The sequence below is a fragment of the Cannabis sativa genome, chromosome 1 (genome assembly GCF_029168945.1).
Source record: "Cannabis sativa cultivar Pink pepper isolate KNU-18-1 chromosome 1, ASM2916894v1, whole genome shotgun sequence".
In the NCBI taxonomy this organism is placed as follows: domain Eukaryota; kingdom Viridiplantae; phylum Streptophyta; class Magnoliopsida; order Rosales; family Cannabaceae; genus Cannabis; species Cannabis sativa.
Genome location: NC_083601.1, coordinates 42,258,861 through 42,330,949, shown reverse-complemented (window position 1 = coordinate 42,330,949; position 72,089 = coordinate 42,258,861). Strand labels below are relative to the sequence as shown.

Genomic DNA, 72,089 nt, shown 5'->3' with positions numbered 1-72,089 from the left:
TGCTTTTATCACCATATTTCAGCCATGAATTCAACAAACAACTCATATAAATTCAGCTAGAAACTACCTCAATCTCTTGCTCAAACAAGCTTCAAGCTTCCAACACAAATCAAGCTTCCAAACCAAGCTAAAAATCAAGCTTTCTTCTCAAAAATCAAGTTTGAAGAAGAAGAGGGTTAGAGAGGATGAGAGGGTTTTGGTTGAGAGGGGAAAACCACCAGAAATTAACATTTCATTTCCTCAAAAATCACATTTTCCAAACATAGTAATTAGGGGTCAAATGACCAAAATGCCCTTAGGGCTTAAATACCCACATACACCCTCACAAGGGTAAAATAGTCATTCAATACTCAATTAATTTCAAATAAATTTCAGATTATCATTTATCAAATAAAATGACAAATAATCAATTCAATTTACATTTCGGGCCCGAACCCGGTTCGGCCCGAAATTCCCGGTTGTGACTATACCGCGCTAACCTGTCAGAACACACCTGAAAAGACAACACAGGCATACTATATAATAATATAGTTCTATTAAGCACGTAATTAAATTAATTTCATCATTTTACCCTTTTCGGGTCATAATTACCAAAATGCTCCTGGCTCACCAACGGGGTCTATAATATATTAAAATTCATATAAATCACATATATTGAACTATATAATAATATAATTCCTCCATTATACATAATTATCTAGTTAGGGTTTTGCTAATCCATTTCTTAATTTCGGGTATTACATATACAGTGTAACTTCCTCGGGATGTAAACTTTAAGTGCATTCCCTTGTGTGCTTATGACCCGTTTAGTACAGCTTTCAAAAAAGCTAAAGTTACTTTTTAAATAAATTGTGATGAAAAAGTATTTGGCAAGCAGTTAAAAAATATCCTATCAAAAAATTTACGGAGAATGTACAATTAAAAGTTAAAGTTAGTACAACTAACATTTTTAAAAAGTTGATTTGATTAAAAGATTATAATAAATTATTTTATACTAAAAATATATTTTAATATTTATTATATATTAAAAAATATTTAAGATAAATAATATTTTTTTATAAAAATATTTATATTTATATTATTAACAAATCATATCAACTAAATTTTTTTATAAATTAATTATTTTTATAAAAACAAGTGATAAAATATAATATAAAAATATTATATATTATTCATATTACTATAAAAAAAAATAATTAAATATACACAAAAATAAAAATTTTATTCAACATAATTTTTATATATTTATGATTATAAAAAATTAGATTATAATAATATTAATAGAATTTTAATAACTCACGATACTTTAAAATTTATAATTTACCACACACTCATTTTATCTTTTTTCCACAATTTTGCTACATTTTTTTTTTACAACATAGCTACTACTGCTAATCCAAACACTGTTAAGTGATGCCCTTTATTTCTTTATTTTTTTTGCTTTGTATTTTCTTATATTGCTCAGATTTTGCTGCCAGCAATTTGGAAATCCTAATTTAATTCTTTCTTTTTTTTTTTTTCAAATAATGGTTACACTGATTCATATTGAGAGAATACGAAACACAGTGACGGAGTATTGACATCCAATAATGCCCATTAATTCAATTTTGATACGAAAGAGTTGAATGATTTCATTTCACCACCTCCTACACTATATAGATAGATGGTACATAATTATTTGAGCCACGCGTTCAAAGCTTCATCTTTTTCTTACAAAATAAGTGTTGAAAAAAAGAAGATGATTAATACAGATATAGGATATTAATGAATTATCAAAACTTTTTTTTTTTTTTTCTAAAAGGTATTCGTGATGTGTAGTACCTCCTTATGTATCAATATCGCTATTAGTTTAACATATAATTTAATATAATAGCTTTTACAGAGTATTGCTAGCCAATCACAATACAACATGTGAAGAAGGTGCTGGTACCTAATAGCAATACTCTTTTCAATATTGTAAAATCTACCGTGACCACTATTAATTAATTAATTAAGTCCATTTGGTTGTCTAGTGGTGGGTGACAGCCAACTCAAAACAATATCTTCGTGCCAAGCCAAAACCCAGAGTAACTGGGTTCGCTTAAACATTCAATTAACATTTTTTTTTTCTTTTTAACAACAGGTTACACCTAGTTAGAGATAATAAAATAAAAAGAAAATAATTTTTATTTCGTTTTTTTATTTAGTTATTTTTGAAAATATTATATTATTATTTTAATAGATGTTGTCTCTACTATTTAAATAAAGTGAATATTATATTTTAAAATAGAAAAAAATAAACTATATTAATGTAACATGAAATTTTTTTTAATAATTTTTATGTATTTTAAATTTTATTTAATACTTATTCATATTATCATTCTCATTACTATTTTTACATTTTCATTCCTCATAATCAAATTAAGATATAGGCTATCAAAATTTCAAACACAAAGAAAAAAAAGATAAGGTATCACTGCAAAGAAAAAAAAACACTCCTTAAAATAAATAAATATATAGTGACAATCGCATAGAATACTATTATCCAGACAAAAGTAAATTTAAAAAGAAAAAAAATATATCTATATATGCAATTTATTTTAATAGCATCTTTTATTATAAATATATATCGTAATTACTTAAAGGTTAATTAGTAATTTTTTCCCCTGAATTTTTTTGGCCGTTAAAAATTCTCCCTGAACTATTGAGGTTGTTAAATTTAAAGACTTTTGTCTAATTTCATTCAATTTTACTGTTTCAGTGATTGTTTATGTACTAAACTATGCTCCCCAGACTTTGATATCTACCAAATTATGCCTCTCAAACTTAGATATGTAATAAATCATGTCTTTTAAATTTTCATCCATGTTAGAAACTAAAATTAGACAAAAGTCCTTAAATCTAACAATCTCAATAGTTAAGGGGGAATTTTTTAACGGCCAAAAAAGTTCAGGGGTATGATTTTGGTACATGTCAAAGTTCGAGGAAAAAAATTACTAATTAACCTTAATTGAAAGGAATATATATATTTTCTCAATGGTTTTTTCAAAATGGCCACTACCCCCTCGATTCTATGTGGGTCCAGCTTTGATCCTACTTAATAACCAAAATAATCTTTATCTCAATACTAAATAAATTATAAGAATAAATAAATAAATTTAAAAAAAAAAAAAAACTCAACATCGACACATATAGCAAGAAGTTATAATTTCATTCAGTGACACTTTTATTTTTCAATTTTTTAAATCACAAAAATGCACGTAGTTTTTTTATTTTTTGTTTTTGAAAAATAAATTTGTGTTTTGTAACTAGTATTTTTTTGTTTTTTTTTTATTTTAAAAACAAATAAAAAATATGTACTCTCTAAATTTCATTTTAATTTTTTTTTAAAAAAAAATAAGTGGGTTGGGGTCCGACCAGGGTCGATAGCAAAGGTTAGGTCTAAGTTACGGGTTTAGAGTATGGGCCCGAGATTCGTGGTTCGAGTGGTCAGAGTTAGAGTTCGAATCTAGGTCGCCCTAGATTTGGGTCTAGGGTTAGAGTAGTCCGGGTCGGGATCCAAATCAGGGTTGGGAGTAGGGTCCAGAGTCTGGGGTCCAAGGTCGGGGTTCGCCTAATCCTACTCTTCCATTTTTCCAACCACCATAGTCCGTCACGAGATCGCAAGAACAAACCATCACCGACACTAACCACCAGAGTTCGTTGCTTGACCAACTTTCCTCTAATGGTTACTCCCACAACTAATAACATTACGTCTCTTTTCATCACAGCAAGTTTTCACTCATGATCTATTTTGTTTATGTATATTTCTATTATTGATGAAATGCATTCATTTTTGTGTGTGTGTTCTTTTCTAGATATTTTTAAACAAAGTTAAACAAAATCAGAGGATTGGATTCATGTAAGAATTAGTTAACTTTGGATTGTTATTTATTTATTTTGGCATTTGTTGCACATTGGTGCTGAGATAAGCTATTACTATGTTCTAGTTGAAGAATTTTAGATTGAATTCTTAAATAAAAATAACCTAGTAATGTTAATAATACCGTTTTGATCTTTGCTAGCCAGAAATTATAAAACTAATTAAAAATAAGGAGCACTAAATGATTAGTATTGGCATATGAAATTTTCATTTACATTAAAGTTTAAACATTTTCATAATCCCCACTAATGAAAGAAGTATATTCTTATAAAAATTATATTTTCAATTTTATGGTTTAAAGAGGGAAATTTTACAATCCATACTTAAAAAAATACCTATTTATTAAAATAACACTCACTAATTATACTGATCATTTTATCCTAATGATTTCTACTCATATCCAAACTATCCTTCCCATTTAATTTTTTCAAAAATCTCAAAAAAATTATTCTCTCTAATTCTCTCATGCTTGATGGACCCGACCAACCCTTCGCCTCCCTCTCGCTATTTCCAACGATCCCTTCCACCCACCGACGACCCACTCCATCATTCAACCATTCTACGACCTAGAGTCCCCGACCACTGCCATTCCTCCACCGTCGATCCACCCCTCGGCGAAAGGTTAGATTTTTGTTATTTTTTGAAAAAAAAAATTGTGAGTTAAGAATTTATTTGGTAGATTTAGTTTAATTTGATCATTGTATGTATTGTGATACTATATTTTTTGGATTTCTGTAATTTTTTTTTTTTGAATTTGTGTTGTTTGAGACCTTAGATGGTCACGAGTATGGTTTTTTCGTCCAAAATGTGATTATCAATGGATTATCGATATTTTGTTGATAGTTTATCGATAATATTTGTATATACACTTCTATTTTGTGCACAAACAAAAATCATGGATAAGCTATCGATAACATACCGATAAATGCCAAATTGACAAAACACAGATAAAAATTATGAATAACCTATTAATAAATATCATCGATAACTTATCAGTAAATGCAATCGATAACTTATCGATAAATGTCAAATCACTACTACAAATTGTACTTTTGATGCTAGTTTTAAACTGACACTTATACTTTTAACCGACTACCTATCTCGATAAATGTCAATTAATTGACAAAGTAGTGTTACACATACATAAATCATCGATAAATTATTGATAACCTATCGATAAGTACGTTTTGGCAAAAAAAAAATACCATAACCACCACACATCCAAGGTCTCAAACAAATACAAATTTGAAAAAAAAAAAACACAAAGATGAAGGCAGAATCCAGTGGACTTCTAGTCGGGCTCGGAGACAAAGTCACTATCTCAGTATGGATGATGCTCGCAGATGAAGACGGAGACGAATATTTAGGGCCTCTTGGTTTTGTCGACGCTTGAGTGCTATGGAGGTCCGAGTTTTGTGTTTTTGGGGCTTCTGGGGTTTCATCACTACTGAGGTTGTAGGGAGTGGGGCTTTCGGTGGTGGCGCTGAGCAAATAGAGAGAAAGAGAGAAAAAAAATGGAAGAAGATAAAGAGTCGTGATTTTTTAATTGAAATGGGTAGAATGGGAAAGAGAAATAAAAATAGGCATATATTACTATATAAATATTAGGAAGCTAAATTTTAATATTAAGTAAAATTTTAAACATTATTTATTATTTATGAAATTTTTCTTAAATAATTTTAAAACAAATTTTTACCAAACACACTAAATTTTTTAAAATTTGTCATTCATTCTTATTTGTTTTGGATGCTTCCTGGTTTTTCTTTTTATGATACTACCCTCCGAAAATATACTTGATTGATCAAGAAAAGAAAACATATATTATTATTATTTTGCAAGAAAATATTTAAGTTAAATAAAGTTGCGTTTAATGGGAGATAATGGAATGAAATAAATAAATTTTTATTTGAGAATAAGTTTTCTATAATTGTAGTAGAACGATTATCCATTTTAATATAGCTGAAAAAATCATTCCAATACAAATAAATAATTTTTTTGTTTTTATCTATTTTCCATATGCATAGCTAATTTTATTTTATTTTACAGCTATTACAAGAAAGAGAAAAAAAAAAGTTTTAATATATAACATGCAAATAATTGTTCTAAATATGACATTTTAAAAAAAAATTAAAAAATATGAAATAAATCATCATATGAATGAAAAAATACCATACAAAAAAGCTCGTATATAAATTTTACTTCTATTTAACCAAAACCAATTTACTAATGAAAAACTAGTTTTCTGATCAATTATTCTAGTGTTATTTTTGTGAATATGGTAAAAATGTAAACAATAGAATCTTTAAAGTTTAAATGAAAATGTGTAAATTTTTTGACAAAAGTAGTAATTTTATGTAAATTTCCTTTTTTATTAGTAGGACGACCAAACTTCTAGTTGGTTTCTGAATATGGGCAGATTCATGCAAGGAGAACCAATGCTAGGCCCATGTTAGGGGAATGAATAGTAGATTTGGATGTGCTATAGAGAACTGAGCCAGGCCCAACTATTGTAAATCTATGACCCAACCTCAACAAGGGAATAAGGTGAGGAATACTTTTTTTTTTGGGTAAGTTGAAAAATACCACTTTTATTAATCAATTAATCAAATTTATCTCTAATTTTATATTTAATTAAAACATACCTCTTTTTATATGTTTTGTACCCAAAATACCCTGACATAAGAGAGTCACATGGAGAGTATCTTGAAGTGACAAGGGCAAAATTTGTACAATATTTAAAAAAAGAGGTAAAAATGATAGACTTTAAAAAAAAAAAAATAAATAAAAGAGGACAATATAAAAAGGGTACAGAGTGTAATTTTTTTTTTTTTTTGTATTCATTAATAAAAAATATTCTTATATTATATTTTATTAAAATTTACCCACTTTTGTGAATAGATTGCCTAACATACCCTCGCTCCTCTACTTAAGTATAGCACATAATTTACATTAATCTAAGAGATATAATAGGGACATCATCTATAAAAGTGAGTATATATTAAAGAATAAGAAAATAAAGGTAAAAAGTAAAATAAGTAAAGTAAAGTGGGTATACAATACAATTTTCTCTATAATAAGCTCGTAATTTCAAATGAAATTTAAAATTTTGGTGTTTTTTTTTTAACAATGAATAAATTTATCAAAAATATAATAACGTCATACAGACTAGTTATAAATACTACACATCTAATGTTCATAAAAAAAATACTATTCTTGCCAGGATAATCAAAATAATACTATACACCTAACTAAAAATAAGGATATTCATATCTAGCCAAACAAGTTAATTATTCATTTGAAGAGCATGCACACCTAATCCGTTCTTTAATAATTTACTGCTTCAGTTTTATCTGCGGGATTAATAGTTTGATTGGAAACTGAAAATTACATTCTTTAATAGGAATTAGGAATGATTATTAAGGGTGCTTAATAACCTTTAACTAGTTTCTCATATCGTAGTTTCACTTTAAATTTGTTTTTTTTTATTGCTATTTTTATTCTAATTAATCATCAAAACTCGCCTTTTTTTAATTCTTGTTACTAAATTGTGAATAATTAAATAAACATATATAGTTCTCGTGGGTAGAGATGGAAATTTATACCGCGGGGATGGGTGATGGGTAATCGCGGGGACCCGCCCCTAATGGGGTGGGGATTCCCCCTCTTGGTGGTTAATGGGGCGATGGTGGGGGACAATTTCAATACACGAAGCAGGGATGGGGCGGGGGCGAGGATAATGCTATTCGCACCATATCCGACCCCAACATAGATATATAATTTCCTTTTTATTCTTAACATATGCATAGTATATATATGATTGATAATCAAAATTATATATCACATGCTTAAATTATGAAGATCTAATAATGATAGTGAACTGATGATCATTATGGATTACATGTGTAAAGATATTTTCTTCTCGATTCTTAATTTCATATTTGTTTACTTTTTAATTTGTTGGGAGGCTTGAGAGGTATGAGACTATGATCCTATACTTGGGTTATGCTTTTTTTTTTTTTTCAAACTTTGAGATATATTTAGTTTTTATTTTCTACTAGGTTATGCTTTTTTTTAGGTAGGTTTATCTTTTATCTTCTATGAATTATGAATGCATAATAAATATTTGTGAGAATATTAGTTTAATTTATTTTTTTCAATTATTTAAATTATTTTTTTCTTCATTTTACCTTAATGGATACCCGATGGGTTCCCCATAACCGATGGGTATTTCCCTACCCCGAATCCGTTGGTTATTAGACGGGGATGGGGCGGGGATAGGGGTATAAATAGGTAACAGGGATGGGGGTGGGGATAGGAGTATAACCGCCCAATTTCCATCTCTACTCGTGGGATCGACCTTTTACTTACAATTATACTGTTGTGATAAATCCAACACGCAAGTATACGTATCGTTTTAACAAGTAATACTCAGGTAAGTGAGATCGTTCCCACGAGGACTGTAGCTAAGTACCAATCAATTGAACTCTTATTTCTATTTGGCAGAATCAATAATAAGGTTGAATAATTAAATAACTAAAAATTAAAAAAGCAGGATAATAATAATAAAAAATGTAATTAATTATGGATGAATATTTAGGGAAAAGAATCCTGTTGATTTAATTACCCAATTGTTAATGCTAATTACTATTCTCTTTCTCAATGTGAATGATGTTGCTATATTTTTAAACGCTACGCAAGTATACGCAATCAAGTAGTAAAATCTCACACAGGTGAGGTCGATCCCACAGGGAATTGGATTAAGTACCACTAAATTATACTTATGATTCTATTCGGTAAATCAAAAGTAATTATGGTTTAAAAACAGTAAAATTTGAAAGAAATTCAGAAAACTTAATAACACAGTTTAAAATTGAGCAAGATGAGACAATAGGGAGGAGAATCCTGTTGTTGTTTACCCAAATTGTTAACGATTAATTACTATCCTATTCTTGGGGTGAATGACAGATTATAAAATAACCTAGCTCCTTTCAGATCTTCTAGATTCTAAATCACATGTTATCTAATTAATTCCTTAATTAAACTAACATGAAATCAGCATTAAGCAATAATCTACTCGTCACATAAGTCATGTAAATACTTTCGTTTCACATAGAACATCGATTATCTTAATTTTAGCATTCTCAATTCTCACTTTTCAGATTTTGAATTGAGATCATAGAGCATGCACAAGGTGATCAATCTTAAACATGAAATTAAACACAAATTAAGATAATTTCACACACACAAGAATTGAGGAATGGTAATTAAACATTAACTAGGCAAAACATTAAACAACAATCATCATCCTCCCTAAATGGGAAATTTAGTTCAGAAACAAATCCATAACCATTCCTATGACAATATTCAACATAAATAAATTAAAGAGGAATAGAGAAAGAAACTGTTGGTGGATTGACTCTGGATCTTCACTTTGATTTTCTCTGCTCTTCTTGCCTCTTTCTGCTGTGTTTTAGGGTTCCAAATCGCTCTCCTGACTTCCAATCGCAGTTTTCTATTTATACTTGAAATTTAGGGTTCGATGGACGAAATTACCCCCGGTCCGTACGGGATCTCGCCGCGGCCACACTTCCTCTCGCCGCGGCGAGAATGTGCCAAAATTAGGCACTCTCTGTTTCTCGTATCTCGCCGCGGCGAGACTCTTCATCGCCGCGGCCAGATATGCAAAAACTCAAAAAATGAAGTTTTTCTTCGGCTCAGCACGTTTTTCAGTGATTTCTGCACCCTAGACCTCTTTTACTCCAAAGAACCTGAAAACATAGAAAACAAGCGTAATTCCGTCCCAACACAGCTAAGAATGCACATAAATTGGATCCAAAACATAGGCTAAAAATAGCCTAACAAACTCCCCCAAACTGACTCTTTACTCGTCCCCGAGTAAATCTAAAACTCAAACTGAAATTAAACAATGCAATCGATAACTAAACCTTCAATTGATTGAACTCCCACTACCACCTGCACAACTTCAAGCAAATCAATAACCAGAATTTCAACTCAATAACTCTATGAACTAACTTGGATGCATAGTTCAGAAGTAAGCAATTCATACAGGCACAAAACATCGCTTTTGACATTCATATCACAACCATTCTACACTTTCCGACATTCCGCTAACCCATGTTCAATAAGTTTGGATGACATACCTCTCTCCACTAATGTTGACAATTTTTGCTCGGAATCAAAAGGTCTTTTTCGGTTATAATAGCATGGCTTAGGCAAAACGGGTAGATGAGAAGTCATTTAGGTTACATTATACCATAAGCACACTTATACCAAACAAGCACCCACACTTATCCATTTTTTCTTTTTCATATATCCCAAAGAAGATAGTAAGAGATTGCATATTTTTTTCTATGTGCCTACCCCATTGTTCACAATTGATTCTCAAGAAGAAATTATCACATGTCATTTTTCTCTTTTTTTTCTTCTTTCTCTTTTTTTTCAATAGAGGCACAACACATGACAACTATTTAATTTTTTTTTTTAATCTCTTACTGCAAAAATTATTCCCCCACTTACAATAATTTATCCCCCCCAAACTTGCTTAAAAGCTTATGGCATAATAAGGTATGTTGAGGGTGAAAGTAGTTAAAGATAACGAATTCAGCTTAGTTAAGTGGTGAAAATTTTTTTAGAATAAGCTAAGGCTCAACTTTGGGTATACTAAGGATAAAACTTTTTTAGGTAGGCTTGAAAGGCTCAATCGATCCAAAGAAAATTTGCCTAAATCATTTTCCAAACAAAAATCATCAAGGATTTCGCTTCAAGAGAGTATGTCAAACAAATTCTATTCCATGTTCAATCAATCATTCCATAATCCAAATAGAACACAAGTGATATGTGAGAATAGCAAATGTTTTAAATCTACATGAATCACTTCCTAGCACACATCCAGTTTAATTCAAACAGTTGCAAGTCAAGCACACAGTTATGTTTCAATCCATTGCACAAGTGAATAACAACAATTCAATTTATTTTTCAATTTAGCTATCACGCAAGGCTAAAAAAACTAAAACAAACTAAACTAAAACAAATAAACGCGAAAAAAATTTAAGTCTCCCCCCCCAAACTAAAATGCACATTGTCCCCAATGTATGAAAATAAACCAGGGTGAGAGAAACTTACCTGAGCCCCATCAGAAGGGATCAAGTCCACCTTTTGCATTCAAAAGAGCCCTCGCACTAAATGAAGAAAATTTACCACCAATAGTGTTGATTTCAGAGTTCTGCACAAGAGTAAGCTCACCTTCAGAACTACCACACATCAATCTTTTCCAACGACGCTGAATCGTTCGAAGTCGCTCTTTAGGCTTTGCTTTCTTCTTATCAGTTTTAACAAAAGAACCCTTTACCACCTCAATCTTGCAACAGGTAGGAATGTCAGTTGGGGCAAAAACATTAAAATTGACCTCTTCATCTTGGACTCGCAACTTTAACTCCCCCTTTTGAACATCTATTAATGCTCGACCCGTGGCCAAGAATGGTCTTCCCAAAATAATGGGAATAGTTGAATCTTCCTCCATATCAAGAATTAAGAAATCAGCAGGGAAGATAAACTTACCAACCTTCACCAGTACATCTTCAATTATGCCACGAGGATGAGTTAGAGAACGATCCGCTAGTTGTAGAGTCACTGTTGTGGGCTTTGCTTTTCCCAATCCTAGCCTTTTGAAGACAGACAACGGCATTAGATTAATGCTTGCTCCCAGATCACATAGAGCTTTAGTTTCCACTGAACCCCCTATAGAGCATGGAATATTGAAACTACCCGGATCTTTAAGCTTGGGCGGTAGTTTCTTTTGCAAAATGGCGCTACACTCCTCAGTTAATGCCACTGTTTCATAGTCCTCCATTTTTCTCTTCTTAGACAATATCTCCTTCATGAACTTCACATAACGGGGCATTTGTTCCAAGGCTTCAGCAAAAGGAATGTTGATGTGTAGTCTTTTGAAGACCTCTAGAAATTTTGTAAACTGCTTGTCTAGATTGGTCTTTCGGAGTCTCTGAGGATAAGGTATCTTCACATGATGATCAATACTGATTGGTGGAGACTGTTGTGGTGGTGCAAGGCTATCAGTAGCCTTCTTTTCCTTTGGTGCCGGTGTCTGTGCCTGTTGATCCTGAACTCCATCTTCAACTGGTTGCTTGCCACTAGGTCCTTCATAACTCTTTCCACTCCTCAAGGAGATTGCTTTACATTGCTCTTTTCCTTTTGCCTCACTAGTGCTAGGTGAATTTCCTTGAGCTTGGTTTGCCACTTGAGTAGACAATTGTTCCATTTGAGTTTCTAGAGTTTTAATAGAGGCTCTAGTCTCCATCATGAATTGGAGCAATAAATCAGCTTGGATATTGGAGCCTCCACTAGGACTTTGTTGTTGGTTTTGTTGGGGCTGATTTCTCTGCTGGTAGAACCCCTGTTGGTTGTGCCCATAATTATTATTTTGGGAGTAGTTCCCAATGGCTTTTGCTTGATCCATTGGCAAATTATCCACATCTGCCTGACACTCTGAAAAGTGATGGTTGCCTCCACATATCTCACAAATAGCTTGGGCTTGTTTAGCTTGCCCTGCAATCAGCTTTGTCAAGGCCTCAACTTGAGCTGTTAACTTTGTGATGGCATCAACCTCTAGCACACCAGCTACTTTCTTAGTTTGACTCCTTTCAGTTGGCCACTGCTGATTATTTAGAGCCATCTCCTCCAATAGATCGTAAGCCTCATTAGCACTCTTTCTCATAAAAGCTCCACCAGCTGCTGCATCTATCAGAGTTCTAGTGTTACCAACCAACCCGTTGTAGAAATTGTGAACCAGCATCCACTTTTCTATGCCATGATGAGGGCATTTTCTGATTAGATCTTTAAACCTCTCCCAAGCCTCATAGAGAGATTCATTATCTTGTTGGCAGAAATTGTTAATTTCTCCTCTCAGCTTTGCAGACTTCGCTGGAGGAAAGAACTTTGACAAGAATTTTGTTGCCAGATCATTCCATGTAGCAATAGAATTCGGTGGCAAAGAATTCAACCAACTCTTGGCTCGTTCTCTGAGCGAGAATGGAAACAACCTCAATCTAATGGCATCGTCGCTAACTCCATTAACTTTAAAAGTTTCACAAAGTTCCATGAAGTTAGAGAGATGCAAATTAGGATCTTCAGAAGGGAGACCACCAAACTGAACTGAAGACTGCACCATTTGAAGGATGGCAGGTTTGATCTCGAAGTTGTTTGCATCCACTGCCGGTGGCCTAATACATGACTGCACTCCCGTCAGAGTAGGGAGAATGTAATCTCTCAAGCTTCGGCCATTAGCTTGATCTTCCACAGCGCCTCCATTATTACCATTATTACGCCCATTGTTCCCAACATTATTGTTCACATTGGCAGCCATGGTTTCTGATGTTTCGGCGATTCTTTGAAACTCTTTCTTGCCTCTTGTTCTTTCGATTCTTCCTGCAAGTTTTCTCAATTTCAGGATCAACTGGTAATATGACTGATTGTCCTTGACGGCGCATGCACTTAGGATTCCTGAAATAAATAAAGAAAATATTGCAAGAAAAAGGTTAGAAAAATCAGCAAGAGAAAATATACCAAAGTAGAAGTTAGTATAATTTTATGTAATATTAATCTTTAAACAATTCCCCGGCAACGGCGCCAAAAACTTGTTGCTATATTTTTAAACGCTACGCAAGTATACGCAATCAAGTAGTAAAATCTCACACAGGTGAGGTCGATCCCACAGGGAATTGGATTAAGTACCACTAAATTATACTTATGATTCTATTCGGTAAATCAAAAGTAATTATGGTTTAAAAACAGTAAAATTTGAAAGAAATTCAGAAAACTTAATAACACAGTTTAAAATTGAGCAAGATGAGACAATAGGGAGGAGAATCCTGTTGTTGTTTACCCAAATTGTTAACGATTAATTACTATCCTATTCTTGGGGTGAATGACAGATTATAAAATAACCTAGCTCCTTTCAGATCTTCTAGATTCTAAATCACATGTTATCTAATTAATTCCTTAATTAAACTAACATGAAATCAGCATTAAGCAATAATCTACTCGTCACATAAGTCATGTAAATACTTTCGTTTCACATAGAACATCGATTATCTTAATTTTAGCATTCTCAATTCTCACTTTTCAGATTTTGAATTGAGATCATAGAGCATGCACAAGGTGATCAATCTTAAACATGAAATTAAACACAAATTAAGATAATTTCACACACACAAGAATTGAGGAATGGTAATTAAACATTAACTAGGCAAAACATTAAACAACAATCATCATCCTCCCTAAATGGGAAATTTAGTTCAGAAACAAATCCATAACCATTCCTATGACAATATTCAACATAAATAAATTAAAGAGGAATAGAGAAAGAAACTGTTGGTGGATTGACTCTGGATCTTCACTTTGATTTTCTCTGCTCTTCTTGCCTCTTTCTGCTGTGTTTTAGGGTTCCAAATCGCTCTCCTGACTTCCAATCGCAGTTTTCTATTTATACTTGAAATTTAGGGTTCGATGGACGAAATTACCCCCGGTCCGTACGGGATCTCGCCGCGGCCACACTTCCTCTCGCCGCGGCGAGAATGTGCCAAAATTAGGCACTCTCTGTTTCTCGTATCTCGCCGCGGCGAGACTCTTCATCGCCGCGGCCAGATATGCAAAAACTCAAAAAATGAAGTTTTTCTTCGGCTCAGCACGTTTTTCAGTGATTTCTGCACCCTAGACCTCTTTTACTCCAAAGAACCTGAAAACATAGAAAACAAGCGTAATTCCGTCCCAACACAGCTAAGAATGCACATAAATTGGATCCAAAACATAGGCTAAAAATAGCCTAACAAATGACAGATTATAAAAATTAACCTAACTCTTTTCAGATCTTTTAGGTCCTAAATCACATGTTATCTAATCATCTCTGGGATAGATTAACATATAATCAGCATTAAGCAATAATCTAAATGTCACAAAGGCTATGCAAATACTTTCGTTTCACATCAAAACCTAGTTTATCCAATTTTAGCATTCCCAATTCTCACTTTTCAGATTTTGAATTAGGATCATAGAACATGAAGAAGGTGATCAATCTTAAACATGTAATTAAACACAAATATGGATAAATTCACAATCAAGAAAGGAGAAATAGCAATTATCATTAACCGAAAGTAATTTCAATCAACATTCATCATCTCCCTAAATAGGAGTTTAGTTCATAAAATCCATAATAACATCCATAATCAAAACTAAAACAGAAATTAACATAGAAACTAAGAGTTTAAGAAAGAACTAGTTGGTGATTGCATTCCTGATCGCCACAATTGCTTCCTTTGCATCCTTCTTCATCTCTAGGGTTTTATTTTTGCCTCCCTTCCTTCTAAAACATGAACCCCTTAAATAGAAATTAGGGTTGCTACCTCTTTGAAAAAGTCAAAAACTGCCCAAAAATCTCGTTTTTCGCCCCTAGTCGCGACTACATAAAGCCTAGTCGCGACCATGGGCAAAATACAAAAAAAATCTCGCTGTTTGGCTCCTAGTCGCGACCATGGTCGCGACCATGAAAAAGGGTCGCGACCATAGAAAGTGGTGGTCGCGACTACTGGAGCAAAATTTGACAGCTTCAGCATCTTTCAGTAAAATATGCATAACTTTCACATACAAACTCCAACTGAGTTGATTCAAGATGCGTTGAAAAGAAGAAAAAGAAATCTAAAACTTTTATGTTTTGACTTTTTCCAAAATCAGATTAGAACATAGTCAAATTTAAGCTTGAAGTTTCAGCTTTATTTTCTTGCAGAATTTTCTCTATTCTATAGCTTGTTATTTTCCGAAATTCGATCAATTGATATATTCCAAGTGTGAAACCTGAAATCAAAGAAAACAAGCGTAATTCTATTCCAAAAAGAATAACAAAGAAGGAAAACAACTATAAAAAGTGACCCAAAATGTAGGCTAAAAATAGCCTAACATATACTAAAATAATTAAAAGTATTAGAATTAAAATAAAATAGTAAATTTGTTGTGGCTTACAACACACATTATTATCATAAATAAAGCCTTAAAGAATACACATTAGATCCACACACACATGAAAATAACAACACATTATAAACAAGAAAGTAAAAAGCTTGGTCAGTGTTATATTATTTTATAATATAATAAGTGTAGATTAAAATGTAGTAATATATATTATTATGTGAATAATATGTATTAGGTGTTTGGTAAATAAATTGTGTAACATATAATTTATTTAACCTAAAATTGTAACCTACACTTTATAACATGGAGAAGAGTTACAAAGTTAATTGCTTTTGTAACTTCTTTTGGTTGATCATAATATTGTGTAATAAAAGAGATGTTACACAATTTGATGATAGGATTCAAATGGTTTGAAATATAGTTGTTACAAACTATATTAATGCTCATTTTATGAGAGAAATAAGATGGTGTGTTTGAATCCTAAGAGTGATCACCTAAACACTATATAAAGGAGTCTAATGTGCTCATTGAGAGAAGAAGTTTTCTATCAAGAAAGCACTTTGCTAGAAAACCCTAAAAGGCTTGATAATTCCCAAAGCTATTTCCTAGAGAGTTCCCTTAGTGCTTAGAGATAGGGGGAAATAAGCTTTTGGACAAAGGTGTAATACCTTGTTCAAGTCATGGTGATCCCCACTAATCTACACTCAAGGTTGTGAGTGAGTGTTTATATATATATTATTCTCTTGTTATATATATACATATATTATATTACATGTGTTGTAATCTTCTCTTCTACATTTCATATATATATATATATGTAATATATATAGTGTATATATATGTATTGTAACATATATTTAATCAATCTCTTATTTTAGTCCTTGTATTATTTTACAATAGAGCTGTAATAAATTTTGATTTTCTTTCATTGTTATAAAATCTCTAACAGTCAGAACTCAGTAGTAGTACCAAAGATTTCAATACTCAGAGGTAATATTAAAAAAAAAAAAATCTTACCCTATATTATTGCATAACAATTATTTTTTTCCTTGAAAGTCAAAACTAAACTAGAGACATTTAGAGAAATAATATTAATGCGAGGTTGATAACTGTGACATGCACAAGCGTAAGAGCCATTCAGTGATCTAAAAGATTTAGTTTCATAAAGTGTGTGTGCATACATATTAAGTCTTCGATTAAATGATTGATATTCTCTTATATTTGCAATAATTATACTATGTATCATTCAATCAAGGAATATTGAAATTCTCAGTAGTAGTTGATAACATAAAATTAAAACTTAGCTATAGCCGTAGAAATTTTTGAAATAAATCATGAACACAAGAATATATCATTGTTAAATATTGTTTACAATCATTCCAAATCAAACCACGCAAAAGGACACATATATAAGCAGAGAGTCACATGGACATTTGACAACTTGGTGAGATTTTACACAGAATAATATAAAACTTCATTCCATGTATGATTAAAACAGTAACAACAAACCAAATTGATCATGAAGGCATCAATCTCAGCATCTGGTTTAATTGATCAATTCCACGTGCTATGATATTAAAATAAGAAAGAATGTTACCATGTGTGATAGTCTTCACATGCTCTGCTAGAGAGATGATTGGCCGAAAACTATTTTCAACCGGAGTAGATGATCGGAGTCTGAGGAAATGAGCCGCGGCAGAGTAGAGAATCAGCACAGTCAACGGAAATATAAGAGTGGGTGAGAAAGCTGTGGACAGTAGGGCTGTTCAAAAAAATTTACAAACCGCTCAATCCAAATAAACCGTCCAAATCAAACTGAATAAATAATTTTACAAAAAATTCAAACAGTCAAATGAATATATTAGGCGGGTTGAATATTATTCTAATCCAAATAAATCGATTTACGTATTTTTTACTAAAATTATCTATAATATAATATATAAATTAGGTTTAATAGTTAAATTATTTTACATTTAAAGTTTGTATTTTATAGTATTTGATTTAAAATTTAGAATTTATAGTTGATAATTTTGATTGTATTTGAATATTAAAGTAAAATTTACATATGAGTATATTTTTTTATTCTATTTTTTGAAAACTGCTCTTTAATAATTTAAGGTTTATTCGGTTTATATATTTGTTTTTTAACATTACTTTAAACTATAAATATTTTTTAAAAGGCGTATATTAAACATTTATTTTTTCAAATCAATTATTTGAACACCAAAAATTACAATAATGAAAAAAAGAAAAAATAAAAATCGGTTCAAACCGATTAACCCGACCAAACTGACGAAAATCATTGGGGGAGTTACACTTTTTTTATTTTTTCATTGGACGGGTTACAAATTAATATTTGCGACTCGACATTTATATTGGGTTAGTAAAAATACACTATATCCCAACCAAACCGACCGAAATACACCCGACTCTACTAGACAATAAATACTAAAATAATTTCACACATGCTGAAACAAAGTTTACAGTAAATACCTTGGATCGCCATTCACAGGAGGAGACCAAGATTCTCGAAATTCCTGTCAGACGAGCTGAGCATGAACCACCGGCGATTATCCTTGGGGGCGCTAAGCTGAGCGATGAAACCTAGAGAGCCTTTCTTCTTCAAGGCGTCAATTTCAGCTGTGCTGAGCCCAATTTTGAATAGGAAAATTATAGCAAATGACCTCAAATCATAGGACTATGTTAGTATTGTCCTCATTCCAAAAAATTATAGCAAATGACCCTAAATCATAGGACTATGTTAGTAAATGTTCTCATTTCAAAACTTGTAGAGATATGACCCCTTTAAACTATTTATTATTTATACTGCCTTTAAGCACATGAGAAAATCATTTTTTTTTTCATTTTCTTAGAATTAGAAAAAATATATAAAGATTATGGTATATCTATATTAGTTTTGTTAAAATCTTTTTTATTTAAAAGTTATGTCGATTTTTTTTAATTTTTCTGAATTGTTGCGGGTTGTTGGTATATAGAATAGATTTTGTTGTACAATATATTTTTATTTTGTTATATATTATATTATTATTCTTAGATGATATTTATTTTTTATTTTAATATGTATAATAGTGGTATATAATTTTATTAGCATAATAAAAATATTTTAATATAGGTATATAATTTTATTGGCATGCTACTATTTTTATATATTTTGACTGTATGATTATCTATTTTAAATAATACTTAATTAGTTTTTATTTTATTATATACAATGGTAGTATACAATTTTGTTATCATGATATATATATTTTAATTGTGGTACATAATTTGGTTAGTACAGTATACAAATATATATTAGTAATATATATTTATTATTATTATTTTTTGTATATATACTTTGGTGAATGGTATATGTATTTTTTGTTATACAGAATGTAATTTTTTTAAAATAATATTTGAGTTCTATTTTCTATTGTACTTTTGTTGACATGATATAGAATTTTATTAACATCCTATATATTTTTATTTTTAATTGTTGTTATTATTATATATATTTCTATTGTAAGGTATATATTTTTTGTTACATGGTATATAAGTTTAATTGTATGGTATATTACTTTATTTTAGATAATGCATGTTTAGTTTTTATTTTATTATATATAAATAAATGTGATATATAATTTTGTTAATATGATATATACAATTTTTTTAAAGTAATATTATATTATATTATTTTATTTTTTATTGTAAGTATATACGTTTTCTTGCATGGCATATAATTTTTGTTGTCTATATCATTTATTTAAGATGATATTTAGTTTATATTTTATTATATATAAATTTTTTGGTATGTATTCATAATTTAATAGTGGTATATATAATTTTGTTAGCATGATATATATATTTTTCGAGTATTAATTTAGTATTATTATAGTTTTTTTGTGGTATATAATTTTATTACTACGGTAAATTAGCTTTTAGTAATACAATATATCGAATACTGCTGTATATATTTAATGATCTAATATATTTATTTATTTTTATTACAATATAATAATATGCAATACTAAAAAAATTATATAACTTAATTTTATTATTATATATATTTTTTCAAAATATGTGATAAGTGTATTTTTATAATTTTTATCAGCTAATTTATATATTTATAAAGAAAAAGTATGAGGTGGTGACGTGACACTTTCAAATCACTTTATTTTTCTACTCTCCTTAATTCTCTCATTTTTAATATTTTATTATAGCATAAATCTATAAATTATATTTTACTATTATTTTAATAAACCAATTAAAAATTTAACTATCTAACTTTAATTTTTTTTTTTTTGAAACACATATAACCTAAACCTATAAATATGAATTATATATTTTTATATATTATTCTATATATTTCACGTTTCTCTTCTTTTTTTTGTTTTTTGTTTTTTTTGTTTTTTAATAAATGTTGTTTTATATACATCTTTCTCTTACACAATTTCTTCTTCTTCTTCTTCTTTTTTCTTTTATTTTTTGATGAAAATTCTCCATCCATCTTTAATCCTATTTATTTTTTTTTTCTCCTTTTTCTTTTATTTCCTTTAAGTTTAAGTAACTATTAATTTTTTATGTATGCATAACACCTTGACAATAACATCAATAAATAGCATCAAGACCTTGGTTTTCAATATTTCTCCATAATTTTAAGACATACATACTTTTTTTTTTTTAAATCGACAATTTCACTGTCATCGATGTCTTCACATTATTCATGAATTACTCATTAGTATGAATTATTTGATGTAAAAAATTGATTTTTTAATGATAAGTTCATTCTCACTCCGAAGCTATTTTTCTCTACTCCCCTTAATTCTCTTATTTTTAATATGTTATTATAGCATAAATCTATAAATTATATTTCACTATTATTTTAATAAACCAATTAAAATTTTAAATATCTAACTTTAAATCTTCTCTAATTTTTAAAACACATATATAATATATATTTATATATTATTCTATATATCTCACGTTTTTTTTTTCTTTTTACTTTTTTTTTTTGTTTTTTAATAAAAGTTATTTTTATATACATCTCTCTCTCACAGCCTCTTCTTTTTTTTTTCTTTTTTATTTTTTTCTTTTGTTTTTTGATGAAGATTCTTCATCTATCTCTAATCCTATTTATTTTTTTTTTCTCTTTTTTCTTTTATTTGCTTTAAGTTTAAGTAATTATTAATTTTTTTATGTATGCATGACACCTCGGCAGTAACATCAATAAATAGCATAAAGACCTCAATTTTTAATATTGTTCCATAATTTAGAGACATACAGACCTTTTTTCTTTATATCGACAACTTCACTGTCATCAATGTCTTCACATTATTCATGATTTACTCATTAGTATGAATTATTTGATGTAAAAAAGTGATTTTTTAATGATAAATTCATGAAAAGTGATGAAAAGGCTATTGTAACTTTTTCTTCCTCATTCTCATGTGATACTGTCTATTCTTCATTAGATTTCTATCGCTCTATTTTCATTTTTCTAATTTTTTTGTGCTACTTTAAATTCTCTCATTTTTCTAATTTTTTTTATTCCGCTTTATTTAATTAGAGATCACTAATCAATTAAAAATTAAAAAAAAACAACTATACATTTGTATATAATAACTAATAAATATATGTGTATTAAATGAATTAATCTACATATATTTTTTTTTAGAGAGAGATATAGTTAATATTAACTAATATAATTTGTCAAAAGAAATTATTAACTAATATGCCAAAAATATCAAAATTCTAAACTTATTATGTTTATCACCCTCTCTTCCCTTACATAATAAAAATAAATACTTACCGATCATTATTGTTTAATTTATTTTATGTACAAAGCAAACTTATTAGAAAAAATATTAATGATGATTACATGTGAGATGGGGTGATAACATTAACTTTAAATACAATGGTGCCTACAAATGAGATACGGTGATGATAGTTGTTTTAAAATTATATGATGAATTTTTTATAGATTTATTATCTTCATTATGTTATAGATCTCTATTTTGTGTAAGAAATATTTAGTTTCTAATTTTCTTCACTATAATGTATATTTTTTTTTTAAAAAAAAAAATTGTTTGATTTTTTATTTATATAAGAAGTTGTATGGTATTTTTTTTTATTTTTTAGAGTTTTCTATATAGATTTATTATTTTTTAATAAGCATATATTTTTTTAAAAAATACACAAAAATAAATTTAAAATTATTTGATACTAATTTTTTTGTTCAATTAATATTTATATAATTATTTAACCACCGCACGCGAAGCGCGGCTTATTTCCTAGTTTATTATATTTGACAATTTTCTTAATTTTTTTTAAAAGGGACATTTACTAACTTAATTTTTAAATTTAGAGTTTTTTTGCATCTAATAACTATTTGAGGCCCAATAATTAATTAAGACCCAATAACTATATTTGGATAAAATAAATATTAGTAGGTAATGTTTTTTTTTTTAAATGTTATTGCATAATTAAAAGTTAAAATTTTTGTAGTGGGTTATATCTTAAAATTAATTGGCAATATGTATATCTTACAGTTTTAACAAATTATCAATGTGAGACTCTCTAATATTTTCCTCAAGTGGTTATTTTCTTTTTGCTTGTAGTGTATGGTAAAGTGCATGAGGTTTCATCTCAAAATCAATTGACAATAAGAGAAGTAGCTTATATATCTTACATATGGTATTTAATTTTAACACATTATCAATATGAGACTCTCTTAACAAAGGTGAGGTTGAATATATGTTAATTTAAAAATAATATGAAGAACAGATTTGAAAATATATAATATAATTGTTGTTTACATGCATGGGAGACCATATTTCGATTCTCTTTACATGAATAACAGCCGTTGTACACACGCACATGCATATATATATAGACATGTATAGAGGGAGAGAGTGACCAATATATACAGATATAGATTGTTGTTGCGATATTTTGCACACGCAAGTGTACGTATCGTTTCAAGTAGTAGACTCACTAGGAGTGAGGTCGATCCCACAGGGAGTGTAGTTAAGTACTTTGAAATTAAACCTTTACTTCTATTTGATTAAATAAAAGATAGAAAAACAAACAATAAAGTATAAGAAAGTAGTTGAAAGCAACAATTCGAGAAAATTAATAGTTAATAAACTAGGGTGTCGATTTCAATTGTTTCTATTGTATATGGTCTAATATGATTATTTTCCTAATATTAATTCCTATGCAATAGCAGGTTTACTAAGGTAATTTATAGTCTTCTCAGATATATAATGTTAGGCTATTTTTAGCCTATGTTTTGGATCCAATTTATGTGCATTCTTAGCTGTGTTGGGACGGAATTACGCTTGTTTTCTATGTTTTCAGGTTCTTTGGAGTAAAAGAGGTCTCGGGTGCAGAAATTCATTGAAAGACGTGCTGAGCCGAAGAAAAACTCAAAAATTGAGTTTTTCTATATCTGTAATATTCAATTCAAATAATCCCTATGTTATTTGTGTGATATAATTATGCACATATTTATTTAATTAAATAAGTATGATGGTTTATATAATTATGTAGGAATATATTTCTTTTTTTTGTGTAAGCTTAATGATAAAATAAATATGTATATATATTTATAATTGTACGAGTAGATATGCATGTCCATAGTTAAGTTTTAATTTATTAAAGATTTAATCTTCTATTTTATATAGGAATCAATTTAAAAGAAAAAGGCTATAGTGGTGATAATATATGTATAGAGAGTGGAAGAGAGAGCCACGTAATAATGTGAAATTGAGTTTAGGTATTTGACTTAGTTTGATTTTAAATTATGAGGAATGGATATTAGTAATAAAGGAATATTTTATTCTTAATTTTAGGTTAGATAACAGATTGAATTACATGAAGAGTGATATTTTTATTAGCCACATATTTCTTTATACGGTTATTTTAAAGAGGTTCATCTAGATCGGTTACGAAACCTAAACCTAAAAATCAACTTCAGAGTCATCTTCAACCTTAGCCACTTGAATCTCTGCTACACTTACAATACTCAGCCAAGCTCGTAGTCGATCAGTACCCTCCCGTGTCTCTTAGTCCAAGCATCTTGAATTATTTGAGGTATGAAACAATTTCTTTGTCTAATAATGTTAAAAGTTGGCTAAGGATTCGTAGCTATTCATGATTCTCGTTTTTAGAAAAAATGTCTCTCAGTTAAATTATGTTATCTCTCTCCATACTTATTCGTTTTCAGTAATCTTGGTATCGTTGAAAAGATAATTCGATGATCTATAATTTCTATGAAGAAACCTTTTATAAATTCGGAACCTTTCTATGTCAAAAAGTAGCATTTATATACGGTTTGTTGTAAATCGTTTTTCGCATATTCTCAGAAAAAGTACTTTCACTTAAAATACCATAACTCTCTCAATTCTTGTCTATTTTTAATGATCTATATGTGGTTTCAAAGCTTATTCAATTTTCCATAAGTTTCATGAAGAAACATTTCGTGAATTCGGAGTTATACTATGTCGAAAAGTTAGTTTCCTTTTGTATCATGTAATTCGTTTCTTGAATCTTGTTCTTCCAAAACTGTTTTGGTAAAATTGTAATATCTCTTTGAATATAATTCCAATTTCAGAGATTTTGGTATCATTAGAAAGGGAATTTAATTTCCTAAAACTTTCATGAAGATGTTATCTTCTAGTTCTGAACCTTTCAATGCAAAAAGTTTGTATTTTTGCTAAGTCGTATAATTCGTTACTCCATATTCCTTCTCAGAAATAGTTTCAGTAAAACAATCATAACTCTCTGAGTTTTAATCCATTTTTAATGATCTTTATATCATTGGAAAGATAATGGAATTTTCTATAATTTTTATGAAGACAACTTTTACTGAATTAGTGTAGTTGTTGGTCAAAAATAGTAATCTTTCTACTGTACTGTAAGAGTACGAATTTTAATATTAGGGCCTTGACCCATGTCTTATTATAGGTAGTAGTGACGAGATAACAACTCTTAAGCAGCGGAATTTGAGGTAAGGAAATTAGATAGTGTTATATGTGTTTATCTGCATAAATTTGGATTCTTTGTGTACTGAAATATGAGTTATGATTTGTTATTATAAGTCTGTATATGGTACTGAGAATGTGTGGTATGGACACAATATTCGTAGATTGATATATAAATTATGGTTGTTATGACTTGTATATGTGTATGTTGTATGTTGTGTATTGTATGTTGTATGGTGTATGGTGTATTGTTGTATGTTATATGTTGTATGTTATATGTTGTATGCTAACGTCTCAGGTAAAGTGAGGGACCATGGTGGGGTATGATACGGGATAAGGCCGTTGAATGTAGAGATACCCTACCCTGCATTTTCCTGAGTCGTGTATGAGATTGTTATGGTGGGTATGATACAGTGGTGTTACTGTTGAATATAGAGATACCCTATCCTATAACAATGGTAGGGCTGCATAGGCCCATGTTATTATGTGGGCAGATTAGGCCCAGGATATTGTAGGGTCAGGCTAGGCCCGGGTTATGTAAGTAATGGCTATGATATGCCAATGTTGTGATAATGACATTATTATTTATAGTATTGATATGATTATGTTATGAGTATGATATTGGAGTTATGATCTCTGTATATGTGTACGGTGTGAACAAATAATATAGACTTGTATGATAAATGTTTCCATATGTACAGTTATTTGGTTATAGTTATAAAAGAGCATGTATGATATTGCTAAAACTTAATAAATACATTAATGGTATGTGTGATATTATATGGTATTGTTTGATAAGCATTTCCTTACTGAGCTTTCAGCTCACCCCCTTACTTTCTCCCTACAGGTATTAGACAGGGAAGTATGTATAGTGAGCAGGGTCAGTTCTGGTACGTATACTGTGAGCGGCTACGGGCGGACAAACGATCTAGAACGCCGGTGGTGCCTTAGTTTTATTTTAAGCAGTTGATAAATCTAACACAGTGGAAATGCATTATTTAAAATTATTTACTTACTGTATCTTGTTTTACAAATGAAGGATCCTTCTCTGTTGCATTTTGATTTTCTTTAAAATCCACTGTTGTATTTAAATTATTTTTTTTATCTTTTCAAATTATGCATGAAAATAGTATTTTTGTAAAATAAGGCAAAATATCGGGGCGTTACAGTTGGTATCAGAGCCGATCGTCCATTAGCCCGAAGGATACTCACGGTATACATACAGAAGACTGAAAAAGATCCCTCTCACTATTATGTAAGTGTTAGTTTTAATTTTCTTGGTATTGCCATTAATAGTCTTATATGTGATACATATAATTAGAGCCTCATCTTAGGTGGTGCTTAGAGACATCAATAGTACCCTCTATCTCTTATGATTGATTACACTTTTTAGGAAGAAGATGTATAAGTTTATATTTCTTTATTGTCTTGAATTGAACTAGGAAGGACCATGTTCCTTTCTTGAAAATTTAGAATAGATTATATTAGGAGTTCATAAGACTTTATTTGATAAATAGAATATTACTAGTTAAGCTTGACAACATTAAGTTTAGATATGTACATAGAATCTTCTCTTCTAATAATTGAACTCTTTTGTTTCTTTTAAATCAACCTTTCTTGTAAGAGCTCACACATGAAACTAGAAGATCAGTTAGAATCAATGTGAAAGGAACGACCAATAGAGGTGGGGGCTAAGGATGTGTGTTCCGCTGACCCACAGATGGTCGATGTTCCAGAGAACCCAATAATAGTTAAGGCTAACGATCTAATAGAGGTATTGGAAGGACTACGAGCATGACTAAGACAATTTGTTGAAGAGTTTTCACAGGCTCAACAAAAGATCACCAACACTAGTAGTGGAACTTGAAGCACATAATGAAATGTACCAATAGCCAACTAAGTACCGACGCATATATTTTCACCTATCTATGAATGGTTGAAGAAGCGGTCTTTACACCTAGCCATGAATGGAAGCCCAACATATAGGAAGTAGGGATGACTTAGAATAGTAGACGTTATACCAGACTGGGACAGTATAATTTACGAAACCTACTTATTAAGAAGGATGAAATAATAGATCTTTAAGGAGAAGGTACTATCTTGTTGGATATTCTATAAGTTACACACTCCTAAGTTAGATGGTAAGAAGTATGAGTACTGTATGCAAAGACATTAGAGATAAGTCTGTTATAGAAATGAGTCAGGAGAGGACGATGTCATCATATAAAAAGGAGTGTAGTGTGCTGAATAGGATTCAAAATAAGAAGTCAGAAAGAGACATGATAAAATTACTAGAAGTAATAGCTTATGAATGTATCTTAAACACTAAGAGATAAGCAGAGCATCAAAAAATATTAGATTACTGAAGGAAAGTTGTAAACTTTAAACTCAAGGTCATATACTTGGTGGAGGAGACAATAGAGAAAAATGTGCATGGTTTCGACAGAGACATTTTCAAAGGAGAAAGACAAAGAAGGTCCAAGCACGGCTAACAATTTGGGTACAACATGAATGAGAGACAACTAAGAGGGTGACTACTCGGAATGGATCACAACTACACAACTAAGAGATTGTGGATGCAGCTTTGTGGCGGTTGTACAACAAACAACTACAGAGAGTAGATCGCAGATTCAAAACTTGAGAAAGAGGAGAAATTAACATTCAAGGGTGATATCCCTAGATTCCAAATACTCACCGATACAACAACAACGATGTGGAGTATAGCTCAATGAGAAAAGGTTGGGAAAGCTTCACTTAGAGACAGGAGAAAAGTGAGACACAATTAGGACCAAAGTAATACATATTGAAGAATTTCATGGCATGTCAAGGACTATACAAGTTTCTGATAAGTGTTGGGGTCAGAGAATGCTCATACAACATAAAAGAATTCAAGGCACAACGTAAGCAAATGATACTACAATCCAATTACGACTGATATTATGGACAATAGAATAAGTATGTTGGAGTGTCATCATAATGAGAGACTAAGAGAAAAACTCACAGAGTCTAGCCCTGATGAAAAGAGATGGTGTTTCTAGGCCCTATAGTGCCCGAGAAAAGAATGATAATGGATTTGTCAAAAGCTAAAATTGTTAAGAGTAAAGAATTCGGAAAAATATTAGATGTTTTTCTCAATCTAAAAAGCCAGTAACAAAGATTCTTTGGAAGGACTCTCTCAAGCCGACAATAACCAACTTATTGCACACAACTAAGTTTCGTCCAATTGAAAGTGGAAAAATTAGAAGAGAAGAACAAGGGAGGTATATATTGGTAACATGATTGCATTCAGATATGAAATAAAAATGCCTAAGTGAATTATCGACTTATTTTTAGAGGTAGTTTAGGACGTACGAGTCAAAGAGCCCTAACTAAATAATTATAAAAAGTGAGTCTCTAGTAGAAAATCAGATACAAGTGGGGTGTAGAAGGTATAATAAAAAATGAACAGAGTAAGGTCTGTTTGGCATGTTTTGCCAATTATGTATATGGTATCCTTACCTCGGAAACTTGACTGATTAAATATTTATGAGAGTAGATGATTAACCTATTGCTAAGAGTCAATGATAAATAAATAGTTGGGCTACCTAGCCCATGTTAGGGTTGAATTCGTTTTAAAGGGTTACTAGTGCACTTACGATATTTTAGCACATGCATGGTATGATCTTACTTAACTAAAAGAAGATGGTATGTACTAGAACGTAAGTTGGTTTTAGATTTTGGAGATCTTTAAAGTACAATTAAGAAGTTAGGATTTATTTTGTGAGTTAAAGAGGTCTACCATATGCAAGACATAAATATGGCTGAAAAAAAAAGAAGAATATGTTGTATTTTAAATATGAAGTGATGTGATACCTAGAGGGTTAGTATAGTAAAAGAAGCAATCATTGAACATATATGTCAGCATTATAGATTTAAACTTCACCACTATATCGATGTAATACCAAAGTAGACAAAAGTTAGTATGGAAAACTAGCTAACCTCATAATCAAGTCAATTTGATTGAGAGGAGTAATAGAAGACCAAGCACCATATGAGATTAGCAAAGAAAATACAATAGAGTGATACAATAAAGAGACTACAAAAGAAAATCAACAGCGGTTACCTAGGAAAATAGGAAGGCGTGACAAGTGCAATGAATACATGAATAAAGGATATCAAGAAGTGAATGTTAGACAAAAAGGTGGTCGAAATAGAAACATATTTATATATAGAAGACCTTCTAAAGAGCTTACATGTTTATTTCCAAGTGTCATGGAATAAGTGTCTATCGATGAGTGAGTAACAACTATGAAACTGCAAGAATGACACCGTAGCTTTACGGTGGAAAAAGAAAAGAGAGTAAGATTTTAGTCTGTAATATCATTCAACGAAAGAATGAGAATAATTAAAGAGAAGTTTGCATAAGGTCTTCTACCCTACTCTTTGTGTTTGTTATTTTTGTATTATATAATGTGTTCTCAAGTGACATGTAAGGATGTTCATGAGAGAATAAATAGTTTTACTCTTAATGGCATGTAAGGATGTTCATTAAAGAATAAATAGTTTAACTCTTTATGACATGTAAGGATGTTCATAAGAGAATGAATTTTTTTTATATAATTACGAGCATGTTATTGCAAAACTTATGTATTTAAAGCATGTATATGTAAGTTATTGTGATGGAGTATGTTTTGTTATTTAAGTAATGTATAGAGGAATAACAATACTTAAATTAGGTTGTAAATGTTATATGTGTTGTGGATTGACCGATAAGACATAGGTTAAATACATGTTTGTTGGGTACATATGGTAGATAGGGAGGCAATGTAGTAAGTGGTGAAAGACATAAACACTCAATATTCTGAGTGTCTGTTAAGTTAAATTTCGAGGACGAAATTTCTTTTAAGGAGGGTAGAATGTAATATTCAATTCAAATAATCCCTATGTTATTTGTGTGATATAATTATGCACATATTTATTTAATTAAATAAGACTGATGGTTTATATAATTATGTAGGAATATATTTCTTTTTTTTGTGTAAGCTTAATGATAAAATAAATATGTATATATATTTATAATTGTACGAGTAGATATGCATGTTCATAGTTAAGTTTTAATTTATTAAAGATTTAATCTTCTATTTTATATAGGAATCAATTTAAAAGAAAAAGGCTATAGTGGTGATAATATATGTATAGAGAGTGGAAGAGAGAGCCACGTAATAATGTGAAATTGAGTTTAGGTATTTGACTTAGTTTGATTTTAAATTATGAGGAATGGATATTAGTAATAAAGGAATATTTTATTCTTAATTTTAGGTGAGATAACAGATTGAATTATATGAAGAGTGATATTTTTATTAGCCACATATTTCTTTATACGGTTATTTTTAAAGAGGTTCATCTAGATCGGTTACGAAACCTAAACCTAAAAATCAACTTCAGAGTCATCTTCAACCTTAGCCACTTGAATCTCTGCTACACTTACAATACTCAGCCAAGCTCGTAGTCGATCAGTACCCTCCCGTGCCTCTTAGTCCAAGCATCTTGAATTATTTGAGGTATGAAACAATTTCTTTGTCTAATAATGTTAAAAGTTGGCTAAGGATTCGTAGCTATTCATGATTCTCGTTTTTAGAAAAAATGTCTCTCAGTTAAATTATGTTATCTCTCTCCATACTTATTCGTTTTCAGTAATCTTGGTATCGTTGAAAAGATAATTCGATGATCTATAATTTCTATGAAGAAACCTTTTATAAATTCGGAACCTTTCTATGTCAAAAAGTAGCATTTATATACGGTTTGTTGTAAATCGTTTTTCGCATATTCTCAGAAAAAGTACTTTCACTTAAAATACCATAACTCTCTCAATTCTTGTCCATTTTTAATGATCTATATGTGGTTTCAAAGCTTATTCAATTTTCCATAAGTTTCATGAAGAAAAATTTCGTGAATTCGGAGTTATACTATGTCGAAAAGTTAGTTTCCTTCTGTATCATGTAATTCGTTTCTTGAATCTTGTTCTTCCAAAACTGTTTTGGTAAAATTGTAATATCTCTTTGAATATAATTCCAATTTCAGAGATTTTGGTATCATTAGAAAGGGAATTTAATTTCCTAAAACTTTCATGAAGATGTTATCTTCTAGTTCTGAACCTTTCAATGCAAAAAGTTTGTATTTTTGCTAAGTCGTATAATTCGTTACTCCATATTCCTTCTCAGAAATAGTTTCAGTAAAACAATCATAACTCTCTGAGTTTTAATCCATTTTTAATGATCTTTATATCATTGGAAAGATAATGGAATTTTCTATAATTTTTATGAAGACAACTTTTACTGAATTAGTGTAGTTGTTGGTCAAAAATAGTAATCTTTCTGCTGTACTGTAAGAGTACGAATTTTAATATTAGGGCCTTGACCCATGTCTTATTATAGGTAGTAGTGACGAGATAACAACTCTTAAGCAGCGGAATTTGAGGTAAGGAAATTAGATAGTGTTATATGTGTTTATCTGCATAAATTTGGATTCTTTGTGTACTGAAATATGAGTTATGATTTGTTATTATAAGTCTGTATATGGTACTGAGAATGTGTGGTATGGACACAATATTCGTAGATTGATATATAAATTATGGTTGTTATGACTTGTATATGTGTATGTTGTATGTTGTGTATTGTATGTTGTATGGTGTATGGTGTATTGTTGTATGTTATATGTTGTATGTTATATGTTGTATGCTAACGTCTCAGGTAAAGTGAGGGACCATGGTGGGGTATGATACGGGATAAGGCCGTTGAATGTAGAGATACCCTACCCTGCATTTTCCTGAGTCGTGTATGAGATTGTTATGGTGGGTATGATACAGTGGTGTTACTGTTGAATATAGAGATACCCTATCCTATAACAATGGTAGGGCTGCATAGGCCCATGTTATTATGTGGGCAGATTAGGCCCAGGATATTGTAGGGTCAGGCTAGGCCCGGGTTATGTAAGTAATGGCTATGATATGCCAATGTTGTGATAATGACATTATTATTTATAGTATTGATATGATTATGTTATGAGTATGATATTGGAGTTATGATCTCTGTATATGTGTACGGTGTGAACAAATAATATAGACTTGTATGATAAATGTTTCCATATGTACAGTTATTTGGTTATAGTTATAAAAGAGCATGTATGATATTGCTAAAACTTAATAAATACATTAATGGTATGTGTGATATTATATGGTATTGTTTGATAAGCATTTCCTTACTGAGCTTTCAGCTCACCCCCTTACTTTCTCCCTACAGGTATTAGACAGGGAAGTATGTATAGTGAGCAGTGGTCGGTTCTGTACGTATACTGTGAGCGGCTACGGGCGGACAAACGATCTAGAACGCCGGTGGTGCCTTAGTTTTATTTTAAGCAGTTGATAAATCTAACACAGTGGAAATGCATTATTTAAAATTATTTACTTACTGTATCTTGTTTTACAAATGAAGGATCCTTCTCTGTTGCATTTTGATTTTCTTTAAAATCCACTGTTGTATTTAAATTATTTTTTTTATCTTTTCAAATTATGCATGAAAATAGTATTTTTGTAAAATAAGGCAAAATATCGGGGCGTTACAATATCTGGCCGCGGCGATGAAGAGGCTCGCCGCGGCGAGATACGAGAAACAGAAAGAGGCTAAATTTGGCACATTCTCGCCGCGGCGAGAGGAAGTGTGGCCGCGGCGAGATCCCGTACGGACCGGGGGTAATTTCGTCCATCGAACCCTAAATTTCAAGTATAAATAGAAAACTGCGATTGGAAGTCAGGGGGAAGCGATTTGGAACCCTAAAACACAGCAGAAAGAGGCAAGAAGAGCAGAGGAAATCAAAGTGAAGATCCAGAGTCAATCCACCAACAGTTCTTTTCTTTATTCCTCTTTAATTTATTTATGTTGAATATTGCTATAGGAATGATTATGGATTTATTTCTGAACTAAATTTCCCATTTAGGGAGGATGATGATTGTTGTTTAATGTTTTGCCTAGTTAATGTTTAATTGCCATTCCTCCATTCTTGTGTGTGAAATTCTCTTAATTTGTGTTTAATTTCATGTTTAAGATTGATCACCTTGTGCATGTTCTATGATCTCAATTCAAAATTCTGAAAAGTGAGAATTGAGAATGCTAAAATTAAGATAATCGATGTTCTATGTGAAACGAAAGTATTTACATGACTTATGTGACGAGTAGATTATTACTTAATGCTGATTTCATGTTAGTTTAATTAAGGAATTAATTAGATAACATGTGATTTAGAATCTAGAAGATCTGAAAGGAGCTAGGTTGTTTCATAATCTGTCATTCACTTCAAGAATAGGATAGTAATTAATCATTAACGATTTGGGTAAACAACAACAGGATTCTCCTCCCTATTGTCTCATCTTGCTCAACTTTAAATTGTGTTATTAAGTTTTCTGAATTACTTTCATATTTTACTGTTTTTAAATCATAATTGCTTTTGATTTACCGAATAGAATCATAAGTATAATTTAGTGGTACTTAATCCAATTCCCTGTGGGATCGACCTCACCTGTGTGAGATTTACTACTTGATTGCGTATACTTGCGTAGTGTTTAAAATTATAGCAACAAGTTTTTGGCGCCGTTGCCGGGGAATTGTATAAAGATTGATATTACATAAAATTATACTAACTTCTACTTTGGTTCTTTTTGCTTATTTCTAATCTGTTTCTTTTAGATTAATTTTTGTAATATTATTAAAAATTAAATTTTGTTCTAATTTGGTTTTACTTTTTAGTTTTAGTATTAATTTTGTTGTTTCAATTTTTTATCTTTTTAGTATTAATTTAGTTTTATTTTTCTTTTAATTTTACTAATGTGTTACTTATGAGTTTGACCTGCAAGATAAATCCAGATGTTATATCTTGAGGATTTTGCCCAACAACACAATGAACCATTCTATTCTGCTTGGAGGAGATTTAAAGAGCTTGGAGAGAGATGTTATCCCACTTTCTCAAGTGGGTGTTTTACGTGGCTCTTTTATAATGGGCTTAATGATGAAACAAGAAGCTGGGTTGATTATGGAGCAGAGGCAACTGGAGCACCTCTATTAATGAGAGGCTATGATGTAATAAATCTGTTGAATAACATGGCAGATTTTGATTACGACTGGCATTGGGATCCATCACTTCAGGGTTGGAGTCACCAATACCCACCCTATTGCCCAAATTCATCCCAACAAACTGAAAAAGAGGAGCAACTACTATCACTTCTACAATCACTTCCAGGAGAGATTAACCGCTTAACTGACATGGTGAGATCCTTATGTGATAATTCAATGACTCATGATTCAGAATGTAATAACTCCAATGATGAAAGTTATGAGAGTTGTTGGTACAATGAAGAAGGGTCATTATTTGAATACAAGGAAGATAATGAGCCTACAATTGAAGATCAAGATCCTTGTGAAGAGGAACTCATTGAATATGAAATCACAAGCAAGGGTATGGATAGCCAAGTGGAGAGTGAGCAACAAGAAGAAGTGTTGTTAGATGAAAGTGTAGAAACTGTGACATTGGAGGATGAAGAAGAACATGGCATCATTGATTCGACTTCATCAATGATATTGACTAATAAACCACCAATGAATTCATATATTTCATCAACACCATATTATATCCTCTACAAGCTACAAAAGGCATCTCCCCAAGCTCATCATTCAAAGTCTTATGTTGTTGGTGCTGATTTTGGTTCAAACTCATCACTTGCCAAGCTTGAAGGCAAGTACAACAACAATTTTCAAGTTGTCTTGCATGACGCTTATTACGGGCGTCAACCGCTTATTGATGTGGCACTCAGGTAAGTTTCCTTTCCTTTTTCTTTAATGTCACATTGGGGACAATGTGCATCTTTAGTTTGGGGGGAGAGATTTAATTTTTTTTTCAGTTTTTCAGTTTATGTTTTCGTTTTTTTTAGTTTAGTTTTTGTTTTTGTTAGTGTCATGTGTTGATAACTGAGCTGGAATATTGATTGACTTACTGTTATTCACTTGTGCAATGGATTGAAATCTTAACTGTGTGCTTGAGTCATAACTTTTTGAATTGAATTAGATGTGTATTAGAAGGTTGTTCATTTAGATGTAAAACATTTTTTTTTTTTTGACGCATATCATTTCTGTTCTATTTGGTTTGTGGAATGATTGATTGAACATGGAATAGAATTTGTTTGACATACTCTCTTGAAGCGAAATCCTTGATGATTTTTGTTTGGAAAGTGATTTAGGCAAATTTTCTTTGGATCGATTGAGCCTTTCAAGCCTACCTAAAAAAGTTTTACCCATAGTATACCCAAAGTTGAGCCTTAGCCTGTTTTAAAATTTTTCACCACTTCACGGAGCTGAATTTGTTATTCTAAACTCTTTTCACCCTGAACATATTTTGTTATGCCATGAGCCTTGAAGCAAGTTTGGGGGGGGAATAAGTGCTGTAAGTGAAAAAAAATATAAAGTGTAGGAATGAGAGATTGAAAAAAAAATAATAAGAATATTGTGTGTTGTGCCTATGAAAAAAAAAAGAAAAAAATGTGTCTTCTTGAAAAAAAGTTAAGAAAATTATGAGGTGCACACACAAGGAAAAAATTGCAATCTCTTATTTCTGTTTTTGGGATATATGGAAAGTAAGCAAAATAAATGTCTAGGCTTGCTTGGTTAATAGTGCTTATGGTATAGTATAGCCTAAATGACTTCTCACCTACCCATGTACCTAAGCCATGTGATTTTAACCGAAAAAGACCTATTGATTCCAGATAGAAATTTGTCAACATTAGTGGAGAGAGGTATGTCATTCAAACTTATTGATCATGTGTTAGTGGGATGTTGGAAAGTTAGAACAGTTGTGATATTGATGGGAATTGCGATGCTTTATGTTTGTATGAATTACTTACTTGTAAATTGCACATTTAATTTAGTTCTTAGAGTTGGCAAGTTGAAATTCTGGTTATTAGTTGGATTGAAGTTGTGCAGGTGGTGGTAACAATTAAATTGTTGGAAAGTTCAGCTATCATTGTCAGTTTTTTTTTAGTTTAGTCTTAGTTTACTCGGGGACGAGTAAAGAGTCAGTTTGGGGGAGTTTGTTAGGCTATTTTTAGCCTATGTTTTGGATCCAATTTATGTGCATTCTTAGCTGTGTTGGGACGGAATTACGCTTGTTTTCTATGTTTTCAGGTTCTTTGGAGTAAAAGAGGTCTCGGGTGCAGAAATTCATTGAAAGACGTGCTGAGCCGAAGAAAAACTCAAAAATTGAGTTTTTCTATATCTGGCCGCGGCGATGAAGAGGCTCGCCGCGGCGAGATACGAGAAACAGAAAGAGGCTAAATTTGGCACATTCTCGCCGCGGCGAGAGGAAGTGTGGCCGCGGCGAGATCCCGTACGGACCGGGGGTAATTTCGTCCATCGAACCCTAAATTTCAAGTATAAATAGAAAACTGCGATTGGAAGTCAGGGGGAAGCGATTTGGAACCCTAAAACACAGCAGAAAGAGGCAAGAAGAGCAGAGGAAATCAAAGTGAAGATCCAGAGTCAATCCACCAACAGTTCTTTTCTTTATTCCTCTTTAATTTATTTATGTTGAATATTGCTATAGGAATGATTATGGATTTATTTCTGAACTAAATTTCCCATTTAGGGAGGATGATGATTGTTGTTTAATGTTTTGCCTAGTTAATGTTTAATTGCCATTCCTCCATTCTTGTGTGTGAAATTCTCTTAATTTGTGTTTAATTTCATGTTTAAGATTGATCACCTTGTGCATGTTCTATGATCTCAATTCAAAATTCTGAAAAGTGAGAATTGAGAATGCTAAAATTAAGATAATCGATGTTCTATGTGAAACGAAAGTATTTACATGACTTATGTGACGAGTAGATTATTACTTAATGCTGATTTCATGTTAGTTTAATTAAGGAATTAATTAGATAACATGTGATTTAGAATCTAGAAGATCTGAAAGGAGCTAGGTTGTTTCATAATCTGTCATTCACTTCAAGAATAGGATAGTAATTAATCATTAACGATTTGGGTAAACAACAACAGGATTCTCCTCCCTATTGTCTCATCTTGCTCAACTTTGAATTGTGTTATTAAGTTTTCTGAATTACTTTCATATTTTACTGTTTTTAAATCATAATTGCTTTTGATTTACCGAATAGAATCATAAGTATAATTTAGTGGTACTTAATCCAATTCCCTGTGGGATCGACCTCACCTGTGTGAGATTTACTACTTGATTGCGTATACTTGCGTAGTGTTTAAAATTATAGCAACATATAAACCTCAATTACATGCAAACTTTCTACTCTCGTGATAAATTTAACATGCAACAGGCATTAAACACAGAAACCCTATAAGCTATCTAAACCATATAGGTACTCTCGTCCTATATCGAAATTCAGTTCTATTCTACTATAGCATATTTGACACTCACTTCTCAGATCTCGCATCAAAATCATAAACAGTTAATTGGTGGCCAGACAATTAAAAGTAATTAAGCACAAATAGAATAAAATACATAGAAATTAGGGGGAAAATAAATCATATTAAAACCATAAAACAATGTTAAACAATATCCATCTAACCCTAATTAAAGTGTTTAGTTACTCATGTTCAATGAAGCACAAATACACATATTAACTGATAGAAAAGAGATGAAAAATACAGAAGAGAAGAAAAGAAGAATGCTGAAAAATCCTGAGCAGTATGTCTTCAATATTGCAGCTGATCTCCCTATTCTGTATCTGAACTCTCACTTTTTCTCTCTGAGATTGCTTGCTTAAATCCACTCTCTACTGCTCTTTATATAGGTATTCAGGTCCCTCAAAAAGTGGAAAATCGCACTGTTTAAATTCAATTCGGATTTGAAATATCTGGGAAAATCTCGCGCCAGCTTTTCCAGATATTTCTCTCTGTTGACAAAGAGGCGGGCCGCGGCATGCTAAGTCCATGCCGCGGCCCGTGTGGCCTTTAGGTTGCTTACGTGGTCTTCTTCTAAGTAGGCGGGTCGTGGCATGCTAATACCATGCCGCGGCCCGTGTTGATCTCTGCACCCAACCTCCACTTGCTTCTATCTTTATCCGACTTTGATCTTGATATTTTCCACCAGGATATTTTCATTCGAAATTTTATCCTTTTTCTTCTGATATTTTCTAACTCTTCATCTATTTTTAAATCTGCAAAACTAAAAGATAAAAGCGTAAAAATGTTCCAACCATAATTTAAATTAAACCGAAAAATGTGCTAAAATTAACCTAAATTAAATACTAAAAATATCCTAACAATTGTACAAATTTATTTTATGGCAATGATATCTCTCCTTATTTCTCAATCATCAATTTCTCTCTCTCTCTCTCTTTCTCATCATTCATGTCTTTTTGCTTTCAAAGCAGCCCTCCCGCAATTATGATCACAGAGGTAGTTGATCGTAGTTAATTCATCACACTAACTAATCCTCTCCACCAAATAATATTATATAATAAATTAAGAAATTCTCTCTCTTGAGTAATAATTTTTTTCATGAATTTAGTCCAAGAGAAAGTGAATATGGGTTCTAGTTCCCAGTCGATTTCGAAGCCAATTGAAGAAGAAAACAATTTCAATTTCAAATTCAACAGGGGAGCATGGACCGCAGAGGAAGATCAAAAACTTGCTGAGGTAATTTCACATCATGGTGCACAAAAGTGGAAGACTGTTGCAGCCATAGCAGGTATATATACATATATATATTAATTTGTATTATAATTAAGTACTTCAAATTAATTACTGATCAGTTATTATTATTTTTTTTACCTCTTAATTTGAAGGCCTCAATCGATGTGGTAAGAGTTGCAGGATGAGATGGTTGAATTATCTCAGGCCCAACATTAAGAGAGGAAATATAACTGATCAAGAAGAGGATTTAATCCTTAGGCTGCACAAACTTTTAGGCAACAGGTTACTATATATAATATATATATAGTATATTCTACTCTTACATGTACTTTGTTATACATAAAATAATAAATAATGTAATAAGGAGTTCAATGGGCTGGGATTAATTTCCAAACTTCACATGTACATTTTAATTTTTAAAAAATATTGAAATTATAAAGGGTCCAATAAGTTAATTTGGAACTTTCAAGACCTTTAGGAGATTGTGTCACTACAATAATGATTAAACTCTTTTACTTTAGGCACTATTCATATTTTAGTGCAAACTCTACTTATACATATATTATATATATGTACTATATATATACGTACGGTACAGATAACTAATTAAGGTTGGTTTGATGATTTGGTACGATGTATAATTAATTAACTAGGTGGTCGTTAATAGCGGGACGATTGCCTGGTCGAACAGATAATGAGATCAAGAATTACTGGAATTCTCATTTGTGCAAGAAAATGAGCCAGAAAGAGAAGAAGAAGAAGAAGAAACAAATGGAGACTACTACTACTCCAAATAATAATACTACAAGACCAAAAGTGATGACCAAGTATGATGATGAGAAGGTTCATACACAATTATTAGTCAAAGAAAACAGAACATCATCGTCCGACCAAGTTATAATTAGCGATAAAGATCATAATTCAAACATGGCTACTACTAGTACCCATTTTGATGTTGATGATTTCTTTGACTTTTCAAATGAAGGGTCTCTCAATTTGGAGTGGATGAACATGTTTAATCTTCAGGCCAATGTTTAATAATATATTATATTTTAGTTCTTTCCTTAATTAGCTTTGAGATAAGTTTGAGATCGATCTAATCGTTGTGCATGTTAGACTATATATATAGTGTATGTAATATAGCATATATAATGATATGAAATGCGGAAAATAAACTGTAATCATATCTATAATATATGCAATGAAAGGATCGATGTACCTCCAGCCATTGATCTTTGAGCTTCAATCCCTGCGATAGCTTCAGTATTGGAGTTCGGGCTTCCTCGCTCTCTCAACTCTCTTTAGATGGAATTTGCTGAATGAATTCAGAATGAGTAAGGAGCTCGGGGACCGAGACCCTATATTTATAGGTGAGATACTCCATCAGTATCTGTGCCACATTAATTGTCAGAATATTTTGACAATTAATTCAGGAAATCAAATCAGGTAATGAATATAGAAATCTGACCATATATAGAATATTACATAATTGATTTTGTCCAGATTTAATGAATATAAAATATTCATTTATCAGAAAATCAATTATTTATTTATTTCCTTAAATAGAAAATCATTTCCTTAATTAGAAAATAACTTCCATATATAAAATATTCTAATATTCTCCCACTTGGTCAGCATTTAAACTAAAATATTCAAACCCAACGTTCCTCATTATATAATAAACATACGAATCATAGCGACATGTCCTCATTATGAATCGAGTATTATCTTCCATGTATTACAATACATTTATTATATAACAATGTACTTTATGTGGCAATGTACTTAAGTGAATAAACCCTAAACCTTATGTTTATTCAGGTCCTCTGAAATTTTTCTCAAATGTAAAATTAAGATGCGCATAAATATGAGAAAAATCAAAATAAGAGTTTCATTAATAATAACTTTATTTGTACAAATTACATAAGGGAACCAAGTCCCATGTTCTCTACATGATCCTTGAATTTATGAGGTGGCAAGCCTTTTGTCATAGGATCGGCAATCATCAATTCAGTGCTAATGTGTTGAATGACCACTTTATTTTCCTTAACACGTTCTCTAATAGCTAAGTACTTAATGTCGATGTGCTTGCTTCGACTTCCACTTTTGTTGTTCTTAGCCATGAAAACAAGAAATTTAATTGTCACAGAACATCTTTAGCGGCCTTGCAATGGAATCAACCACTCTAAGGCCTGAAATGAAACTCTTTAGCCATACACCATGTGATGTAGCCTCAAAACAAGAAACGAACTCAGCCTCCATAGTAGAAGTAGCAGTCAAAGTTTGTTTGTTACTCCTCCAGACACGGCTCCACCAAGAAACATAAACACGTAACCGGATGTAGATTTACGTGAATCGGTGCAACCACGAAATCCGAGTCCGAGTAGCCAACTACTTCTAGATTGTCGGATTCGTTTGAACATCAATTTGTAATCCTTAGTACCCTGAAGATACCTCATTACTTTCTTTGCAGCTTTCCAGTGGTCTATCCCCGGGTTACTCTGAAATCTTCCTAACATTCCGACAGAATAAGCAATGTCGGGTCTTGTGCACACCTGAGCATACATTAGGCTTCCGACAGCAGAAGCATAAGGAATGTTCTTCATTTGTTCTCTTTCAAAATCATTCTTTGGGCACTGGCTCAAATTTAATTTATCACCCTTCATAATTGGAGCAACGCTCGGTGAACAATCTTTCATATGAAATCTTTCTAAAACTCTGTTGATGTAGGCTTCTTGAGATAAACCTAAGATACCTCGGTATCTATCTCTATGAATCTTAATGCCTATGACATAGGATGCTTCACCCATGTCTTTCATCTCAAAGTTCTTTGAAAGAAATTGTTTCACTTCACGTAGCAACCCTTTATCATTGGATGCAAGAAGAATATCGTCCACATATAAAACAAGAAAACAAATTTTACTCCCACTTTCCTTCAGGTATATGCATTGGTCCATGACATTCTCTTCAAATCCAAAGGAAGAGATGACATCATGAAATTTTAAATACCATTGGCGGGATGCTTGTTTTAATCCATAGATGGACTTCTTGAGCTTGCATACCAAATCCTGACCTTCACTAGAGGAGAATCCTTCTGGTTGTTTCATGTATACCTCCTCCTCTAGATCACCATTCAGAAAAGCAGTTTTTACATCCATCTGCTCCAGCTCTAAATCAAAATGAGCAACTAATGCCAAGATGACTCTCAGGGAATCTTTCTTTGATACAGGAGAAAATGTCTCTGTATAGTCAATTCCTTCCTCTTGAGTGAATCCTTTAGCAACAAGTCTCGCTTTGTACCTCTCAGTGTTGCCTAATGAGTCTTTCTTAGTTTTATAGACCCATTTACAGCCAATGGCTCTCGCCCCATTAGGCAACTTTACAAGTTCCCGTACTCTGTTGCACCTCATAGAATTCATTTCATCATCCATAGCATTGTACCACAATTTTGATTCTCTACTGTTCATAGCTTGTAAAAACGTTTCTGGATCATTTCCAATTCTAATATCAGATTCTAATAAATACACAACATAGTCTTTATAAATCCTTGGTTTGATAGGTCTAGTAGATCTTCTTAAGACTTCACCAACAGTGCTCTTGGGGAGCAAAGAAGAGTTCGGCGGAGTTGTTCAACAGTTGCAGGCAACTCTTGAACATTTTGATCTACTGGATTATCATTACCAACTTGTGGATCTTCAATGATTGGTAATGGTTGTTCAACATTCATTTGAACTACAGGAGTGTTAACCATTATCAATCTTGCTTTTGAAGTGGAAGGTTCTGAAGGATCTTTCTCAGGACCTAAGTCCTTTGATTGATCACTCCCACTGATCAAGGCATTCTCAAGAAATTTTGCATTCCTTGATTCCACCATTCTTGTGCTATGAGATGGACAATAAAACTTGTAACCTTTAGACTTTTCGGCGTACCCTATAAAGAGATCCGCTTATGGTCCTTGGGTCCAATTTCTTCTCTTGTGGATTATATATTCGACTTCGTATGGACATCCCCAAATGCGTACATGATTCAAACTTGGTTTCCAACCTTTCCATAATTCAAAAGGAGTTTTTGAGACTGCCTTTGTTGGAACTCGGTTTAATATGTACACGGATGTCTTTAATGCTTCAGTCCACAAGGATTTAGGAAGATTAGAGTTGCTACTAAGCATACTCCGCACCATGTCCATTAATGTTCGGTTTCTTCTTTCTGCAACACCATTTTGCTCGGGTGTACGGCAAGGTGTAATGGGCAACAATCCCATTTTCTTCAAGAAACTTCGCAAATGCACTGTGCTTGTCCATCTTCTGTGTATCTACCATAATACTCACCTCCTCTATCTGATCTCACTATCTTAATTTGCTTGTTGCATTGTTTCTCTACTTCAGCTTTAAATATCTTAAAGACATCTAATGCTTCACTTTTATTATGAAGTAAGTAGATATACATGTAGCGTGAGTAATCATCTATGAATGAGATGAAGTATTTCTGACCATGTGACTCCATATCTGGACTACATATATCGTATGTATGATTTCTAATATTTCAAAACTCCTATGGACACAAGGTTTGACAGACTTGGAGGTTTGCTTTCCCTTAATGCAATCCACACAAGTATCAAAGTCGATAAAATCTAAGGTATTGAGTACCCCATCTTTTACCAACCTTTTAATTCTATCAATGGAGATATGTCCCAATCTCCGGTGCCACAATGTACAGGAATCCTCTTTCATAACACATCTTTTAGTGCCAGCGTGAACATGCATAACATTATTAGTGGTATTATTTTGTAAATTAAGGCAGTAAAGACCATCAGACAAAATACCATTTCCAACACATTCAGATTTATAATATAAATTGAAATATTTGTCTGAAAATGTAAAGGAAAAACCAAAGGGTATAAGTCTTGAAACTGAAATCAAGTTTCTAGAGAAACTTGGTACATAAAAGGTCTTTTCTAACTTTAAAACAAAACCATTACTTAAAACTAAATTGCATGTTCCAATAGCTTCCACATGTGAGCCCATCTTGTTTCCAGATAAGATGCTTTGCTCACTTGCCACTGGCTTCCTTAGATTTTGAATATCCTGCAAGGAATTTGTTATGTGAATTGTTGAACCAGAATCAATCCACCATGTGTTAAGATTAACATTAGCCATATTAGATTCATAACATACTAAGGAAATTGGATTACCTTTGTCATCCATCCATTTCTTGAACTGGCTGCACTCCCTTTTAGCATGTCCCTTTTGTTTACAAAAGAAACATTTGATGGAATCTTTCTTTATGGCAGCCTTGGGAGCCATGGGCTTTTTCCCTTTGTTCTTCTTGAATGGCTTGCGTTTCTTAGGTTGAGTGAGTCAGGTGAACACTTTCTCCTTGCTCCTGTAGGAGCCTGGCTTCCTCTTGAACACACATGGTCATCAATTCATTGATAGTCCATTTTTCTTTATGTGTGTTGTAGGAAATTTTGAAAGGCCCATACTGTGGAGGAAGATTGTGAAGGATGTAATGAACCAGGAAGGTATCAGGAATGATAACGTCGAGTTTCTTCAAATGAGCAGTGATGTCCCTCATTTTAGAAATGTGTTCTCGAACTCCTTTAACACCGGTGAGTTTTGTGGACGAGAACTCTTGGATGAGGTTGATGAACAAGGATTTATCTGAAGTGTCAAACTGCTCATCCATAACTTTGATAAAGTCTTTCACCTTCTCAGGTGGCTCCACCGATCCACGCATTCCCATAGGAATTCCGGACATAATGAACATGATGCGAGAGACGATTAGATTGCTCCCACTTTTCACGCAAGGCAATCTCGGCAGCGAGTGCTAGTATCAGTGATAACAGCTGGTTCATCTTTCCTTATTGCATAATCCATGTCAGTGCAAGCTAGGTGGAGAAGAACTCGTTCCTTCCAGATTTTGAAGTTGTCACTCCTAAGCTCAGGGATTTCACTAGTGATTTCAGCATATTTAGAGGTGGATGAAATAGCTGCAAGAATAGGATTACAAAAAATTTAGATGTTAAAAGAATTGAGGCTTTAATGAATTCATGTTTTACCAATGTAGAAACATGATGAAGATGAAAATTTTATTAAATCTAAAATTGCCTGTGGGCTAAATTTTAAATCTAATAAAATTGGATGAACTTTATGATAGATTTAATGAAGTATTTAATTTAGAAATAATGGAGGAATGAAATCTATCTTTAATTAAAATTTGTGATAACACTATTAATTCAAATCCTCATAACTCCCTGTGGGGTAAATTAAGAGAATTTAACTTAATATATTATCCTAATTAATTATAAAAATATAATAAAATCCCTGTGGGGTAAAATTATTATATCCAAATAATTAATTACAAGTTTTGTCCATTAAGGTGAATTTTAATTAATATATAATTTTATATAATTAAAGATGCTGTGGCTACTCCCTAATTATAAAAAATTATATTTTCACTTTAGACATTAGGTATTGGGCTCTACCTAAAAGTAATTTCGTTATTAACATAATAGACAATCACTGAGATTAGTGCTCCTAGTGTGGTCGTCCGAAGATCATTAAAAACCGTTCTAGATATGAGCATTTGTCCCAGGTTCATGTTTTCTTATGTCAAACCACAAAACTACTTACGTTTTATTCATATTTTATTCATTTTATTAAGTTTTATGAATATTTTATGAATAATTTTATGAAGTTTTATGAAACTTAATTGCTAAATAAAATATTCAACCTATCTTAATGTTTGAATATTTCTAAATATATCTAGCACTATAAAAGGAATTTATGAATAGCATTTAAATCATACATATCTAAAGTAATTGCATTAAACATAAATTTATCAAATAATTACAAAATAATACAATTAATGTATGATAATTAATTAAATGCAAATTCCTTAATATGAAATTAATGGCAGATTTTTCAAAATTAATTTAGACAATAAATTGCAGAAATTTGGTAATATATAATTAAATGCACAAATTAGCACAATTTTTACATGCCTAAATAAATCATGTAATAAATTACCAAATTTAAACAAATTTCCATTTTCAATTTATACTATATATATGTATTAAACAAAAATGGAAAATTAACTAAATGCAATTTATTGACTAAATTAACACTGAAATGGGAAAATAATTAATATTCCAAATAAATAAAAATTTATAAAAAAAAAAATTCGGAATTTTTCCCTTTTTTTTTTTTTTTGAAAAATCCATACTGCCAAACGACATGTCGTTTTTGCAAAAAGCAAAACGACACGTCGTTTTTCCAAAATTTGAAGGGCTGAAAATGAATGCAAACGACACGTCGTTTTTCACACTGTGAAAAACGACATGTCGTTTTTCAAACGACATCTGAAAATGAAGCCTTTCAAACGACACGTCGTTTTTGAAAAACGACACGTCGTTTTTTGGAAAACGACACGTCGTTTTTGGGCAAACGACACGTCGTTTTTTGACAAACGACACGTCGTTTTTTGACAAACGACACGTCGTTTTTTGACAAACGACACGTCGTTTTTTGACAAACGACATGTCGTTTGTGTCGTCTTCTCCAGCCAAACCGGGTCGAATTTGACCCGTTTTTCTGCACGCGGGTCCGTCGAACCCGACCCAAACCCGATCGGAAATTGCGTTTCCGACGACCAAATTGCGTGTTTTCAAATCTAAAATGTTCTAAATCAAATAATAAAGAGATCCACATAGATTTTATGCACGAAAACACGAAAAAATATATACTTTAATATCACGAAACTAATCGGGTCCGAAAAAGTTTTAACTGAAAATTTTTTCCATCTTTAAGTTTTTCAATGGATTTTCAATGCTTAGATCGATCTATAATACTATACGAATATAGTAATGTATATAGAATTCAAAATAAACACCGAAAAATGAAAAAAGGAAAAAACAAAACCATGGACCGATAGTGATTATATATACGCATGTATATATATATATGCATGTATATATCACATAATAAAAAATGAATATTATGATTATTATTATGTGACAAAACATATATATAATATACGATATATATATATAAAAACATATATACATATAAAATAAAAATATATATATATACACGTATGAGTATGAATGTATGAGTATATAATATATATATGTATATATGAACAATAAAAGATATATATATATATATGTATATCTTTTGATTAAAATGTATATATAATATAAATGGTATGAATATAAATATATATATATACAGAACCGAAACAAATATGTATATATATGAACAGTATATGTATGTATATATATATATATATATGAAACTCAAATAAAATCAAGGCAGAGATAAATCCGCTCTGATACCAACTGTTAGACTATATATATAGTGTATGTAATATAGCATATATAATGATATGAAATGCGGAAAATAAACTGTAATCATATCTATAATATATGCAATGAAAGGATCGATGTACCTCCAGCCATTGATCTTTGAGCTTCAATCCCTGCGATAGCTTCAGTATTGGAGTTCGGGCTTCCTCGCTCTCTCAACTCTCTTTAGATGGAATTTGCTGAATGAATTCAGAATGAGTAAGGAGCTCGGGGACCGAGACCCTATATTTATAGGTGAGATACTCCATCAGTATCTGTGCCACATTAATTGTCAGAATATTTTGACAATTAATTCAGGAAATCAAATCAGGTAATGAATATAGAAATCTGACCATATATAGAATATTACATAATATTTCCTTAAATAGAAAATCATTTCCTTAATTAGAAAATAACTTCCATATATAAAATATTCTAATAGTGCATGCATATGATTATCTAATTTAGAGCTAGTTTGCTAGATAATTAGGCTTTCTTTTTTTACTTTTTTTTCTTTGATCTCCAACACTTTAGTTAACTACCAGTACTAGCTAGAATTCGTAAGTGCAAATCACTGGCCGTGTAATAAATGATGAAAAAATTATTATTCATCTATTTTTATTAAAGCTAAATAATAAATAATGCACATCTCAAACATATAGTTACTCTTATATATATTTATATGAAGTATTGTTATTTAGCATGTTGATAATGTTTAAAATAATATTTATTTAAATATATGTGAGATGTAATATTAAATTTTATTAATAAATATGAATTCATGGTTTATATATGACCACTAGTTGTTTACCATACTCATTATATTATATTATATTATTATTATTATTATTATAATAATAAATAAAATAATATTATATTGGACAATAAAATTAAGGAATATAATATATCTAAAAATTTTTTGAAAAAATGAAAAAAAAATATTTTTAAGTATATTATGTAAATTTTCTAAAATTAATATATTTTTGATTTCATCTATACATTAGGGACTAGGGAGAATTCTTTAAGTTGTATGGGGATGTCTGTCATACGTGCTAGGCTAGCTCGACCCGTATTTTAAATTAAAAGCCTACGATAATATAGGTTGTGTTGTTCCGACCTATAAAAAAAATAAGTTAGGTCGTGTCATGTCAATATTTTAAAGGGTTAGTCTGGCACGACAGGCAAATGTTGTTATTGATACCCTCATTTTCAATGAAGACTTTTAGGCGTTGGTAATAGCGGCGTTGGTATTAACCATAATTCTTGTAGTGACATGTAAGTCTATATTTTCGTAGACGTGCTCGGACTTGTGATGTTCTTTATTCGTGCTGGCTTATTTTTTATAAATATTGGGTCAGCCATTTTTTATAAAAGCTCGAATTCAAGCTCTACTTTTTTACTATTTTTTTTTTTAAATTTATCACTAAATTAATGTATTTTTTGTAATTTCAACGATTTTTTTTAATACTTATTTTCAATATTACTTTACACATAATTATATAAAAAATTAATTAAATTAATTAGAATTAATGATTAAAATTTAAATATTTATTAATAAATATATATGCTATATTATTAATATATTATAAGAATTTTTAAAGTATTGTTTGGACTAGTCTATTCGCGGTTACGTACATGCCGTCACTTAAGGCTTGTCGTGCTTAACCGCTCATTTTTTCTGTGTTGTACCGTGCCAATTTTCAGCATCACGTTGTGTCCTATCTAAATCGATCCATATTTTTTTGAGTTAGGTCCTCGTGTGCCTCCTGGACTCGTGTCGTATTAAAAAGTTCACCCTGTATTTACACCACTATGAATATGTCCAGCATTTGTTATAAATTTTATATATTAGGGGAAAAAAATTCATAATATTTTTAAGAGAATTGCTAAAAAAACACTATTGGTATATCGTTATTTTTTTTAGTGTTATAGTGTTATACCGCTATTAATGTAATTAGTAAGTATCGAATTTCATATAAAAAAAATAACTTTTAAGCAATGTCACTATCTAATCGTGGCCACTTATAAAAAGTGAAAGTCACTATTGATACTCAATGTTCTTGTCGTGTATTAATAATGTCATAAATGTATTAAATAATTCGTTTATTTTATATATAGGCCACGAAGTAGCATTATTAATTAGGGGTTTTATATTTAGGTTAATTAAATCACCTAAATGTTTTGATTAATTAGTACACCCGCACGCCTTGTTTGGTATCCCTTTCATGATTCACTCTCTTCACTATCTTTTTCGAGTTTTTGCAGAAAAGAGAGGAAATTAAAAAATACTTTTCTATGTAATTTCTTTTCAAAAAGTATAATTTCTTTCAATGAAGTTATCTAACTTTCTCAGATTGCTTTTGAAGGTTCGTTGAGATCGCATTATATTCCTATACGATACTATCTATATATATTAATTAACTTCTAAATTATTATTAGTAGTAAGATCGATAGATATATAGGTGTGATGATATCACACCACTGTTATTACGTGTATATATATAGTAAGTAGCTAAATAATTAATGTTGCAAATAAATTTTGATGGAGAGTGATACAGTACTACAGATACGTGTTAGTACACATGTGTATAATTAATTATATACATAATTTTCTGTATATGATAAGTATTTTAAATTTTACTTAATTAAGCTATGAGAATGAAACTTTGTTTTATATTAAACATTTTACGTACGTATATTTTCATGACCAATAGAGAGAGAGAGAGAGGCGTGAGGATATTAAATAAGGCCAATAATCTAATTAATATTAATGGTACGTACTGGTAGGGTATGGGGCATGTTATTGATCAAATTAGAAACGATGTCAAAATTTATTATTAGATGGCCAAGACAGCTACTTCTCAATTCTCATTATGCGTGCACTGAGGTCGCCGGCCCTAATTTATTATTAGTGTTAGATTCTTATTAATGGTTAACATTATTTTATAGTTACTCATGAGTTTATATATTCAGCCACCTAATTTTATTTCTTAATTAATTATTAAAATATTCTTACAACAAAATCCTTACTATAAAATCTCACTTCTATATAAATATAAAACATTGGTCCCAAGCTCACACCATCTATTAGAGAGCATTTGCTTTCACTAACTAGAGATACATATTTCACTTTTGTATTTGTTCAATCTATAAAATTATTCCACATATGTGATATGAGTACTATAGTTTAATAAAACATAAATAAAGGTCTAGCCAGAAGAAAGAACCACCGTAAAGTAAACAAATAAAATAAAGGTCCATTCCAATCGAATTGGGTATGAGAATCTGTGATTCCATCCACACTTAAAACTTGGGACAATATTGTTTATATTTTCTAATTCGAGTACTTCCTTTGTCCGTACAACGAACAAAACAAAAAAGATTTTACCTTTTATGAACAAAAATTAATTAGGTGACGTATAGTATGAGCAAGGCAACGGGTCCCTTTTATGTTTAAAACATAAGCCCATATTAATTATCAACTAACCCCCAACTTGATTAGCTAGTACTTTACTTTCAAGGTTTAGTAAACCTAAAAGTATCGTTTACCCCCAAAAACAAAGTTAAATAATATGTTCATTATTGGGGTATGACATATATAATTAAAGTTAAAAATGATTGATGCAACATAATTTGCTATAATATGGACACGACGTATATAATGTAAATCATTTATCATCAGATCGATAGGGATTAGTCATTCTGGCAATTAAGTCTTAAGTTTTGTCCCTTTTAAAAAAAACCCAAAGCCAATCATGCTTGAATATAAATCCCATGATGATGAATAAAAGTTTAATGGGACTATATTTTACTTAAATTCAGATAGTATTAAATTGGATGTCATGACCCCAAAAAGGAAAAATTCCGGGCGTCACGATTGGGATAATTGGCCAAGCTTAGCTTAGTTGACCAAAATAATTAATTTGAGTGTATCTATTTGTATTTTTCAATACTTTATGTAATTTGAAAATAGAAGAAAAGTACTAAGAGACGTCACAAGCTTAGTATATATTTGTTAGAAAAATAGAAGATTTAATTAGAGAATAATATAAATATATATAATAGCAATATATTTAATTGAAAATGAGAATATTTAAATTACAAAGTAAGTGGTAAGTAATTAATTGGGGTCTCACCACTTTGTGTTCGTAAACTTCTTTGATTTGATTAATGAAGAGTCATTTTCTTTGTAATTGTTCGAATTGAATCAATTCTATTTCAAATAAATAAATAAATCAACTAACAAATACAAACAAAAATGAAATACTTTCTCTTTTACTTTGTTTTTTTAAGTGCGTTCAGAGAGAAAATAAGTAATATTTTTTTTAGAATAAATATCAGCAAATTTCATTAATTTAAATCATTCAACATGACATAAAGAAAATATTTGGGTGCAGTATCAACGGAAAAATTGTAACCGGCATTTACTTGTTAGAGTCGTCTCAAGCTTGAACAAGACTTTAGCACAAATTAAATAAGATATTAATTTTGACAAAATTATTAATTTTATCATGAATTTTATTTTCATTTAATAAAGACGTACATTAATCATTTTAATTCTTATTATTATTAAGATTTTTATGTTTACATTAATTTTATATTATTCTTCACATGTTTTATTAATAATCAACATACTATAATTCATTCTTTTTTTTCTTCATGAATAAACTTTAATTCATTAATAAGAACCTTTCAAAAAAATAAATAAATAAATAAAGGAACGGTTACAAAAATGATCACAATAAAATAAGTATAATATAAGAAAATATTATGATATTACATAGAAGTGATTTATATATAAAATTTCTCATTAAAAAATCATTAATTATTAGTGATAGTATTAAAATTTTAAAGGTGTTTTTTAATTTTACACTTCAAATTATTTGTTTTTTTTTTTGTATTTTTACAAAAATTTACATAGAAATCTATATAGCAAACAACAGAGTAATTTAAATCGCAATCAAAATTCACAAAGCAACCCACACAGAAACTACCGATCGAGGCAATCCAAACCATAATTTTTTTTTTTTAAAAAAAAGTTAAAAATGGCATATTATATAATTTTTCAATTTTAAATTAATTAATATAATGTTGACAATTGATATTTAGATTTATTGAATGAAGAATATGTAGGGTTTAAATTTTGTGAGACCTTAGGCAATTACTTAAGTTTTCTTATGGTTAAATTACAAGACATATATATATTTAATCCTGAAGTTTTATAGTCAAATGATGAGTTAGATGATTAACAAATTGCTTAACAAAACATGACCAACATATGCAAAGAAGAAATCGGTTTATTGTAATCTTGATCACAATACCCAAATTCAGAAAAGTAAGAAAACTATTGATAAAGGAAAACAATTTTTTCCAAAAAAAAGAAATAAAAAGTAGTTTAGGATTATTCTGAAAGTAACTTATTTTTGGTTTTAATATTTTGATTGATATTATTTCAAAAAATAATAAAAAATGAAAATAACTTTTTATCAAATTTGTTTTTTGAGAATATTGTTACTTTTATAATTAACAAATATTATTTAAATAATTGTTACAAAACACACATTAATTATTCAAATAATTAATTAAATGGAAATATTTTTGTGGTGAATAAAACAGATATATATATATATATATACGAGTGCAAACACAATTAAAAATAAATTGAGAGAATAAAAATTTGAAGAATGAAGAAATAAAAAAAAGAAAGATGATAAGCAATTAAACGAAAATTAGGACCCATCTAAAAGGAAATGATGATATGGAGGGAAATATTTGTAAAATGTATATAAAATAGCAAACAAATAACAATAAGGAGAAAGTAACGTGGAAAATAAATAAATGGAGAGATGAAAAAACAATTAAATAAACAAAAATTGAAGTAAACGTTCTTTTTTTTTGATAAATAAATTGAAGTAAACGTTGAGAGAGGTAATTGGGCTCAGAGTACTACTGATGGGACATTTCATAATTATTATTGGTTAGCCGTTGTTTATATACTTTAATAAATTAAAATGTATGGACCTACCATGTTTAAAAATATGAAAACCAATATATGATCATGTCTGAAGTATAATCTGTTTTTTTTTTACTGAAAAAAATTGTTGTTAAAAATAAATTATAAAAAGAAAAAGTAACCAGTACCGTAAGGCACGGTTTAAAACAGTGCCTTATTCGACGATGGTATATAAGTAATAATTATAGAAACCCAATTATTTAAAAATATTAGGAAAAACTATTTTTGTAGTAGTATAATTTAGTTTAATACACTAGATAATTGTAAAGAAAAGTATCTTCATATAACCAAAAATCTCATGCTTGTATATTATGATTTTTCTAACTTTAATTTATGTACGTGTTTGTGTAAATTTATCTCCGAAAACCTTTTCTTTTTGTTGTTAATTAGTTTTGTTGAAATCTATGTAATGTGTATTTCCAATATAAGTTAGCATCCACTTAATTACATAATATTGTATTTAATTTAACTAGAAATTTGGGATTAATTCGCCGAAACGTACGTATATGTGTTAACAAAATAAGCTAAAGCATAATGACATGTTTTGAAAACATATGCAAAGGTTGCAAGGACAACTTTTTCAAAGAATAACCAAAAAAATTAAAGACCAACTTCACATGCATAAATTTGTGTTAACGTTTGATAAGTTTTACCAAATTCACCATTTAGTAATCATAATTCAAGGGCATTTTGGAGTTTTTCTTTAAAATTAAGAAAGTTTTTGACTAATAATGAGATCAATTTGCCTACTTATTATTATTATTGTAATTGGTTGTGAATTTTTCAATATCTCTAATGCATATATATAATGATAAATCCTGTTTATAAGTACGTTAATTTAAATAAAAATTGAAAAGAAGGCACTAATCAAACCCAAGATGATTATATATTAGCCAGATGCACACATTAATATTATTCGAATACATATGGTTCAGAAGACTACAGATTATACATACTTTACATAAAAATACGTAGGTAATTAAACATTCTTATTACACGACTAATTATTGTACACTCATCTCTGTTTATTATTTTTGCTTTTATTAACGCTCAAACAATTTATAATTATTCTTTATAGCTTATTGATTTTTCTAGTTAAATTAACTAGTCTAGTCGTGAAGCCAATCCATGTCAACTGGGTCAGTGAGCTGGAGAGAGGCTGAAGCCGAATCTAAATCCACGCCAAACATCATATCTTGAGAGAAGAAGAAAGTTTCACTATTATTATGATCAGTATAAGATTGATCCGAGCTACACGCGCCTCCTTTTCGATTGGACGAACTGATTACCTGACTACCCACGTCATCATTATTAATAAATCCAAAGTCAACGTCAAGGAATTCCGACAAGTAATCTCCAGGATCATTGGATTTCTCAAACTCAATATTATTATTATTATTATTATTATCATCATCCTCATTAATCATACTGATGAGGTGGGAGTAACCAGGAACTACAGAGGAGGAATCGAGCCCCGTGGTTTGATCACAGCCGTTGACTAATTGTTCATCGTAATCAACCACTGAGGGCAACCAGCAATCGTCAACCGTAGGATCTGAATTACTACAGTAGTCCTGATGATGATGATGATGTTCGGGTGGTAGTACTTTGTTTTGTGCTTCTGTTTGGGAAAGGAGTACAACTTTGGTGCACCTTGTGGCTACGGTTCGAACTACATTTGAATTACCTTGATTATTATTATTATTTGTCTTATTAGATGGCTGCAATTGATCATGATCATGATCATGATCTGCAGCAGCACTAGTAGTAGTACTAGTAGTTTTCAGCTTTGTTGACACTAATAACTGCTGCTGTTGTAATGATCTACCAGTAGTAGTACTACTGCTACTACAACGAATATTGGATGATGCTTTACGACTTGTCGTATTATTATTGGACTTTGTAAGAAAGTTGTTGTGATGATCAGCTGCAACTTGAACTTTCTTCCCAATATTTGTGTTCCAATAGTTCTTGATTTCATTGTCTGTTCGGCCTGGAAGCCGCCCAGCTATCAAAGACCATCTGCGCATGAATAATTAATTATTGATCGTACTAGTTAGTTGAATATACATTAATTGTTACAATTTCCACACTATACTCTTATTAATGGTTGTCACTCTTTTTCGTTTACTTTTCTCAAATTAATATGAAGAAATGAAGAATGTACATATAATGACGTGTTTGGCCAATTAGTTTGTTTTTAGTGATTTTTGTATTGTTCTTTTTCTTTGGTTGATAATTTTTACAAATTAAATAATATTTCAAACATATATAATGCATACATGCGTCAGAATTAAATACTCGATCGACACTCTTTCTAGAAGTAAATTTAATTTACAAAAATTAAATAGCTTAGAAAGCGACATATATATAATTATTAGTGACTACTGACCTGTTGCCTAAGAGGTTGTGAAGCCTGATAATTAGCTCCTCTTCGTCCGGAGAAATGTTTCCTCTTTTGATATCAGGTCTCAGATAGTTGAGCCATCTCAGCCGGCAACTCTTCCCACATCTCTTTAGCCCTGCAAATTTTATCTACTCCATTAATGATATATTCTAGTATAAAATGGAAAAAATTAAAGACACTAATTAACTATATAATATATACCTGCTCTTTTAGGAAGGCTTCTCCATTTTCCTTCACCGTGAACTTTAATATACTCACTCAGTATTCTATCTTCCATAGCAGTCCATGCTCCTCTATTTAAGCCTTCTTTAGAACAACAAGGACTCCTCCCCATCTCTCTCTATAACTAATTAAGAACTACTACCACTCACTATAATTTAGAGAGAGGGAGAGAGAGTAGTGTGAGGTTTGTGCTGCTGGAGCTGAAACTCTTTTCTCAATGCTGTTCCATTATATATAGATATAGTTATAAGAAAAAGAGAGGAGCCCGGCCTTTCATAACTATATGTAGATTAAAAATAAATAAAATAAAAGAGATAGAGAGAGAGAGAGGATGGGAGAATTTGGTGGCATGTGAGTTAGGGGGGACCATCGACCTTTTTCGCACAATAGAAAAAATAAATAAATAAAACAAAATGAACATAGTTAATTAACACATTTTGGGAGCTTAGACGATGATTGCTCTCCTCATTGCACGAAACTCAAACAGTACCCTTCATAGTAATATTTGAAAGTGTGTCTAAATTATTAGATAAATATTAACGTGAATAAATTCATCTGCCCTTCTGTACTATTTTTGTGAGGCTGCTCCACTTCTAGCTAACTTTCTCAAATTTTCTTAAAAACTTGAACGTTCGTTGAAAATAAAAGTGTTTTTTTTTAAAAAAAAATAAATAAATAAATAAAATTATTGAATAAGAAAATAAAACTCTTTTTTTTTTGTTAGCTCTCTATAATTGGTAGAGGTGTTCATCAAATCGTCAATACAAAAAATAACTATCTTTAGTAATAACTTTTTAGTTACATTATAAATTTTTTGTGACTAAATGTGACTTTTAGTCACAACAAAAAATTATCTGTGATGAAAACATGGTATTTAGATACAAATTCTCACTAATTTAATTTTAGTAACGGCAAGTATTGTAATTGAAAACACATTTAGTTACAACAAATTCTGATTTTTGTGACTAATATCTTTAGCCATGAACTTTTTAGCCACAACATAAAAATATTATTTATAATTAGTCAAAAAAATTTCACTTTTAGTCCCAATAAAACTTTTAATCACAAATTTTATTGTGACTAAAAGTAAAATCTTTTGTAATACGTCCACACTGCATAAAAAATACAGTTTAAATTTTTTTTACGGTGAGGTTGTGGTTTGTATTTTTACCAAACTACGCGGTGCGGTGCGGTTTATTAAGGTTTTGGATTTAATAATTATGCACTATATGTTACAAAATTACCAATTTTTACAATATGATTTTTATCATTTTCATATATTATTTTTTTTAGGGACAATTCAATATAATTATAATTAACTTAATGATTAGTATATATATTTATGTTAAAATTTTAATCAATTTTTTTTGTTTAATTTGTATTGTTAAAATTTTATTTCATTGACTTTTGAATTTTTATTATAGTATTTGATAATAATGATAGTGTAAACCTGTGATAGTGAGTATATCCGTAAGGGGAAATACCACATCGTTTGGGGAAGGTTAAATGAGATGATTCTGAGACTGTGTAGGTATGGGACTACACAGTTGAAAAGAGCTTAAATGGATTGATTAGTACTACCTATATCAACAAGGTGCATCTTGTTTTTCGGTAGCTCATCACGAAAGAACTCCACAGTTAAGCGTGTATAAGAGCCATCATTCTGTGGTTATAAGCGTCCAATGAAGGCTTGAAGCGAGGACGTTACAAAATCGTTCAAATTGTACCGCATTATTTCGTATTTTTGCGATACAATTTTTGTTGTTTTAAGATCTTGTGGTGTGGTTACCGTGTAACAAATTATAAAACTGGAGTTTAGTGTGAAAAAAAACGTTACAACCAACATCACCTATATCGCAAACACCCTTAATAATTAGTTACCAATTTTTTATAATTTTTATTAAAAGAAAAATGTAAGGGGGCACAATATTAAATTAAACCGAAATTATTACTGACAAGGAGAGTGTTCTTTACCAATTCTTTTTTGGTCACATGTTATAATAGGTGGACCCCTATCGTCCGTATCAAACGATTGCATTCCCATAAAATATATGGCCCTGTCTAACGTTATTTTTCGCATATGTGCATATTGCATCTTCCACTAATAATTTGATCGCGCGTGACGTATGTATTGTATAAATATACATGTACATATATATAAATGTGAGTATTTTATCGATTTGCCCCTTGCCAGTTTTTATTTACAATTTGTTTAATTAAATATAATATATATTAATTAATAGTTTTTTTTGGTTAATACTATTTTGACCTGTGTTTTGTAAAACATTACCAATTAGATTTTGTGTTTTATTAAATGACAAGATAGACCCTTTATTTTCTAAAATAGTAAAAATAGGATTCTGAATTTAATTTTTGACAACATTTGCTTTAATATAACTAACTTGAAAACAATTCCTAATACGAAAAAATATAGAAAAGGTAAGCAGTTTAGTCATAATACTTTTAAATCAGATTATAATTAAATTTTATTTTAATAAAAAATAGTACTATTTTAGAAAATACAGGGTTTATTTTTTATTTAATAAAATAGAAAGTCAAATTAGTAACTTTTGCAAAATATAGGATCCAAAATAGTATTTATCTCTTTTTTTTTATTATTATTGATAAAAACTAGTAGTTTTTTATTTCAAAACATTCTCATTAAATTGTGTATACTTATAACACCGGCCGCCTCTTAAAGAAGGAACAAAACAAGCCTTTAATTAAGAACCCTTCACCCTTCAACTAAACTTTATTTTTATGTTTTTGGCTAGGCCAGCCGGCGCTGAACTTTGTTTCCCATATGCAAATACGTACATGGGATTAACTTTATTTTAACAATGATTCGAAAAAACAGATACTTAAAGGCATTTTTAATGGGGTCAACAAAAATAGTTGCCTCAGTCCACCTAACATATTGTTATTGTATATAGGTCATGTCCATTAAAGTTGGCCTTATAAAATGTCAGGTTTTGCATGGCCACCATATATTTGTTGCTTCATAACAATTAAGGCTGATGTTATTAGCTGGCTGTACTTTTAAACGTTAATTAATTAGCTCTCAATTCGGGAAAAAAATTAATGATGATATGAAATATTATTTATGGATATTTAAATCATTAAATTAATTATTATAATTAATGTTTGGATGTATTTTTATTTATTACATTGATTTAGTTTCTCATTCTTTTAGTCATATTTTTATATAAATATGTTTCACCTTATTGGAATAAACAACAGAGAAATTCTTAGTTTATTTTTCTCTTTTCATCTTCTTATTTTTTTCTTCTTATCCATTTTATATTATTCTATATTATTTTATAGGGTAAATATCATTTTAGATCTTATATTTTGTAAAAGTTACCAATTAGATCCTCTATTTTATTAAATGACAGAATGGATCCTATATTTTTTAAAATGGTAAAAATAGGATCCTGAGCTTAATTTTCAACAATTTTACTTTTTAATATAATCAACTTTAAGATAATTTCTAACATTAATAGATATAGAAAATCTAAGAGCATGTTTGGTATTGTTTTCTGTTTTTTATTTTAAAAAATTGTTTTTATAAATGAGAACAAAAAATAGTTTTTGAAGTTTTTAAAACACAAGTCACGTTTGGTTAGTGATTTTTAAAAACAATATTGACCAAAAGTGAATTGGTTTTTAAAATAGGAAACAACATTTTGTTGTTTTCAAAATTCTTGTTTTTTGTAACTTTGTTTTCTGAAAACTGTTTTTAAAAAACAAGGCCAAACAAGTCAAATTGTTTTTAAAAACAATTTTTTGCTTTTAAAAACAAAAAACAGTTTTTTAGTTATGATGCCAAACATGCACTAACAAGTTTTGTCATAACATCTCTAGATTAGATTATTATTAAGTTTTATTTTGATAAAAAATCAATTCAGTGTCTTATTTATATGGTTTTAGAAAATACATGGTTTATTTTATCAATTAACAAAGCAAAAAGTCTAATTAGTAACTTTTGTAAAATTCAAGGTCCAAAATAATATTTACTCTATAAAGAGATTATTAATATTTAAAAGATTGTTTGATTTTTTGGGTTTAATTATTGGGTTTATTTGTTAACGGAAGATCAAACCTAATCGTTAAATTTAACAGAATATTCTTTTATTTTTAAGTATATTCTGTTAAACCAAGAAATGCCGTTAGATAGGCACTTTTAATATATAAAGATATGTAATTACAAATTGTGATACAAATTAAGTAACTAAGTTATAGGTATAAAAAATGTATTAAATATTATAAGTTAATTTATAATTTGTTGAGGGGTTAAATTATAAATACTCAAAATTCATTTTATAATAAGCCTATAAATAGGTAGCAGTCCCAAGAAATTCTAGGGCAACCATATTCTTTCCTTCCCCAACTGTATACAAATTTAGAGAAATGGTGTATTTTTGAAAGATCATAACTTTTTGTACAATCTCCAACAATAACTTCATGTTAGTGTTTTTGTTTATTTTATTATCATCTTTTTCTTTTTTAATATAGCAAAGGTTCTATAAAATATGATTTAGGATTTTTTTATATTAGAGTATTTTTAAAAATATAATTAGATCTGTGATTGTATGTATTTCTTGAGTGTTTATCATCCACTTTTGTGATTATATGGATTTGAATATTAATGCTTTGGTGTTTGATTTTATGATTAGTAATTTAGTACTGCCAATTTTGGCTTTCCTTATATATGTGCAAAGGTAAATATATAGGGAATTTTACAAAAATACTGTTTTTTGACCAAAACTTTACAATTATACTGGGACACGGCAAAAATAACATTTTTACTGCCCCAGCCCAATTTCATTACTTTTGTACTGCCCAAGCCCAACAGCATAACATTTATACTGTGTGTGGGGAAACAACCTTCTTCGTGTGTGGGGAGACGCCGGAGACGAAAATCACCAAGAAAAAACCATTAAAACCGGCAAGAATAAACAAAAGCAGTAAAATCGACGTCAATAAATAATCATGGCAAAACAACAGTAAAACAACACTAAAACAATCAAACAAAACAAAAGAAAAAAATGATTAAAAAAAACAAACAATCTGCTGCACAACCTCAACACCAGATGCAAAATCAACTATATTTGCAAGTCTATTCCTAGAAAATTATAAAAAAAAAAAAACTACTAAAACAACACTGAAACAACACAAAAACAAATGAAGCAAATATAACTACTTAGAAAAATATAAAAGAAACACACACCTCAAAACTCTCTTGTGAGTGAGCTCGTCAAATATATTTATAGGAGAACCAAAAGAAAAAAACCACAAAAATAGCCAAAGAGAACGAAGAAGAAATGTATTTATAGCCTCCATCTTCCACACTCACAGACATAACCATCACAACAACACGAGAACACCCAGAAAATACCTATTAATTCAAATAAATAAATCATGAAAAACAACAGTAAAACAATACTAAAACAATACTAAAACAATACTAAAACAAAAAAAACAATAAAAAAAAAATGATCAAAAATTAACTATGTTGTGCACATCCTCAATACTAAATGCACTATATTTGCAAGAAAAGTTCTAGAAAATTAGAACAAAAAAAAACCACACTAACTCTTATATTTTAAAAAAAAAAACATAACTAAGAACTTCAAAAAATTAAAAAAAAAAAAAAAGAAGAAGAAGAAAAGAAAAGAAGATGAAGAAGAAGAACTAAGAACTATCACCTTCATGGTCTTCCTTCCCCTCATCATCTCAGCCATGAATTATCTCATCATCTCAGCCGGTGTTCTAAGTTTCTTTCTTTTCCTTCAATATAATTTTTTTTTTTTTTGAATGGTTCCTTCAATATAATTAAGTATATATAATAGTAGAGTTGGACATCATATATATATGTTGATAGGAGAGGAGATGTACGTGGCAAGCATGCATGAATGTTATGATGTTATAACATATTAATTTTCAAATTTTAAATGCAAACAAAAAAACTAAAAAAATGATTAAAATGCTTGTCACTTTTGTCACATCCCACATCCAATCAACTTTTCTAATAAAACAAAAAACTTTAAATATTGATGTGAGAAAATCTTATAGAGATATGTACACAAAAAAGTCTATATTGTTGATTCAAAAAAAAAAAAAAAAAAAAAAGTTGGCAGCCGAAAAAAAAAAAAAAAAAAAAAAAAACAGTACAAAAGTTATTTTTGGAGTGTAACAGTATAAAAGAAAGAAAATGGGAAAACACAGTAAACTGTGTAAATTTCCCAATATATATGTATTTATATGAATGTTTATTGATTGTTCCTTTCGACTCAATTTAAATTTATTATTTTGTTTGTAACGTCCCCGCTTCAAGCCTCCATTGGGCCCTTACACCCACGGACTAATGGCTCTTATACACGAGTTCATCACTCTGGCTGCTTCATGGACTAATGACTGACCCTACAGACCAACACGAGTGTTTTCAGTGTGCTTTGTCCTCACTCACACACATCTTGGGAAAACTTCCCAGGAGGTCACCCATCCTTGAAATTACTCCAGGCCAAGCACGCTTAACTATGGAGTTCTTTCGAGATGGGCTACCGAAAAACAAGATGCACCTTGTTGATATAGGTAGTACCAATTAATCCATTTAAGCCTATAACTTTAACTGTGTAGTCCCATACCTACACAGTCTCAGAATCATCCCACTAGACCTTCCCCAGGCGATGTGGGATTGCACAGCTTACCCGGTATTTCCCCTTACGGATCACGAGACTACTGACTGTCACAATCACCCCCCTTACGGGGTCCGACGTCCTCGTCGACCACACTTCCGGCTGGGTCAAGGCTCTGATACCATTTGAAACGTCCCCGCTTCAAGCCTCCATTGGGCCCTTACACCCACGGACTAATGGCTCTTATACACGAGTTCATCACTCTGGCTGCTTCATGGACTAATGACTGACCCTACAGACCAACACAAGTGTTTTCAGTGTGCTTTGTCCTCACTCACACACATCTTGGGAAAACTTCCCAGGAGGTCACCCATCCTTGAAATTACTCCAGGCCAAGCACGCTTAACTATGGAGTTCTTTCGAGATGGGCTACCGAAAAACAAGATGCACCTTGTTGATATAGGTAGTACCAATTAATCCATTTAAGCTCTCTTTAACTGTGTAGTCCCATACCTACACAGTCTCAGAATCATCCCACTAGACCTTCCCCAGGCGATGTGGGATTGCACAGCTTACCCGGTATTTCCCCTTACGGATCACGAGACTACTGACTGTCACAAACGCCCCGATATTTTGCCTTATTTTACAAAAATACTACTTTCATGCATAATTTGAAAAGATAAAAAAAAAAAAAATAATAATTTAAATACAACAGTGGATTTTAAAAAAAATCAAAATGCAACAGAGAAGGATCCTTCATTTGTAAAACAAGATACAGTAAGTAAATAATTTTAAATAATGCATTTCCACTGTGTTAGATTTATCAACTGCTTAAAATAAAACTAAGGCACCACTGGCGTTCTAGATCGTTTGTCCGCCCGTAGCCGCTCACAGTATACGTACCCGAACCGACCACGCTCACTTTATACATACTTCCCTGTCTAATACCCGTAGGGAAAGTAAGGGGGGTGAGCTAAAAGCTCAGTAAGGAAATGCTTATCAAACAATACCATATAATATCACACATACCATTAATGTATTTATTAAGTTTTAGCAATATCATACATGCTCTTTTATAACTATAACCAAATAACTGTACATATGGAAACCTTTATCATATAGATCCATAAAAATTGTTCACACCATACATATATACAGAGATCATAACTCCAGTGTCACATTCATAACATAATTATATCAATACTATAAATAATAATGCCATTACCATAATATTGGCATATCATAGCCATTACTTACATAACCCGGGCCTAGCTTGGCCCTACAATATCCTGGGCCTATGCAGCCCTACTATTGTTATAGGATAGGGTATCTCTATATTCAACAGTAACATCACTGTATCATACCCACCATAACAATCTCATACACGACTCAGTAAAATGTAGGGTAGGGTATCTCTACATTCAACGGCCTTATCCCGTATCATACCCCACCATGGTCCCTCACTTTACCTGAGACGTTAGCATACAACATATAACATACAACATACACCATACACCATACACCATACACCATACACTATACACCATACACCATACACCATACACCATACACCATACACCATACACCATACAATACACATCATACAACATACAACATTATACAAGTCATAACAACCATAATTTATATATCAATTTACGAATATTGCGTCCATACCACACATTCTCAGTACCTATACAGACTTATAATAACAGATCATAACTCATATTTCAGTACACAAAGAATCTAAATTTATGCAGATAAATACATACAAAACTATCTAATTTCCTTACCTCAAATCCCGCTGCTTAAACTTGTTATCTCGTCACTACTACCTATAATAACACATGGGTCAAGGCCCTAACATTAAAATTCACACTCTTACAGTACAGCAGAAAGAATACTATTTTTGACCAATAACTACACGAATTCAGTAAAAGTTTCCTTCATAAAAATTATAGGAAATTCAATTATCTTTCCAACGATATATAGATCATTAAAAATGGATTAAAACTGAGGGAGTTATGATAGTTTTACTGAAACTATTTCTGAGAAGGAATATGGAGTAACGAATCACAGGAGACATCGGAAATACAAAGTTTTGATACTGAAATATTCCAAATCAGAGAATACTCTCTTCATAAAAGTTTTAGAAAATCAAATTCCCTTTCTAATGACACTAAAATCTTTAAAATCGGAGTTATAACGTAAGAGATATAGATATTATATCGAAACAGTTTTCTAGAAATCCTGAAACAAATGGATTTCGAACTACAGCAATAAAACAATAATTTTGACTTAGAATAATCAATAATTAGTGAATGGTTTCTTCATAAAACATTTGGAAAATTGAATTATCTCTTCAACAGTACCAAGATCGCTAGAATCGGATCATTATTCAGAGAGATATTCGGATTTTACTGAAACAACTTATATAGAAAATATGAAAAAACGATTTACAACAAACAGCGTAAAAATACTAATTTTTGACATAGATAAATTTCGATTCTGTAAAATCTTTCTTCATAAGAATTATAGGAAATTTAATAAGCTTTCTATAGACACCAAGATTGCGAGAATCAGATGAGTATTTAAAGAGATATGACAGTTTTACTGAGACATGTTTCATTCTGAAAAATAAGAAAAGGAGACCTACGAAAATTCTCCTATTGTGATCAATAAATAAGTAAATGTAGAGTTTCTTACCTCAAATACATCAAGCTACTTGGATCGATAGACATAAGATGATGGTGATCAAAGATGAGAGTGAATAGTGATATAGATTTGGCTAAGGATGTAATGGAAAGATGACTTGAAAATTTTTAGGGTTAGTCTTGCTCAGATAGGTGGGAAGAATAGAACGATAGAATAGTGATATAATTTTTATTGTAAGCTCTCAATCTCGTAACTTTAGGGCTTAGTTTTGACCTAGAAAAATTACGAATTCTGATATAGTTATTTCTACAAAATTTATGGATCTTTAAATTATCTTTCCAACGCCACTGAAATCACCTCAATCCGAGCTCTAGAACTCCAGATATGATCATTTTAGTAAAACAGTTTTTAATCCTGCGAATTTATCCAAACCTACGAATTTTTAACATTAATTAATTAAACTCACTAAACATATTATAAAACCCTAATGGACCTTCATATTGGGCTTTAATTAAACGATTACTTACTCTGTAAAAATACCATAATATTTTACTTTCGTAGTTAATACAACTTTAACTCTCTCTAGAAAATTGGTACAACTACTCTAAGCAATAATATCAACTCACTAACAACACAAAGAAACAAGATAATTATCCTCGCTCAATTAATATCCAAAAAAAAAAATTAAATACTATTTTAATCTGGATATTACATTCTACCCTCCTTAAAAGAAATTTCGTCCTCGAAATTTAACTTACCAACACTCGGGGTGTTGAGTCGTCATGTCTTTCACCACTTACTGCATTACCTCATTATCTACCATATATATATGGACCCAATAAACATGCATTTAACCTATGTCTTATCGGTCAATCCATAACACATAAAATATACACAACTTAATTAAGTATTATTATTTCTCTATACATTACTTTAAATACCAAAATATACTCCATCATAATAACTTACATATACATGCTTTGAATACATAAGTTTTGCAATCACATGCTCGTAATATATGAAAAGTTTTTCTTTCTCTTATGACCATCCTTACATGCCATTAAGAGTGAAATTATTTATTCTTCTATGAGCATCCTTACATGCCATTAAGAGTAAAATTATTTATTCTTCTATGAGCATCCTTACATGCCATTAAGAGTAAAATTATTTCTTCTTCTATGAGCATCCTTACATGCCATTTAGAGTCACAGTATTTATTCTCTAAATGAACATCCTTACATGTCACTTGAGAACACATTAAACAATACAAAATAACAAACACAAAGAGTAGGGTAAAAGATCTTATGCAAACTTCTCTTTAATTATTCCCATTCTCTCGTTGAATGTTATTACAGACTAAAATCTTACTCTCTCTCTGTCTTTTTTTTTTCCACTGTAAAGCTACGGTGTCATTCTTGCAGTTTCATAGTTGTTACTCATCGATAGATACTTTTTCCATGGCACTTGGAAATAAACATGGAATCTCTTTAAAAGGTTTTCTATGTATAAATATTTAACTATCTATCCGACCACCTTTTTGTCTAACGTTCACTTCTTAATTTCCTTTATCCATGCATTCGTTGCACTTGTCATGACTTCCCATTTTCCAAGATAATCGTCTTTGGATCCTTTTGTTGTCTGATTTTTGTATCACTCTATTGTATTTTCTTTGCTAATCTCTCTTATGGTGCTTGGTCCTCCATTACCCCCTTCAATCAAGTTGACTTGATTATGAGATTAGCTAGTTTTCTATACTAACTTTTATCTACTTTGGTATTACATCGATATAGTGATGAAGTTTAAATCTGTAATGCCGATAGATCTGATAGTTATGTTCAATGATTGATTCTTCTAATATACTAGCCATCTGAGGTATCACATAACTTCATACTTATCATAGCATTGATTATTCCAAATTCATATTCATATCCTATATATATTGTAGCCTTCTTTAATTCACCAAAAAAAAATATCTCAACATCTTAATTGTACCTCTAAATCTTCCAAATCTCTTAAACATACATTCCAATACTGATTATTTACTTAAGACTATAACATATATGTATTAAAACATAGAAAGCACACTAATAACCCTTTAAAATAAGTTCAATCCTACCATAGCTTATCGTAGCCCAACTATTTATTATTTGTTGACTTTTAACAATAAGTCAACCATACCAATCTCATAATGTATTGATCATCCAAGTTATCAGGGTAAGGATACTATATATATAATTTGCAAACTATGCCGAACAGACCTTACTCTGTCCATCACTATTATACCTCCTATACCCCTACTTGTATTTGATTTATTACTGGAGACTCACTATTTATAATTCCTTAGTCAGGAATTTTTTATTCTTACTTCCCATACTACCTTTAAGCACAAGTCAATAATTTGTTCAAGCGTCTCATTTTACATCCAAACGCCACCAAATTATCAATACCTATCTTGTTTTTTTTTCTTCTTCTAACTTTGCACTTTCAATTGGACAAGACTTAGTAGTGTGCAATAAGTTAGTTATTGTCAGCTTGAGAGAGTCCTTCCAAAGATCTCTATTACTGGCTTTTTAGATTGAGAAAAATATCTAATATTTTTCCTTTTTTTTTTTTTTAGCTCTTAACAATTTTAGCTTTTGACAAATCCATAGTCATTTTCTTCTCGGGCACTATAGGGCCTAGAAACACCATCTCTTTTCAGCAGGGCTGGACTTTGTGAGTTTTCCTCTTAGTTTCTCATTAGATGACACTCCAACATACTTATACTATTGCCCATAATATAAGTCGTAATTGGATTGTAGTATCCTTTGCTTACGTTGTGCCTTGAATTCCTTTATGTTGCATGAGTGTATTTTCTAATCTCAACACTTATCAAAAACTTGTATAGTCCTTGACATGCCATGACATTCTTCAATATATGTTACTTTGGTCCTAATTGTGTCTCACTTTTCTCCTGTCTCTAAGTGAGGCTTTCCTAACATTTTCTCATTGAGCTATACTCCACACCATTGTTGTTGCATCAGTGAGTATTTGGAATCTAGGGATGTCACCCTTGAATGCTAATTCCTCCTCTTTCTCAAGTTTTGAATTTGCGATCTACTCTCTATAGTTGTTTGTTGTACACCCGCCACAAAGCTGCATCCACAATCTCTTAGTTGTGTAGTTGTGATCAATTCCGAGTAGTCACCCTCTTAGTTGTCTCTCATTCATGTTGTACCCAAATTGTTAGCCGTCCCTCGACCTTTTTTTGTCTTTCTCCTTTGAAAATGTCTCTGTCGAAGCCATACACATTTTTCTCTATTATCTCCTCCACCAAGTAGATGACCTTGAGTTTAAAGTTTACAACTTTCCTTCGGTAATCTAATATTTGTTGATGCTCTGCTTATCTCTTAGTGTTTAAGATACCTTCATAAGTTATTACCTCTAGTAATTTTATCATGTCTCTTTCTAACTTCTCATTTTGGATTCTATTCAGCACACTACACTCCTTTCTATATGATGGCATCGTCCTCTCCTGACTCATTTCTATAACATACTTATCTCCAATGTCTTTGCATACAGTACTCATACTTCTTACCATCTAACTTAAGAGTGTGTAACTTATAGAATATCCAACAAGATAGTACCTTCTCCTTAAAGATCTATTATTTCATCCTTCTTAATAAGTAGGTTTCGTAAATTATACTGTCCCAGTCTGGTATAACGTCTACTATTCTAAGTCATCCCTACTTCCTATATGTTGGGCTTCCATTCATGGCTAGGTGTAGAGACCGCTTCTTCAACCATTCATAGATAGGTGAAAATATATGCGTCGGTACTTAGTTGGCTATTGGTACATTTCATTATGTGCTTCAAGTTCCACTACTAGTGTTGGTGATATTTTGCTGAGCCTGTGAAAACTCTTCAACAAATTGTCTTAGTCATGCTCGTAGTCCTTCCAATACCTCTATTAGATCGTTAGCCTTAACTATTATTGGGTTTTCTAGAACATCAACTATCTGTGGGTCAGCGGAACACACATCCTTAGCCCCCACCTCTATTGGTCGTTCTTTTCACATTGATTCTAACTGATCTTCTAGTTTCATGTGTGAGCTCTTACAAGAAAGGTTAATTTAATAGAAACAAAAGAGTTCAATTATCGGGAGAGAAGATTCCATGAATATATCTAAACTTAATGTTGTCAAGCTTAACTAGTAATATTCTATTTATCAAACAAAGTCTTATGAATTCCTAATATAATTTATTCTAAATTTTCAAGAAAGGAACACTGTCCTTCCTAGTTTCAATTCAAGACAATAAAGAAAAATAAAACCTATTCATATTCTTCATAAAAAGTGTAATCAATCATAACAGGTAATATACTCTTAATTTCTCTAAGCACCCACTACAGAAAAGGCACTAATTCTAGGAAACATATTTTAACAAAAATCTATGTATCACATATAAAACTATTAATGGCAATACCAAGAAAATTAAAACTAACACTTACATAATAGTGAGAGGGATCTTTTTCAGTCTTCTGTATGTATACCGTGAGTATCCTTCGGGCTAACGGACGATCGGCTCTGATACCAACTGAAACGCCCCGATATTTTGCCTTATTTTACAAAAATACTACTTTCATGCATAATTTGAAAAGATAAAAAAAAAAAAAATAATAATTTAAATACAACAGTGGATTTTAAAAAAAATCAAAATGCAACAGAGAAGGATCCTTCATTTGTAAAACAAGATACAGTAAGTAAATAATTTTAAATAATGCATTTCCACTGTGTTAGATTTATCAACTGCTTAAAATAAAACTAAGGCACCACTGGCGTTCTAGATCGTTTGTCCGCCCGTAGCCGCTCACAGTATACGTACCAGAACTGACCCTGCTCACTATACATACTTCCCTGTCTAATACCTGTAGGGGGAAAGTAAGGGGGGTGAGCTAAAAGCTCAGTAAGGAAATGCTTATCAAACAATACCATATAATATCACACATACCATTAATGTATTTATTAAGTTTTAGCAATATCATACATGCTCTTTTATAACTATAACCAAATAACTGTACATATGGAAACCTTTATCATATAGATCCATAAAAATTGTTCACACCATACATATATACAGAGATCATAACTCCAGTGTCACATTCATAACATAATCATATCAATACTATAAATAATAATGCCATTACCATAATATTGGCATATCATAGCCATTACTTACATAACCCGGGCCTAGCTTGGCCCTACAATATCCTGGGCCTATGCAGCCCTACTATTGTTATAGGATAGGGTATCTCTATATTCAACAGTAACATCACTGTATCATACCCACCATAACAATCTCATACACGACTCAGTAAAATGTAGGGTAGGGTATCTCTACATTCAACGGCCTTATCCCGTATCATACCCCACCATGGTCCCTCACTTTACCTGAGACGTTAGCATACAACATATAACATACAACATACACCATACACCATACACCATACACCATACACTATACACCATACACCATACACCATACACCATACACCATACACCAAACACCATACAATACACATCATACAACATACAACATTATACAAGTCATAACAACCATAATTTATATATCAATTTACGAATATTGTGTCCATACCACACATTCTCAGTACCTATACAGACTTATAATAACAGATCATAACTCATATTTCAGTACACAAAGAATCTAAATTTATGCAGATAAATACATACAAAACTATCTAATTTCCTTACCTCAAATCCCGCTGCTTAAACTTGTTATCTCGTCACTACTACCTATAATAACACATGGGTCAAGGCCCTAACATTAAAATTCACACTCTTACAGTACAGCAGAAAGAATACTATTTTTGACCAATAACTACACGAATTCAGTAAAAGTTTCCTTCATAAAAATTATAGGAAATTCAATTATCTTTCCAACGATATATAGATCATTAAAAATGGATTAAAACTGAGGGAGTTATGATAGTTTTACTGAAACTATTTCTGAGAAGGAATATGGAGTAACGAATCACAGGAGACATCGGAAATACAAAGTTTTGATACTGAAATATTCCAAATCAGAGAATACTCTCTTCATAAAAGTTTTAGAAAATCAAATTCCCTTTCTAATGACACTAAAATCTTTAAAATCGGAGTTATAACGTAAGAGATATAGATATTATATCGAAACAGTTTTCTAGAAATCCTGAAACAAATGGATTTCGAACTACAGCAATAAAACAATAATTTTGACTTAGAATAATCAATAATTAGTGAATGGTTTCTTCATAAAACATTTGGAAAATTGAATTATCTCTTCAACAGTACCAAGATCGCTAGAATCGGATCATTATTCAGAGAGATATTCGGATTTTACTGAAACAACTTATATAGAAAATATGAAAAAACGATTTACAACAAACAGCGTAAAAATACTAATTTTTGACATAGATAAATTTCGATTCTGTAAAATCTTTCTTCATAAGAATTATAGGAAATTTAATAAGCTTTCTATAGACACCAAGATTGCGAGAATCAGATGAGTATTTAAAGAGATATGACAGTTTTACTGAGACATGTTTCATTCTGAAAAATAAGAAAAGGAGACCTACGAAAATTCTCCTATTGTGATCAATAAATAAGTAAATGTAGAGTTTAACTACCTCAAATACATCAAGCTACTTGGATCGATAGACATAAGATGATGGTGATCAAAGATGAGAGTGAATAGTGATATAGATTTGGCTAAGGATGTAATGGAAAGATGACTTGAAAATTTTTAGGGTTAGTCTTGCTCAGATAGGTGGGAAGAATAGAACGATAGAATAGTGATATAATTTTTATTGTAAGCTCTCAATCTCGTAACTTTAGGGCTTAGTTTTGACCTAGAAAAATTACGAATTCTGATATAGTTATTTCTACAAAATTTATGGATCTTTAAATTATCTTTCCAACGCCACTGAAATCACCTCAATCCGAGCTCTAGAACTCCAGATATGATCATTTTAGTAAAACAGTTTTTAATCCTGCGAATTTATCCAAACCTACGAATTTTTAACATTAATTAATTAAACTCACTAAACATATTATAAAACCCTAATGGACCTTCATATTGGGCTTTAATTAAACGATTACTTACTCTGTAAAAATACCATAATATTTTACTTTCGTAGTTAATACAACTTTAACTCTCTCTAGAAAATTGGTACAACTACTCTAAGCAATAATATCAACTCACTAACAACACAAAG

The 72,089-nt window shown here is 30.8% G+C and overlaps 2 protein-coding genes, 1 long non-coding RNA gene and 1 other non-coding gene across 4 annotated transcripts; 2 read left to right on the top strand and 2 right to left on the bottom strand.

Annotated features, from left to right (window-relative positions):
- Window positions 1-12,741: 12,741 nt before the first annotated feature.
- On the top strand, window positions 12,742-12,848 carry LOC115724379 (small nucleolar RNA R71). The gene has a single exon (XR_004013172.2). It is a non-coding gene; the product is annotated as a small nucleolar RNA R71 (small nucleolar RNA).
- A 25,352-nt stretch (window positions 12,849-38,200) lies between these two features.
- Window positions 38,201-47,562, top strand: LOC115706684 (transcription factor WER). The gene is made up of 4 exons (XM_061108384.1): window positions 38,201-38,616; window positions 38,714-38,843; window positions 39,215-39,666; window positions 47,348-47,562. Exons 1-3 carry the CDS (start codon window positions 38,427-38,429, stop codon window positions 39,597-39,599), a joined length of 705 nt encoding a protein of 234 aa, XP_060964367.1. The 5' UTR covers window positions 38,201-38,426; the 3' UTR covers window positions 39,600-39,666; window positions 47,348-47,562.
- A 6,245-nt stretch (window positions 47,563-53,807) lies between these two features.
- Window positions 53,808-55,808, bottom strand: LOC115704690 (transcription factor MYB1). The gene is made up of 3 exons (XM_030631891.2): window positions 55,527-55,808; window positions 55,311-55,440; window positions 53,808-54,940 (listed from the first exon to the last, which is right to left on the bottom strand). Exons 1-3 carry the CDS (start codon window positions 55,657-55,659, stop codon window positions 54,028-54,030), a joined length of 1,176 nt encoding a protein of 391 aa, XP_030487751.2. The 5' UTR covers window positions 55,660-55,808; the 3' UTR covers window positions 53,808-54,027.
- Window positions 55,809-69,495: 13,687 nt separating this feature from the next.
- On the bottom strand, window positions 69,496-71,485 carry LOC133033545 (uncharacterized). Its single transcript, XR_009685665.1, has 2 exons — window positions 70,588-71,485; window positions 69,496-69,743 (listed from the first exon to the last, which is right to left on the bottom strand). It is a non-coding gene; the product is annotated as an uncharacterized LOC133033545 (long non-coding RNA).
- Between the last annotated feature and the right edge of the window lie 604 nt (window positions 71,486-72,089).

Coding starts and splice junctions, on each gene's coding strand:
- LOC115706684 (XM_061108384.1), top strand. CDS start 38,427: ATGAATTTAGTCCAAGAGAAAGTGAATATGGGTTCTAGTTCCCAGTCG. Junction 38,617..38,713: donor GACTGTTGCAGCCATAGCAG/GTATATATACAT, acceptor CTTAATTTGAAG/GCCTCAATCGATGTGGTAAG. Junction 38,844..39,214: donor CACAAACTTTTAGGCAACAG/GTTACTATATAT, acceptor TTAATTAACTAG/GTGGTCGTTAATAGCGGGAC.
- LOC115704690 (XM_030631891.2), bottom strand. CDS start 55,659: ATGGGGAGGAGTCCTTGTTGTTCTAAAGAAGGCTTAAATAGAGGAGCA. Junction 55,441..55,526: donor AAGCCTTCCTAAAAGAGCAG/GTATATATTATA, acceptor TAAAATTTGCAG/GGCTAAAGAGATGTGGGAAG. Junction 54,941..55,310: donor CACAACCTCTTAGGCAACAG/GTCAGTAGTCAC, acceptor ATTCATGCGCAG/ATGGTCTTTGATAGCTGGGC.